Source organism: Bos mutus, chromosome 29, assembly GCF_027580195.1.
Source record: "Bos mutus isolate GX-2022 chromosome 29, NWIPB_WYAK_1.1, whole genome shotgun sequence".
In the NCBI taxonomy this organism is placed as follows: domain Eukaryota; kingdom Metazoa; phylum Chordata; class Mammalia; order Artiodactyla; family Bovidae; genus Bos; species Bos mutus.
Window position 1 is genome coordinate 1,430,683 of NC_091645.1, and position 72,089 is coordinate 1,502,771.

General features: G+C 39.6%; 1 protein-coding gene across 2 annotated transcripts; it reads left to right on the forward strand.

Moving 5' to 3' along the window:
• The first annotated feature begins 3,463 nt into the window (after positions 1-3,463).
• Positions 3,464-43,931, forward strand: SLC36A4 (solute carrier family 36 member 4). 2 transcript variants are annotated; one of them, XM_070364983.1, is made up of 11 exons: positions 3,464-3,628; positions 9,509-9,632; positions 11,112-11,202; positions 12,602-12,690; positions 13,677-13,772; positions 16,137-16,221; positions 21,253-21,480; positions 23,309-23,407; positions 27,797-27,966; positions 34,930-35,099; positions 40,541-43,931. In XM_070364983.1, the coding sequence occupies exons 1-11, from the start codon at positions 3,577-3,579 to the stop codon at positions 40,846-40,848; spliced, it is 1,512 nt and encodes a 503-aa protein (XP_070221084.1). In that variant the 5' UTR covers positions 3,464-3,576; the 3' UTR covers positions 40,849-43,931. The 2 variants fall into 2 exon arrangements, with proteins under 2 accessions (XP_070221084.1, XP_014332568.2); XM_014477082.2 differs by lacking the exons at positions 3,464-3,628; positions 9,509-9,632 and having other exon boundaries at positions 11,126-11,202; positions 12,602-12,661.
• The last annotated feature ends 28,158 nt before the right edge of the window (positions 43,932-72,089 follow it).

Here is a 72,089-nt window from a genome sequence, read left to right on the forward strand (position 1 = left end):
TCCCCAACTATTTCCCATGAAGTGATGGGACCAGATGCCATGGTCTTAGTTTTCTGAATGCTGAGTTTTAAGGCAACTTTTTCTCTCCTCTTTCACTTTCATCAAGAGGCTCTTTAGTTCTGCTTCACTTTCTACCATAAGGGTGGTATCATCTGCATATCTGAGGTTTTGAGATTTCTCCTGGCAATCTTGATTTCAGCTTGTGCTTCATCCAGTCCAGCACTTCTCATGATGTACTCTGCATATAAGTTAAATAAGCTGGTTGACAATATACAGCCTTGATGTACTCCTTTCCCGATTTGGAACCAGTCTGCTGTTCCATGTCCAGTTCTAACTGTTGCTTCTTGACCTGCATAAAGATTTCTTAGGAGGCAGGTCAGGTGGTATAGTATTCCCATCTCTTGAAGAAATTTCTGCAGTTTGTTGTGATCCACACAGTCAAAAGCTTTGCCATAGTCAATAAAGCAGAAATAGATATTTTTCTGGAACTGTCTTCCTTTTTCAATGATCCTAGGGATGTTGGCACTGTGATCTCTGGTTCCTCTGTCTTTTCTAAATCCTGCTTGAACATCTGGAAGTTAACGGTTCACTTAAAGCCTGGCTTGGAGAATTTTGAGCATTATTTTGCTAGCGCGTGAGATGAATGCAATTGTGCGGTAGTTTGAGCATTCTTTGTCATTGCCTTTCTTTGGGATGAATGAAAACTGACCTTTTCCAGTCCTGTGGCCACTGGTGAGTTTACCAAATTTGCTGGCATATTGAGTGCAGCACTTTCACAGCCCAAATCTTTCAGGATTTGGGATAGCTCAATTGGGATTCCATCACCTCCACTAGCTTTGTTCGTAGTGATGCTTCCTAAGCCCCACTTGACTTCACATTCCAGGCTGTCTGGCTCTAGGTGAATGATCACACCATCGTGATTATCTGGGTTGAAAGGATCTCTTTTGTATAGCTCTTCTGTGTATTCTTGCCACCTCTTCTTAATCTCTTCTGCTTCTGTTAGGTCCATACCATTCCTGTCCTTTAGTGTGTCCATCTTTGCGTGAAATGTTCCCTTGGTATCTCTAATTTTCTTGAAGAGATCTCTAGTCTTTCCCATTCTGTTGTTTCCCTCTGTTTCTTTGTATTGATCCCGGAGGAAGGCTCTCTTATCTCTCCTTGCTGTTCTTTGGAACCTGCATTCAGATGGGTATAGTCTTCCACTTCTCCTCTGCCTTTCTCTTCTTTTCATGGCTGTTTGTAAGGCCTCCTCACATAACCATTTTGTCTTTTTACATTTCTTTTTCTTGGGGATGGTCTTGATCTCTGCCTCCTGTGCAATGTCAGGAACCTCCATCCATAGTTCTTCAGGCACTCTGTCTATCAGATCTAGTCTCTTCAATCTATTTGTCACTTCCACTATATAGTCGTAAGGAATTTAATTTAGGTCATACCTGAATGGTCTAGTGGTTTTCCCTACTTTCTTAAATTTAAATCTGAATTTGGCAATAAGGAGTTCACAATCTGAGCCACAGTCAGCGCCCAGTCTTGTTTTTGCTGCCTGTATAGAGCTTCTCCATTTTTAGTTGCAAAGAATATAATCAATCTGATTTCAGTGTTGACCATCTGGTGATGTCCATGTGTATCGTCTTCTCTTGTGTTGTTAGAAGAGGTGTTTGCTATGACCAGTGCATTCTCTGGGCAAAACTGTTAGCCTTTGCCCTGCTTCATTCTATATTCCAAGGCCAAGTTTCGTGCTTTTAGTACTTTTCTGTGTAAGGGATGGCGGAGCCTGGTGGGCTGCCGTCTATGGGGTCGCACAGAGTCGGACACGACTGAAGCGACTTAGCAGCAGCAGCAGCAGCTGTGTAAGGGAAGATGCAAGAGTCTGGGCTCGCTAAAATTATTTCTTTGATGTGCCTATTGCAAACCAGGGGGCAGTTTCCTCTGCTTTCACATCCTGAGTGTCCTCCCCAGGGCTCAGGGTAGGGAGTGGCTGATGGTTGCTAGATGGCAGGTATTGTTCTCCTTCTTGAGTGCCCTTAGAGCTCACTGACTCAGCGATCCTAGAAATTAGACACTGCCCCCCGACCCCCAACCAAAACAACAACAACAAATCAATTTGCCTCAGAAGACCCTAGGGAAATAGAATGGACAAAAAGAAAAAAAAAAAAAAAACACGCAAAAAACAAAGAGAACAACTTCAAAATTATTTTTATTTAATCCAAAAACCTTATTCATCCAGTGATGTAGTCGTGAGAGGGACCAGCTTTGCATACTGGAAGCCCTGGCTCTAGTTGCAGTTAGAAGTCCATATTTTGCCATTTACATTACTATCCTTGGACAAGTGTTACTTAGCTCTGTGTGCTTAGTTCTTGCAGGAAATGGATAAACACATAAGAATTATTGCAGAGGCTTATCATCTGAATAAAAGAAGACAATCCATGTACAGTGCTTAAGAATATTTGACACTGCATTGTATTAGTCTTAACCTTACTTTCCTTTCAGCACTGTGGTAAGGGTAAGTATCTGTGAAGGGCACTGAAAAAAAGTCCTTAAAGTGAGACTGACTAAATGAAGTGCTTCTTGAGGGGACACTAAAGCTGTAAATAGACGCACAGAGAAATCAACAGCCAAGGAGTGGTCAGAACTTCAACACGGATGGGGCAAATGCCCTCTTACTTCGCATTCTTCAAGGTGCCTTATAGAAGGATTGCGTTCTTGCTCAGTCCTGTCCTGTCCAATTCTCTGCGACCCTATGGGCTTTAGCCCATCAGGCTCTTCTGTCCATGGGATTTTCGTGGCAAGAATATGGAGTTGGTTGCCATTTCCTCCTCCAGTGGATCTTCCCCATGCAGCAATCAAACCTGTCTTGGCAGGCGGATTGTTTACCATTGAGCCACAGAATTCAGAATGCTGTGTGTGTGTTAGTCGCTCAGTCGTGTCAGACTCTTTGCGATCCCATGGACTGTAGTCCGCCAGGCTCTTCAGTCCATGGAATTTTCCAGACAAGAATTCAGAATGCTAAAGCCTTGCAAATACATGGGCTCCTCAAATTTAAGCTCGTGGTTATATTTAAAGGCACCCTCCAAGCCCCCGCATGGTGGCCCAGTTGGTAAAGAATCCGTCTGCAGTGTGCGAGACGTGGGTTCGATCCCTGGGTTGGAAGGATCCCCTGGCGAAGGGAAGGTGTCCCCACTCCAGTATTGTGGCCTGGAGAGTTCCATGTCCTGTACAGTGCACTGGGTCGCAGAGTCGGACAGGACTGAGCGCCTCTCCCTTCCTCGCCCCCGCCCGTAAGGCCCGGGTCTCCGCTCGGTCTGAGCTGTCACCAGTTGTCCCCGAAGCGCCTCCGTCCCGGTGCCCCGGCCTGTCCTCAGCTCGGGTTTCGGGCCCCCGGGCTCCTGGCCCCAGGCGCTCGGGCAGAGGTCGGCCGGCCCACCCGCGCAGGGCGCATGCTCGGCGGCCGGGAGGCGGGAGGCGGGAGGCGGGAGGCGGAAGGCGGGCTTGCTCCGCCGGCGCCCTCGGTCTGCAGGCGGCCACGCAGAGGCGGGAGCGCGCGCCCCGGGGCGGCGTAGTCCTGGAGACCCCCGAGCGATGGAAGCGGCGGCGCCGGCGGCGGCCGAGGCGGCTGGGCGCGAGGAGCTCGGTGGGTGCGGCGCGGGCGCGGGGGCCCGGGGCTGGCCGTCGGCCTCGGCCCGGGGGCGCGGGCGCCCTGCCGCCCCGCCCGCGGCTCGGGGTGCGCGGTGCTCGAGCAGGCGGGGTTGTCAGTGGGCTTCTTGCGGGGCGTGGGTCTGGCGTGGGTTCGAACGTGAGAGGAGCCAAGTCCCAGGACACTGGGGCGGACCGAGGCCGTGGAGAGGACTGACCTCGGGGTCCGCACCTGCGCAGGAGAGCGCGGTCAGGCGGGGAGCCAGGCCTGCAGAGGGTGTCAGAATGTGTGTGTGTGTGACAGAGTGAGTGTGTGACAGTGTGTGAGTGACTGTGTGAAAGTGTGTGTGACAATGTGAGAATGTGTGTGACAATGTGAGTGTGTGTGACAGTATGTGAGTGTGTGAGAGAGTGTGTGTGTCTGAGACTGTGTGAGAGTGTGAGTGTGACTGTGAGAGTGTGAGAGAGGGTGTGTGTGTGTGTGTGAGACTGTGTGTGACTGTGTGTGTGCGTGTGTGTGAATGTGTGACAGTGAGTGTGATAGTGTGATTGTGTGTGACAGTGTGTGTGTGTGTGTGTGAGTGAGAGAGAGTGAGTGTGTATGTGAGGTCGGGTGGCGTGCACTGAGTGTACGTGTCAAAGGCAAACCACAGCCTGCGCTGTGACTCGCACTGTTTTTTTCCAGCCGTGCTTTAAGGAAGTTGTCACAGTTGGGCTTTTCGGAGGAGGCACCCGGATCGGGAAAGCTGGTGAATCCTTAGCTTACTCTCCGCCCCCCGGGCGTGGCCATCGCTCTCTGATCGGACGCACACAGCTGTTGACTCCCTTGGCAAGCTTTTGTTTTCCTCCTTTCCTTTGGGGTCTTACCTTGGCGACGGGGAATATACAGCATTGTTTATGGTTTCCCGCTGTCAAAAGGAAAACAAAAGTAGAGATCGGAGTGGTAATAATATTGTTCCTCCCAGTTAAAAGCATCGTATTAGGAATATTTGTAATTCGTTGTTAAATCATTAAATGATTAAAAAAGAAGTTGAGGGAATTCCCTGGAGGTTGAGTGGTTAGGGTTCCTCCCTTCCATTGCAGAGGGCACAGGTTCCAACCCTAGGTCCGGGAGCTAAAATCCTGTTTGCGTCTTTAGGAAATACTTTATTATAGTAACAAGGAGACGTCCTGTAATACTGTGCACTTTGCAGTTGATTTCTTTCAAGTCCCAGTAATGGTAGAAATAAACATAGCGGTATTGAATATTTGCTGTGTGTCAAGTAGCGTAAGTGCTTTACCTACGTTTTGTCTCCTTTAATTCTCACAGTGATGAGTGAAGTAGGTGTAATTATTATCCTTGTTTTATAGATACAGTAATTTTAAGCTTATTAATGGTAGTACCCAGATAGGAACCCAGGTTTATCTGTTGTAAATTCGTTAATAACCCAACCCAGTGAGGATGTCGGGAAATGTGTATTCTCATGCATTACTGGTAAAAGCAGGGTAACATATTTATCCTTAAAAATGCACATATTGTTTGACCCAGCATTTCTGCTTCTAGAAATATTTCCCAAGGAAATAAGTCATGAAACATATCAACAGATGTTCATTATGTCATTTATAAAAGAGAAAAGCTGGTGACTATTTAAATGTTCAGTTAAAGGAAATTGTTTAGATAAATTGTGATATAGCTATATGGTCATATGCTGAATAGCCATTTAAAGTTACATGGGAAGATATTTGCCAGATATATTTTTACTAACTGAAAAAATTTTCTAAATTATTTTTTTTAAGTTGTGTCTGCTCATTAATTCAACACATATTTGTTGAGCTTCTCCCATGCAGTAGGCACTGCTTTAGGCATTTGGGATACATCTGTGAGCAACACAGATCAGATCAAGATTCTTGCTCTCATGGAACTTATACTCTAGTAAGAGGAAGCAGACAGTAAGCAGTAAGACTAGTATCAGTTAATGTATATGTGTGTGCTCAGTTGCTCAGTCGTGTCGGACTCTTGGCGACTCCATGGACTTTAGCCCACTAGGCTTCTCTGTCCATGAAATTTTCCAGGCAAGAATCCTGGAGTGGGTTGCCAATATCCAGGGGGATCTTCCCAACCTGGGGATCGAACCTGAGTCTCTTGCGACTCCAGCATTGGCAGGCAGATTCTTTACCGCTGCGCCACAATGATTACATTAGGCTAAAAGTGCTATGGAGAAAAAGAACAGAGTAAGGGAAATCAGGAATGAGAGGCAGGCTCGGCAGTTTATAGTGTTTTATAAAGTTGTCTAAATGGATTTTATTGAAACAGTGAGATTTGAACAAAGACTTGAAAGACGTTAGGGGATTAGTCAAGTGGATATCTGAAGACAGACTATTATAGGGAGAAAGAACAGCTGGAGTAATGACAGAAATAGCAAGAAGGGCCAGGAAGCTGAAGCAGAATGGTCAAGGTGGTGATAAAGCCAGATTATGTAGTGGTGTGGACGTCCCTATAAAGCCTTTAGCTTTTACTCTGAGAGAATAGGGAGCCAACGCAAGGTTTCAGGAGAGGAGAGACATGATCTGACTTTAATTCTAAAGGATCACTCTGGCTGCTGTGTGAAGAATAGACTTAAGGGGGCAAAAGTAGAAGCAGGTTATTTCAGCAAATCAGCAAACAGATGGACTTGTCCTTCACAGCAGTGTGGTAGCAGCATGGAGGATGGAGAGAAATGCTTAGACTCTGGGTATATAAAGCAGAACCAGAATGATTTCCTGACAGGTTAGATGTGGAGTGATGGTGCAACAGAGGAGACAAGGATAACTCCAGGGACCTGCATGTCTGGAAGAATGGAACTGCCATCATCTGAGATGTTGTGGTGGTTTTATAGTATGTCTGCAAATTCTTTGATGTTTCTCTCTTCTAGAGGAGGAACTTAATTCCCTTCCCTTTGAATGTGGGCTGTATTTAGTGACTTGTTTCTAGTGAATAGATATGATGGAAATGGTGATGAAATCGTGGAAATGGTGGCAGTGACCCCAAAGCTGGGTCCTGAAAGGCACTGTGCCGTGCTCTGTCTTTTGAATCGGTTCCTTGCAGGGAAGCCTGCCGTGCTGTGAGGATACCCAGGCAGCCATAAGGAAGAGCCCATGTGTCATGGAACCGAGGCCTCCTGATGCAGACAGCAAGTTCCCATGGTTAAAGCTGGGCAGAGAAGGCTTGGTGGTGAAGATCAGGAGTTTAGTTTGAGGCTTGCTAAGTTTGAGATGTCTGTTAGATTTGGAAGTGCAGATGTTGAGTAGGCAATGGGATTTATGTCTAGAGTTAGTGAGAAGCCCAGTCTGGAGATAAATATTTGGAAGTCATCAACATGTAGATAGCATTTAAAGCCGTAGGGCTGACTGAAAATAAACTGAAGTGAATTAACATGTTTGTGTATACTCTAAAATGTTGCCAGTGGTAGTTTCTAGGTAACGAGGTCATTTTAATTAAAATTGCTTATCTTTATATTTTCTAATTTTCTACAATGACCAAATATTATTTGATTTAAAAAAGAATTTAAAAAATTGGCTGTCTATGTGAAAAGCACTAGTAGAGTTGTTAAGATACAGGTTTCCTTGAGCTTAAGGTCCAGACTTTATTTCAGAGCGAATAGGAACCTCTGGAAGCTTTCGTGCTGTACATATGCTCTCTGCCTCAGAAGTGGATAAAATAGTTACTGTTTCTATCTTATATATGGTAGTATATAGATTTAGGTGGCAACATTATGTTATTTTTTAGAAAGGAAGTTTTCTACTTTAGTTTATCCATTGTCAAAATATAAGTGGCTTCTTTTGCTATTATAAAAGTAAGGCAAGTTTATTACTTTCTTCTTATTTTTTACATTTTCCAGAGAAAGACAGAAAAAGGTACTCATGCTTTCGTTGTCTGTATCTATCCTTGTTAACTTATTCACATTTTGTATTATTTCCTTTTTTAAATTTATATTTAACTTTTAAAACATCATTGCACTCATGCTGTGATTATCTAGCTTTTTCTTCCTCAAGAGTTGGTATATTATCTCTGTTTTGTTCAGACTTTGAAAGCCATAATTTAATGTCAGTGTCATAGTTTACAAAGTGGATGTACTCTAGTGAATTGATCAATTTCCTGATTGTTACACATTTAGGTTGTTCCCAAATTTTAAGCAAAAATTTTGTTTTGATTAACATCTTTGTGCAGAAATCCTTTTCTTCATATACTACATTTGCAGACGTGGGATTACTCAGTGAAAAGGATAAATATTTTAAAGATTTCAATTCATATTGCTGAATGAATGTGATTGTTCTTTATTCTGATGATAATTGGAAATTTCAGGTTGATTTTGGGTTAGGAAATTGAGATTGAAAAGAGCATAAAAACAAAGCTAAAGAATGTTCCAGTATCTTAAAGCATAGCTTTACTGTTATGAAAACCTGTTGTACTGAGTTCCAGTTAGCACTAGGATAATAATGGTAGCTGCCTAAATCTTATCTCTCCACATATCCTCACCTGAAACCTGTTAATTCAACAAGATCACAAGAAAACACATTTATGAAATTATTCTTTTAGTATAGGAGACCAAGGATACCACAAACTTCAGATAATCTGTGCTACTGCTGCTGCTGCTAAGTCGCTTCAGTCGTGTCCGACTCTGTGCGACCCCAGAGACGGAAGCCTACCAGGCTCCCCGGTCCCTGGGATTCTCCAGGCAAGAACACTGGAGTGGGTTGCCATTTCCTTCTCCAGTGCATGAAAGTGAAAAGTGAAAGTGAAGTCGGTCAGTCGTGTCCGACTCCTAGCGACCCCATGGACTACAGCCTACCAGGCTCCTCTGTCCATGGGATTTTCCAGGCAAGAGTACTGGAGTGGGGTGCCATTGCCTTCTCCGAGATAATCTGTAGATAGAAAAATAAACAGACAGTTTCCAGCAGAGATCCTTTTGCTGCTGCAAACATGGAGAGTGGAGCAGTCTCTGTGGAAAAGAGGAGATGGAGCAGGAGGCTTGGAGGAAGCGCAGTGAAAATCTCCTTCAGAAAGGGAAAGTGTAAAGCATGGTATATATTTATAATGGAGTACTACTCAGCCATAAAAAAGAATGAAATCCTGCCATTTGAAACAACGTGTATGGACTTGGAGGACATTATGCTAAGTGAAATAAGTCAGACAAATACTGTATGATATCACTTATACGTGGAATCTAAAAAATATACCAAACTAGTGAATATAACAAAAAGGCTGACTCATAGAGGACAAAATAGTAGATACCAGTGGGGAAAGGGAAGCAGGGAGGGGCAATATAGGGTCAGAAGATTAAGAGGTACAAATAATTAGATATAAAAGCTGCATGCAACATGGGGAATATAGCCAATATTTTATAGTAACTATAAATGGAGTATAACCTCTAGAAATTGTGAACCACTGTATGTATACCTGTAACTTACATAATATTGTACAACAATATTAAAAAGCTTTTTAATTAAAAGATAAAAATATGATTGCCATTTATGTACTCAGTATGATTTGACGCTAACAAGAGATAAAAGTTCATTGGACTTTTATCTCTTCACTTTTCCATACCATAATTCTATCATCATTTACTATAAACCTCATGGAGACAAAGTAGAAGACGTGTTACAGTGAATACTTACGCTTTTCACCTGCACTGCTTAGTCCAAACAAAACATCCAGCAGTTAAGTCTAGTTGTTTCTTTCTAAATATGGTAAAACTATTAATGTGCATTCTAAATATGGTAAAAGTATTAATGTGCATTAACTTAGGGTGGAAATAGTAAAGATGAGTAAAATTGCATGGGCTTCTATTAAAAACTTCATTTACACCAGTGTTAACTCAATTTTTAAAATGATGGTGAAGCACTTTTTTTTCTTTTTCAGATATGGATGTAATGAGGCCCTTAATAAATGAGCAGAATTTTGATGGGACATCGGATGAAGAACAGGAGCAGGAGCTTCTGCCTGTTCAGAAGCATCACCAGCTTGATGATCAAGAGGGTATTTCGTGAGTAATTAGGGTTTAAAATGTCTTTTTCTCTTTTGATTCACTGTATATTTTGTAATCATCTTCTACAGACCAGGCACTGGATACTGCAGAAGTCACAAAGATGAGTAAGACATAGTCCTCACCCTCAAGAGAGTCATAGTCTATTTGGGAAAGAAGAAAAACATCTAAATTACAGAGCAGTGTATAGGAATCACTGCATGATGAAAGTGAAAGTCGCTTAGTTGTATCTGGCTCTTCTCAACCACATGGACTATACAGTCCATGGAATTCTCCAGGCCAGAATACTGGAGTGGGTAGCCTTTCCCTTCTCCAGGGGATCTTCCCAACCCAAGAATCAAACCCAAGTCTCCCGCATTGCAGGTGGATTCTTTACCAGCTGAGCCACAAGGGAAGTCTAAGAATACTGGAGTGGGTAGCCTATTTCTTCTCCAGGGGATCTTCCAGACCCAGGAATCAAACCGGGGTCTCCTGCATTGCAGGCAGATTCCTTACCAGCTGAGCTACCAGGGAAGCCCCCTCACTACATGATAATATATATCAAACGCTATGAATCTTGAAAGTAGGGGGATTGGATTGAGAGGAATAGAATTTTCAGAGAAGGGGCTTCTGCAATGTTTAGGAGTTAGACTCTGGGAAGTAGGCAGTAAACAGTTCTTTATGTCGAGCGAATGGTGTGAAGCAGTCATGGTCTCAGGAAAGCAGTAAATATTTTAAAAATCTTTTTTGTTATTTTGTCATCATTAATACATTTGAGTAAGTTATTATTCTAATGATAATTTGATAGTTAAGCAAAGTAACATTTTTATTGACCAAAGAAGAATAGTATAAGCTAATAAAAATTTTAGATAAGCATTTTTTTTTTCAAAATTAAAAATTTGTGCCCTTCTTCCTAGTTTAATTTGTGTTTTCTTGGCCAAGAGACTCTTCAAATGCCTCTTGGAATGCTTTCTTAGGTGAAATCCCTTGGGAGTTCATGATTGTAAAAGCTGATTAGTATTTATCTTACTTGATGATATACACAGTTTTAGAAATTGTATATTTTTTCTTTTAATTAACTTCCTCTGAGGTTGATAATCATAGATAAACTATGTTTAATGTCATGATTGCATAGTGCAGTAAATTGCTGTCTTACCAGCTTAGCTGTATATAATATTCAGCATTGTTCTGAATATCATAGCAGCAAAGAATCTTATGAGAAAATTGCCTTTCCTTTATTACTTTAATATGTACAAAAATACTTTCATTTAACTCATTTAATCTCCATAATAACCCTCTATATTCTGCTTTTAAAGCGCAATGGTAGGACTTGAGCCAGATATAACTTCTGGCTCCTTTAGCTTCTGGTCGCATGGAAATGTTAGTTTGATTCCTTGCCTAGATAAATTTTTAGTTCCCTTCTGATGCTAAAACCATGGTCATGTAATGTTAATAGCTTTTGTTCTAAAATGTTTAATTCTTACAACTTCTACTTTTCAGGTTTGTACAAACTCTTATTCATCTTCTTAAAGGAAACATTGGAACTGGTCTTTTAGGACTTCCACTAGCAATAAAAAATGCAGGCATAGTGGTAAGACTCATCTTTGTAATCTCTAGTTAAAATACAGTCACCAGTCTTAATTTACAGCAAAATTTAGAGCAAGTTAACATCTAGCCTAGTCATATATAACCTGGTCATGTGACAACTAGATAGTCATTTAGCTATTGTTGTTAAAATTATATGCACTGTGATAATATCTAACTAAAAATGAAAATTAATTACTCTTTTCATTTCTACCTAATTACTTGTTTACAATATTTAACAGATCCTAAATCAGTATCTGATTTTTCCAAATATAGTTAGATCTTATTAGCCTTTTGGATTTGGATTTGGATTTCCAGATATAGTTAGATCTTATTAGCTTTTTGGATTTTCAGGAATTTAAGTGATACATTCATAGCAACAGATATATTTATAGAGTATTAGTATTGGTGAAATTTTATAGTTTTTTAGATTCTGAATAAAATACATAGTTTTCAGGTTTTAAGAATAATAGTTATAAAAAAAGAATAACAATGTCTTTTGAAAACAAATATTCAAAGAGTTTGTTGGAACCAATTATTGTAATTATAGAGAATCCTGATAAGGGAGTATTCAGTTATGAACTAATGAAATTGTATTTAACATTTTTTTTAAAAATTTTATTTTATTTTTAATCTTTACATAATTGTATTAGTTTTGCCAAATATCAAAATGAATCCACCACAGGTATACATGTGTTCCCCATCCTGAACCCTCCTCCCTCCTCCCTCCCCTGTATTTAACATTTTTTAACTGATGAATTTTCTTAAGAAGAGTTTTAACTATCATTTTGGACTCTGTCCATCCTAATTTAGAGAAACTGAAAAATTTCTGATTATAAAAATAACTTTGGCAATATTTTGTCTGTCAATAATCTACGCATCACTTTAATTTTTGTAAATGAATACTTGAAATTTTTATGTACCACTTTTTCAAATAATTATTTTCTAGGCACAGTTTCTCAGGTGTGGTTCTCAACAAGTGATACACAGAAGTAGATTGCCTACAATCTCAGATGATACAGTGCTTTTTAGTAACTTAGATAATGTTTTATGGTTGCGTATACTTTTAATGGTAGAATACCAGTTGTCACAGACTTGCCATCTGATGTTAAATATCACACTGTATTCTATTCTATTGTGTGGCATATCTATATTCTACGTTCATAGGTTTGGATAGTCAAGTTGATAAGAGGTAATCATATGTGGTTGTCTTAAATATTACTAAATTCTTTCTGTATCAAATCCATTAATTTCTATTATGCAAATCATTCTTTAATCATTTTGTCTAACAAATATTTATTTGTTACTGAAAATTTGTCAGTGACAATAGTCTGTTATTTCATTGTTTGTAAGATAATTTAATTTTTATTAAACTTAAATATTTAAAACTTCTGTTTTTCCCACAGCTTGGACCAATCAGCCTTGTGTTTATAGGAATTATTTCTGTTCACTGTATGCACATTTTGGTACGTTGCAGTCACTTTCTATGTCAGAGGTAAATGTGGATTTGTTAAGTCTATTTAATTTATTTTAAAGCTATATAGTTTTTAAAGGATAAAATAGTCTTATATTTCTACTGTGCTTTGCAACTAGACATTTGTTACATAGACAATTCTAAGTGAATAATTACGGAGAAAGGTAGCATTTTATATGATTGAAATCTGGTCAGCATGAATATACTTCTTTTAAAAGTAGTGAAATCAAATTTTTTTAATATAGTGTAAATGAAAAAAATCAGGGAAGATATATGGGGAAAAAGGAGGCAGCAGGGCTACTTTTAGTTAAAAAATAATGGTCATTTTGTTACTAATTTCATTTTGAGTATAAGACCTTTTATGCTCTTTGCTGATATGTGGGTTGGTAGATAGTAAAATAATATTTGTTTTATTTTTGTATCAAAATGTTTCTATTGGATAGTGAACCAACTTTTAAACAAACATTGTCTATTCTGGCAAACTAATATTCTAACTTTAACTCACTTTTGTTGTTGCTAAATGTTCTTAAAACTTTAGGCAGGTCATTTATGATCTTTAAATAACACTGTATACTTGAAAAAATAGAAGAGAGAATGTGGCTATTAGATTATTAAATAGGGTAATTTATGTGACAATATATTATAAAGCCCTGTATGGGTTTTAAAAAATAGTGCTGTTATAAGAATGGAATAATTTAGGCATGAACAGTGTAGTTGATGTTTTTAGATAATTGAAATATTTAAATCAGTGAAACACAAATATTATATTATATGAATTTAACAATTATATAAACTTTAACAGTGGGTTAAAACCTAATATATTGGTTAAAAAGATATATAAAAACTTTAAATTTCATGAGATGTCTTTAGAAATATGCAAGTCTCCAAATTTCAAAAACTCCTCTGTCAGTATATAGTCCATTTATTGATGTTCTTTTCAAGAAATGGATTTATGGAACAGTTTAAAATTTTTCTTTTTCATATGCATGTATGTCATTACATTTCAGGTTTAAAAAGTCAACATTAGGATATAGTGACACCGTGAGTTTTGCTATGGAAGTAAGTCCTTGGAGTTGTCTGCAGAAGCAAACAGCATGGGGGCGGTAAGTACTTGCTATGTTATTAATATATAGTTATCAATATAGGTATGTTAGTCTGATAAAGTACATTAATAGAAGTATAATAAAATTGGGGGGAGACATAAGTTTTAGAGTTAAATGGACTTGGGTTCAAATTTCAGCTCTATAATTTTACAAATTTATGATCTGGGTTAAAGAATTTTTATTTTATTTGAGTTTTTTCACTATCAAGTGAGTTTACAATAATACTTCACAGAATTATAATGATAGTTGAAATAAAATGATATTTATAAAGCACCTAGCTAGCCTATGATGTAATCATGTTCAATAATTTTTAAGTAAAGGAAAAAAAGCAAGAAAAATGTTGCAATCTCTATTTCAAATAAAATTGTAATGTTTAGCCCATATTCATAAGACATCTGAAGTATGTATTTTAATATAATGTTATTTTTATCATTGTATACTTTAAATGTAACTTTATTGTTGGCAGACATGGCTAATCAAAATCAGGTGAACAGAAGACTGGAAAATAAGCATAGGCAGTTTACAGCATGCTAACCAAGCTACAAATAATGTGTGTGGTGGGAGTTAAAAGAAGGAAAAGGATGGTGTTAGCAGAGTGGTTTATGGTTTGATTTTGAGGAAGTTAGATGTGTCTGTGAGCTGCTCAGCGTTTCCGGCCTGATACACTGTGCGGGAGAAGGAAGGAAGCCGAGCCCAATGCCCTGGGGAGTGCCTCCAGGACCCGTCTTCCTCCTCCTCCTGCCAGTCTAAAGGCAGCTTTGTCTGCTTTTCCTTCCTAAAAGAATGGCTTTCAGACAGAAGTGACTGGGATGAATGTTGGTAAAGGGTACTAAAATTAAAGGTGAGTGAAGAGATCTTAAAGAAATACTTAAATGTAATTTATCAGAGAGAAGAAATTTGGATACATTTCAAGGTACCAAGATTATTTACACATGAGATCCCTGAAGAACCATGAAGAAAGAGAGTTATGGCAAGAATGAAAATAGGCAAGGGCCCTTCCAGCGCCACATGGGAGGAGGAGGGTTTGTTGACTTTTAGACTAGACTGCTTGATAGCTTGACATTAATGGTCAAACAAGAGACTGTAATGAATTAGTAAGTGCAAGCTCGTTCCCAGAACAATAGGCGGAGGTGTAGACTGTGTACTAATAATATGTAGGCAGACTTTTAACTTGATTATAATCATACCCAAATAATGCTAATTTGGCCAGTGATTTCCCTTCCCCACTTCCATACCCGCTGTGTTATGTGGCTGGAATTGTTTAGAGTATCTGAAAAACTGTGCACAGAGCGAAGCGCCTGGAGACGTCTCTGGTGGAATGATAAGGACCATGCCCCCAGTCCTTTCCCATTTCATATTATTAGTGATTTGGATGGTGGGGAATATGCTCATCCTATTTGCTGGGAAATACACTAGTTTGACCTGAAAAAGATCTTGAGAAACAGGAGAGATGGGCTTAATGTAATTGATGAGATGTTTTCATGAAATCACTTTATATATAGATACCCTTATTAATCTGTTGATTTTCAGAAGTAAATAATGGGAAAATTGGGAACTTTTAAGTATTATAACATTTTTTGCTCAATAATATGTCTAGTGATATGCAGATCATAAATATGTGCTCTTTGTGGAAAATAAATATTTTAAGCAAATAGAAAAAAGTGGAAGCAGTGACAGATTTTATTTTCTTGGGCTCCAAAATCACTGCAGATGGTGACTGCAGCCATGAAATTGAAGATACTTGTTCCTTGGAAGAAAAGCTATGACAAATCTAGACAGCATATTAAAATGCAGAGATATCACTTTGCTGACAAGGTCCATGTAGTCAAAGCTATGGTTTTTCTAGTAATTGTGTCTGGATGTGAGAGTTGGATCATGAAGAAGGCTGAGCACCAAAGAATTCATGCTTTCAAATTGTGGTGTTGGAGAAGAGTCTTGAGAGTCCCTTGGACTGCAGGGATATCAAACCAGTCAATCCTAAAGGAAATCAGTCCTGAATGTTCATTGGAAGGACTGATGTTGAAGCTCCAATACTTTGACCACCTGATGTGAAGAGCCAATTCTTTGGGAAAAAACCCTGATACTGGGAAAGATTGAAGGCAAAAGGAGAAGGGGGCGGCAGAGGATTAGATGGTTAGATAGCATCACTGATTCAGTGGACATGAATTTGAGCAAACTCAGGAAGATAGTGAAGGTCAGGGGAGCCTAGTGTGCTGCAGTCCATGGGGTTGCAAAGCATTGGATGTGACTTAGCGATTAAACAACAACAACATTATGAAATGTTTCAAAATAGTTAAAAGGGAAAAAATATATTGGCATTTCTTCAGCTCTTACTAATACTTATTTGTGGGTATCCCTTTTTAGGAATGTGGTTGACTTTTTTCTGGTGATAACACAGCTGGGATTCTGTAGTGTGTATATTGTCTTCTTAGCTGAAAATGTGAAACAAGTAAGTGTTTTTCTCCAGTTTTTGAAATCATTTTCTTCTGATGCCACAGTTATGGCATCATATTTAGATATGACATCAAACATAGATGGTTTGCAGTCTTGGTAGAGACTGTCAGTTTAAACAAACATGCAAAGCACTGAAATAAAAAAAGCTCTTTTAGCACAATGCCAAAGTACATTTCTTTATGTGCTTTAACTGATAGTTGGCCTGTATTATTCTTACTTTACCATCTGTTTTTATTTAGTTAGTCAATAAATTTTATTAATTATCCACATGTGCATGGTACAATTGTAGGCATTACTCAGTAATCTAGAGTACTTCTGTAGGTATTTTAATGCAAAATCATGTGAATATGTGTACTAAAGAATCTATATACCTAGTATATATTTGAGCTTCCCTCGTGGCTCAGCTGGTAAAGAATCTGTCTGCAATGCAGGAGACCCAGGTTCAATCCCTGGGTTGGGAAGATCCCCTGGAGAAGGGAAAGGCTACCCACTCCAGTATTCTGGCCTGGAATTCCATGGACTGTATAGTCCATGGGGTCGCAAAGAGTCAGACATGACTGAGCGACTTTCAAGTATATATTTGACTCACTTTTCTAAGTATAAGATAACTTCATTTTATATTTAGACCAAGATTTGGCAACCATTTTTTGTAAAGGGCTAGATAGTAAGTATTTTCAGTTTTGCAGGCTGTATGATCTCTGTCTCAACTCAGCCGTAGACAATAATATGTTATATATGGCTGTATTCCTATAAAATTTTGTTTGCAAAAATAGATGGTAGGTTTTGGTCTGGGGGCCATAGTTTGATAAAGCCATCCTTTTAGATTTTTAATGGTGGAAAGGGTCACTGAGTCATTCTTTTATAAATAAGAGAGGTGATGCTTTTATCAGCATTATTCATCATTGATGATGTGCTTTTGATTTTACAAGTATTTAATTCTTCAAGTCATATAGTTTTAGGATTGCTACTGCTAAGTTGCTTCAGTCATGTCCGACTGTGCGACCCCATAGACGGCAGCCCACCAGGCTCCCCTGTCCCTGGGGTTCTCCAGGCAAGAACACTGGAGTGGGTTGCCATTTCCTTCTCCAGTGCATGAAAGTGAAAAGGGAAAGTGAAGTCGCTCAGTCGCGTCCGACTCTTAGCGACCCCATGGACTGCAGCCTACCAGGCTCCTCCGTCCATAGGATTTTCCAGGCAAGAGTACTGGAGTGGGGTGCCATCACCTTCCTCGAATTTTAGGATTACTGACTCAGTTAAGAGGCTATTTAATGTCAAGATAAGATATCCCATTTTGGCAGTTATTTTATAGAATATGGTGGAAATGGTGCCTTTCTAGGATTGTGCAACATGGTAGTAGTGAATGTTTTCTATCATCCCCTAAGAGAGCTACCAACAAGCTTGACTTAAAGTTATAGATAATGCTCATAATGCTTTATGATCCTATATTTATAAACTGTGATACAGTTTAATTTTTGCAAGTGCACTGTAATATAAGTATTATGCTCATTTTATGAATGAGGATACAGAGTCTCACAGAGCATGAGCAATGTGCCCCAGGTCATGTAAATTAGGCAGAAACCTAAATGCCTCATACAGCTGCCACACTACTGTTCTTCCTAGGGCAGGGCATTGTCTGATTTAGTTGTGAGTATGTGTATGACACAGACTATGTAAGTACATAAAATAAATATCTGTAAGCTCAGGATTGGTGACTTTCTTCTATGAAATGTTATCAGTTGCCTCCAAAGTTGAATGGAAGAACTTTACTCATTTGCACATATCATAAGACCAGGTAGAAAAAGTGACTCTCTGGAAGGTAAGGAGAAGCTTGCAGTTGATAGAAAGATGAAAGTTCTTTTGCAGCCCAAAGAGCAATATGGAAAAACACATTGAGGCAGATGTGAGAAAAGTTGAAAGCAATGCTAAGCACCTCACCTTAGAGAGCAGACAGATGATCACTGAAACAGCATCATCAGACATTGCCCCTCTCTGCAGAAGTGTCCTCACATTTGAGAGCAGTCTCCAATAAAGGACACACAGGTTGATTAAACCGTACTAATTGCTACTACTTTTACAGTTAAAACCTGTAAGGTTATTACCACCTTGATCTGCCTAAAACTGAAGGTTCAGTATTACATTGAACCAAAGAATTAAGAGTTTAGTTCCCGTATGGAGTTGTGCGTCTCTTGGTCTGTAGCTGCTGCATGGCTGTTCTTGGTCCCGTTAAGCCGCTGTGGACAGTTGGCGGGGTGAGGTACTGTGGCGCTTCCAGTGAGGCTGGTCCATCGTGGTTATAGTAGCTTCTCGCTGCTCTTACGTTAGAATGCTCAAGAAAAGGTCAGATAGACAAAATAGTGTATGGGTATGAAGAACAGGGAAGGGCTATTACATTCAGAGAAAAAAAATGTTGTGATACCAAAGACCATGGACTTCAGAGTCAAAAGATCTGAATTCAGGTGCATGCTCTCAGTTTTAACTTACACTTTGGGTAAGACCCCTTATTCCTGGTCAAGCCTCAATTTCCTTATTTGTAAAATAGGAACAATAGCAAAATCTCGCATATTCCTCATAGCCTTATTGTGAGGCTCAGCTGATGAAAGGTTGGTGAAAGCCTTTATACAATGCATTATGCATTGTATATGCAGTATGCAAATATAGCATATTATAGCTTTAATTCTGCATTTTAGCTCTGCTGAAGAACATCATCTGCCTTTGGAATTTTAACCATTAAATCACTGAATTGAAAAGTTAATAAATTGTAGAATTTAGTAAATTTGAGCTCTACTGGAAGCAACTGAATTTAGTAATTTTATCTTATAATATTTATTTCAGTGTTTTGCATTTTGGTAAACATGTGAGAGCGTAGGAAGTCCTATTAGATAGCCAATCTCTGTCTCTAGAGGGCACCGAAGGACTCAAATGTTTACCTGAATCTTGCTCTGGGTATGTATCGATATTTTTATTTTACTTTATCTTTCAATCTTGAGAATTTCCTATAACCGTCTTTCTGCCAAAGAATACTAAACTATTATGAGAGGTTTGTGATAGAATTGATGTGAAATTCCCAAGCACCTAACAACTCAAACAACCCTTTTTAAAATTGGTTATATGACTACTTTTCTCTTGCCAGGAATCCTTGATAGAGCTTAACTCTATTATTACCTCATCTTGATTATGGGAGGTACTTCTTTGAATACCTGTACTTCAGAAGTATTTGGTTGTAAATAATTTGATGACAGAGAAAATTGAATCAACAAATAAAATATCTTCTTAAAAGCCCAGTGCTGTAAACAATCAATTTTGCTACTATTTCAAGTTATAGAAGATAAAATAGAAAGTTTTAATGGCCAATTATAAGATAAATGAGAGCCGTGCATTTCTTAAATGGTCCATGGCATAACCTGAGAGTCTGCTAGTCCAGTATGAGTTATAAGTTGCCAACATAACTTAAAACTAGTAGGTATAGTCCCTGCAATTTAAGATGATAATGTACATTTGTAGTGACACTAAACATTACTTATTGTGGGTAAGGGTAAAATTAACCTCCTGATTTATTAATCATGTCAGAATTGTGTTCTGTACTTCTGACTTGTTGCCCTCCTAGTGCCGTATTTCAGGGGGGAGAGATGTCACGGAGGGGACCGGGGGCTCCTTGGGCAGGCCCCTTGTTAAGGCTTGCAGCGTTTTGATCAGGTGACCGTGTACCTGTCCACGCTAGATTCTTGGGTCTCAGACCTGGGTTTGAATCCTAGAACCACCACTTACTGGCTTGATATCATATAGAGTTTTGTTTTTTACTTTCCCTAAACCTCAGTTTCCTCAACTATAAAATGGAAATTAATATTACCACCCACCTCTAGAGAGTTGTTTTGAGGATTAAATGAGATGTTGCATATCAAGTATTTAGTTCAGTACTTGACACAGTGTATATAAATCATAATTTTCTTTATATTTCTCCTTCATGAGTATAAGTTGGTGGAAGTTTTCCGTCCCCTCTTCCTTAGTCTCCTGGTAATCCTGTATAGGTTCATGAAGGGTTCCTGGAGAGTAAAGTTCAGTACCTGACACATACAAAATACTCAGAAAATACTTGCTGTTACTACTGTAAGTTTTGGTTCTTAATTTATATATCCAGAGATGTGATAATGTCATTATGTTCAAAGGAGGGTACAGTGTTTGGGGCAAATAGATTTTCACTGATATTTTTATTTTAGTATGATCTGCCTCTTCTGTGAGTTTTTAAGATTATTTGTAAAGTCCTCTATAATTTCATTTCTATTTTTGTAAGTTGGACTATTTGATTAATTGAATCAGGGACAATTTTTAATATATGGAGCCTATAAATTATGGAATCTCTTTTGGAAGCTAAATATTGGTTTATAGAAATAGCTGAATAAATTTTGAGGTAAAGTTGGTTTATCTTATAGGAGCTTTTTGCTCTGACAAAAATTTATTGTCTAGCATGCCGAAGATAACTGATTTTTAATAAATATTTATTGACAGTGATACTAATTCATCAACAGTTGCTTTATAGAATACCTTTAAAATTGGGCTCTGATTTCTGAGTTTCATTTGGATTACTGTACATTTCTAAAAGGCACTTGGAGATTGTTTTCTGCTTTGAACAAACTGTGTTAATAGACTACCCAATGGCCATTCTAGACAAGCATACTTCTACTTTTGATTATCTCAGAAGCAGACTGAGCCTTTGCAGTCATCACGAGTGTCATAGTCACAAAGCTTCGAAATGCATTAGCAAGTCTGTCCTCATAAGTTTCTAGTGAGCTTTGTTTTCACAGTATTATAAAGGTATTTTGCAAAGAAGACTATTCTAATTATCCTTATATATATATATGTATTTCTAGGTTGCTAAATTGTCTTGAAACTATGTATTTTATTTATTGCAAAGGAATTTATCATAGAGTGTATATAGATCATAGTTTTCTTTATATTTCTCCTTCATGCTTATAAGTTAATGGAAGTTTTTGTCTTCCCTCTTCCTTATTCTCCTGGTAATCCTGTATAGGTTCATGAAGGGTTCCTGGAGAGTAAAGTGTTTGTTTTGAATAGTACCAATTCATCAAGTCCATGTGAGAGAAGAAGTATTGACCTAAGGATATATATGCTTTGCTTTCTTCCATTTTTAATTCTTTTGGTCTTCATTCGTGAGCTCAAGAATCTGTTTGTGCTTTCATTCCTTGCCAACATATCCATGGCTGTCAGTCTTGTGATAATTTATCAGTACGTTGTTAGGGTAAGTATAACATGTTTTTAACTGTGTCGTATGTTTTTTAACAAGTAAACTTTTTTTTTTTACTTTAGAGGTAAAAGTGATGATAAGTACAGATCCTACTTCCTATGTGTCACCTAGGAGATAATCAGGTTTTCTTTTGGGGGATACTGCTTAGCTGAAGAAGTGTATGGCATAGAGGATGAAAGCATAGGCTTTGTAGTCAGATCTGGTTTTGAATCTTGGTCAGTATGCTTCTGAGCTGTATGGCATTGCCTCAGAAGGTAGTAATGCCTGCCCTACTAGAGTTGTGAGATGCAGGACCCTGCCTTAGTACACTGCCTAACATGAAATAAAGAACTCATCAGTGTTTTGTTTATTCCTTTAAGACTTAAACCAGTCCTAGGAGATGGGAGTCTAGCTGTGATGTTACGGTTTTCTTTCACGCCTGAAGCTTTACTTGCCGCCACCGCTTCAGCTCACTGCCACTACCCTGGGCTGTGACCTCTTTCTGCAGTAACCACAACTGAGTTCATCGTCAGTAGTCTGGAGATACTTAACTCAGTTTCCTTAAAATAGTCTGTTGAGGGGATCCAGGGGATCTGCAGATCCCTTAAAATTATTTATAAGATTTAGTGTTTCTGTATGTATATGTGCGTTTCCACTGGGCAGCTGTACAGCTTTCATCTCTCACTGGGGCCAGTGACTCAAAAAAGGTAGAGAATCCTTGTTTTATTCTTTTCTGATGCAATTAGACTTTTTAGACATTGCTGCTAAAGTAGTTGTCCTAAAATCTCCATTAGCAGTCCATGATGAATTCTCCTATGATGAGTCTCTGTTTCTTTTTTGCCCTGTCTGAATTCCAAAGCCTGTGGACTCGTTGTTATAGCACATGTGAGTGGAAGAGGAGAAGCAGAAGGACCTCATAAGATTTTCTAGAATTCCTGATGCCTTAGTTGGACATCTAGGAGTTAGTGGAGCAGAAACGTATGTTCCTGAGGTAGAGTTTGTGAGCCTTGAAGGACAGTTTAGTATTATCCAGCAGTCCAAACATTTTAATTTTCCATTTTGATCCTAACATGTTTTTACTCATGTATCACCGTGTCTTTGTTCATGCTTTTCATCAGCCTCGAATTCCGCTTCCTGTCTGGTAAGGCAGAGAACGCAGGGTGGTGAGGAGACTTGGGGTAGCTGGGGGAGTAGCCACTTTGGACCCAGACATGTTGAACAAGATGTGCAGATTGTAAGTTTCCAGATAGTGAGGGTTGGAACTAGGCTGTATGAGTCAGCACCCACATCGAAGCCAGAGTCAAGGCTTCTGCACAAATAATAAGGGTGATGGCAATCGTCAGGTCAAAGAGTAAAACACTGAGACTAGAGCTCGGGAGCCACGCAGGGTTATGAGGTAGAAGGCCAGAGTTGGGCAGCCTTAGAAACCAGAAGAGCAGTGAAAGTAGAGTGGGAACGAGTTTCACTGGACACTGTCGGCAGTGGTTGATAACTGATTGTATGGCCTCAGCTCAGATGTTGACTATGCTTGCGTGTTTCCTGCTGTGGCAGGAGCCATGCCCAGTGAGAACAGCCTGGGCCTTACAGGTGGAAGCAGGTAATCAGGAGCGTTTAGCTCAGCTGGGACTTGTGGGCTCGAGGAAGACAATTGCTTCTGGCAGTAAAATCCTAAACAGCTTGGCTACCTTTAACATAGGATGCTAAACTTTTTATTGAAAGAATTATTCACATTTGTAATCCACATTTGCTAGCGTGAAGCTCATAAGTATATGATTTCACTCTTCTGCTTTAAATTGTTTCAAACAAGTAAGTAACTTATGTTATTTTTTCTTTCTTTCTCCAGAATATGCCAGATCTCCACAACCTTCCAATAGTGGCTGGTTGGAAAAAATACCCCCTCTTTTTTGGTACTGCTGTATTTGCTTTTGAAGGCATAGGAGTGGTAAGGATTTAGTCTTTATTGTTATTTTTTAAAATCTTAAGTCAACACAGAGACTTACTTACATTTAAAAATACATGGTTTTCTTTCCTGTTTCTGGGTTTTTTTGTTGTTGTTGTTATTTCTATTTTTTTATTCCTAGAAAATGATTTGCATTTTGGTATGATAATCTTGAATTACAGTTTAGTTCCTCTACTAACCAGGAGTTCATCCATGTTTTATCTTGGATAATTTTCTTAATAAGTAAAATGAGAGCATTAGAATAGACTATTTTTAATATTTTGTTGTGAAAATTTTCAAACCTATATAGTGTGATGAACTCCTCTGTAAACATCACCAAGCTTCAAAAACCATTAATTCATGGTTAATTTTATCTGATCTATATTCACTTTACTCTGTCAAGTCTGGGTTATATTTAGACAGATCCCAAACATCATATCTTATAGATTAGATTACTAGAAATTGGTTGAAATTGTTATAAAGTTTACTATTACATAAGAAGAGTCAAACATACATTCTTTTTAGATTTATGCATATCATATTTGTTTTGTGAAATGATGTTATCATGAAGCTAATACCAAGAGATACAAACATCGTGAGGATTCTGAGATCCTAAATATTTCCATTTAAGATGCTTCCAGTTCAGGGACACCCTTGTTGCCTAGTGGTTAAGACGCTGAACTTCCAGTTCAGGGGGTGCAGATTCGGTCCCTGGTTGGGGAGATAAGATGCCAAATGCCATGCGGTGTGGCCAAAAAATTAAAAAAGATGTTTCCCACTCATTGAAAGCCTGAAACGTATAGATCTGGGCAAAATAGGATATTGCTATTTGTGTGCTCAGTCAGTCGGTCATGTCCAACTCTTTGTGACCCCATGGACTGTAAGCTGCCGGGCTCCTCTGTCCATGGAAGTTTTCGGGCAAGAATACTGGACTGGGTTGCCATTTCCTACTTAAGGCAATCTTCTCGACCCAGAGACCAAACCTGCACTCTTGTGTTTGGCAGGCGGATTCTTTGACACTGCCACCTGGGAAGCCCGCATACTACATTTGATCTTGGTCAAAAGACCATGTCTTTTTGTCTTTTCATACTGTTCATGGGGTTCTCAGGGCAAGAACACTGAAGTGGTTTGCCATCCCCTTCTCCCTGGGCCACTGGGTCCTTCTCCAGTGGCCCAGACCTGATGCTGGGAAAGGTTGAGGGCAGGAGGAGAGGGGAGCAACAGAGGACCAGATGGTTGGATGGCATCACTGACTCAATGGATGTGAGTTTGAGCAAACTCAGGGAGATAGTGAAGGACAGAGAAGCCTGGCATGCTACATTCTGTGGGGTCGCAGAATCAGACACGACTTAGCAACTGAACAGTGAAAGGCTGTAGCTTATGTTTCACAGACTGATGTTTGGTGTGGGAGCGGAACCACTGATAAACATCTGTTTGTATAAACCACAGACAAAATAGAACTGAGACAATTTTATGCGATTTTAGTTGGGTTTCTGCTCTCTGAATTCTCCTTTACAGAATTCTTACTAATTCTTGGAAGCTCCATTTATCAGTGTTGTAGATTTTCATTTCTGCTTTAACTAGTAAGCTGTAGTTAAGCTATTGGACATTTCCAGTTAAGTGTTGTTCTCTGACATCTCAGATTCAACAACTCTGAAGTCTGACACATACTTTTTCTTTTTAATATAAAATCAGTTTCACTTTCTCATTTCTCTATTTCTTTTAGTTTACTTTTGGTTGCTCAAACTTGAAACACTGGAGTATTTCTTTTCACTGTGTCCCTGGTTTCCCCATTCCAGCCAGTAGCTAAGACGTATTGAGTTTTCTTTTTGTATTTCCCCAAATCAGCTCCATAAATGAGGTTACGTGTGAAACAGGCGGCGCTGCTTCGTGCAGGTGGAGCCTCCGTAGTGTCCGTTTCCTTCGCTTCCTGCTTTCCTGGCTGCACTGGCTCCACCCCTGACTTGAGCTTCTCCTTTCAGTCTGGGTTTCCTCTGAGCATAGGACATGTGCACTCTTCTGTTTTCTGTTAATCACTCACAGTTTTCATATGGACTGACCTAACTCACCTGAAGAGCGGAGATAACATCAGTTATTATCTCACGAGGTTATTGTGAGGACTATATGAGATCCTACATGCAAAGCTTTTAGAAAAATACCTGGCACATTGTAAGCACTCAGTAAATACTTATTATAACTTAGTGTCTTTTACTGTGTGGTCAGATTTGTATGCCCAAAACCTCCAAAGATTTGCCTACAAATTAAACTTTTAAATTAGCCCCCCTTTTTTTTTAAGGTTTTCTTTTTCCCCCCATAATGTAAATATTTATTCATCTCATTGGGTCTTCCCTGGTGGCTCAGATGGTAAGGAATCCACCTGCAATGTGGGAGATCTGTGTTTGATTCCTGGGTTGGGAAGATCCCCTGGAGAAGGGAAAGGCTATCCACTCCAGTATTCTGGCCTAGAGTATTCAATGGACAGAGGAGTCCACGGGGTCGCAAAGAGTCAGACACGACTGAGTGACTTTCACACTTCACACATTCATCTCATTAAATTGACAGACGACAGATACAGTTGGATAGAGAATCAGTTGTAGATGTGTGTACTTGGGTCAGTATGTGTGCATGTACCTATTAACTCTGTCTGCTGAGAGAGCAGAAAGCAGTGGTACCCAGGAGCACTGAGCCCGCTTAGTGCCCAGATCTTGAGTTCTAAATCTGATTTTCCAGCAAAGGAAACAAAGTTCTTTGGAGAAATGGCTGCTTACAGGACGGAAGCAAGGAAATTCAAGGTGTATCTGGAGCATATTGTGGTGCCAGAGAGTGTGTGTGTGTGTGTGTGTTAGCTGCACAGTTGTGTCTGACTCTGAAACCCCATGGTCTGTAGCCTGCCAGATTCCTGTCCGTGGAGTTTTCCAGGCAAGAATATTGGAGTGGGTTGCCATTTCCTTCTCCAGGGGACCTTTCTGACCCAGGGATTGAACCCTCATCTCTTACATGTCCTGCATTGGCAGGCAGGTTCTTTACCCACTAGTGCCAGCTGGGAAGCCCTGCCAGAAAGTATGGAAGTGCTCACAAAACAATAGATGCACATCAAAAGGACAAAGGACCTCACCTGATAGAATTCATGATGAGCAAAGCTGGAATGATAGTAGTAGCAAAATGCTGCTAAGTCGCTTCAGTCGGGTCCGACTCTGTGCAACCCCATAGACGGCAGCCCACCAGGCTCCCCTGTCCCTGGGATTCTCCAGGCAAGAACACTGGAGTGGGTTGCCATTTCCTTCTCCAATGCATGAAAGTGAAAAGTGAAAGTGAAGTCGCTCAGTCGTGTCCGACTCTTAGCAACCCCATGGACTGTAGCCCACCAGGCTCCTCCATCCATGGGATTTTCCAGGCAAGAGTACTGGAGTGGGGTGCCATTGCCTTCAGCAGTAGTAAACTATAAAACAAATATATATGAATCCCTATGAATGCAAATATGTGATTAAATAAATAAGCACAAAGGGCAGATTTCCAAGTAGCTTATGTAGATACTATCCTCAAGGAGTTGTAAGTTAATCCCCCCAGTCCCTGGAGTGTGGGCTGCCTGTAGTGATTTACTTCTAATGAGTAGAGTATGAGGAGGAGGAAGGAAAGAACTTTATAAGCAGAACTTTACTGGCAAACACTGCCTTAACCAGGGGATCAAAATGAACTTCACCAGCGATAAAGCATGTTGACAGCATGTGTGATAAGAAGGGCATCACACTTCCATGGTGTACTTTTATGAAACCTATAATCCCAATCTAGCCATGAGGAAGACATCAGACAATTAATAGAGGGGCAATGTGCCAAATACATACCATGCTCCTCAAAACTGTCAAGGTAATCAACAGAAAGGAAGGATCAACAAACTGCCCCAGACCAGAGGACACTGAGGACACATGATGGCAAAATGCAAGGTGCTGTCCTGGCCAGGACCCTGGAGCAGAAAAAGGACATTTATGAGAAAACTGGTGAAATCCAAATAAATTTTGGAGTTTAATTGTAATGTCCCAATATTGGTTCTTAGTTATAACACATGTACTTCAGTTGTGTAAAATGTTAATCAAAGGAGAAATTGGTCAGGAGTATATGGGAGTCTTCTGTTTATCTCTGTATCTTTTCTGTGAATCTGAAATTATTCTGAAATAGAAAGTTTATTTGTTAAAAAAAGCTGACAGTTTTGTGTATTAAGAGCTGATTTCAAATCTTTTTATTTTAGGAATTTAAAAAATCTGTAGTCTGAAAAAATATGTAATATTTAGAAAAATACATCAACAATTACGTGTTGTATATACTATAGAAAGATTAATTTGGGCACCTGTCAGGCAGATGCTATATTGTTTTCATTTACTTGCATTCTCTTCTTAGGTCCTTCCACTGGAAAATCAAATGAAAGAATCAAAACGCTTCCCCCAAGCATTGAATATTGGCATGGGGATTGTCACAGCGCTGTATGTATCATTAGCTACTTTAGGATATATGTGTTTCCACGATGATATCAAAGGCAGCATAACTTTAAATCTTCCCCAGGATGTGTGGTAGGTAGACAAGAGTTTGTAAACCTAATTTGTATATTTTATAAATATAATTTACTAGTGTTTTATGATAAAGGTGTATTTTTAGTTTTATGATTTAAAGATTTAAAATCCTTACTGTGGTCTCTTTATTTGTGTAATCTAAATTTTTTCATAATCTTCAGAGGAGATGATCTGATTTTACAGATTTTTGTGGCATATTTTTAAAAGATTAAAAATTACAGGTTGTTCCAAATTTGGATAACAAGCGAAACATGAACTCTTTTAATATGGACTCACTTTAATAAAAAATTTAATACTTATCCTTGCTGCCAAAAATCTAACATTCTGGGTTTCTGATAAAATCATCTAACCTGTCACTGTGGCCCTCAAGGTTTTCACGGTCAGCTTTCATACCGTGTGTGCCTCAGTCCTTTCTGAGCACAGGACACGTCACGCAGGTGACCCTCGAACAACAGGGGTTTGAACTGCATGGGTCCACTTATATGGATTTTTTTCAATTAACACATTAGAAAAATTTTTGAGATTCATGACAATTTGAAAAAACTCAGAAACTACATAGCCTAGAAATATAAAAAAGGTATGTCATGAATCTATAAAATATATGTAGCTGTACCTGTAGCATACAAGATATTAGTTAATTGACTGTCAGTAAGGCTTCTAGTCAGTAGTAGGCTATTAGTAGCTAAGTTTGGGGGGAATCAGAAGTTATATGCAGGGTCAGACCCCAACCCCTGCATTGATCAAGGGTCAACTGTAAATAGTGTGGGGCATCTTAATATTCTCTTTAATATTAGAACCATATTCTGCTAAATGAAGCAATATATAGAGTCTTTATCTTCTTCCAGAGATTGATCTTTGGAGATTTAATAAAGATACTGGTGGTGATTATGATGTAGACTTGCTCCCTTATTTATGAAATGGAAAGTAACTCCTTAGTTTTGATAAATGCAAAGAATAAATATTGACCTAATATCATGCTGCTCCTTTAGCTGTTTGGATGGAAGTCTGTGAAACCTTAAATTTAAATATTTTGACTGGCTTCCTGATGAGTTTGATTGCTATTCAGTAGTCATTTGAATCCTGGGTCCTCATTGGAGTCCAGGATGTTGTTAGAACAAGTGTTTGTAGGGAACCATTTATGATAGGGAGAAAGTACCTAGAGTAGTTTCCAGGTTGCACAAGTCTCACATATGCAGTGTGTTTATCTTTGGTTTTTAAATTACAGTTCTACTTTAGCTATGATATATTTAGGAAGGCATTCTGAGATGGAACTGTCTCAGTGTTATACATTTGTTTCAAGCTGGAGACATGCCTACAAACAAGACATGTGGTTGTTTGGCATTTATTTCATTAACCTATTTTATAGTTGATAATATAAATTTTTTTCCTTCAAAAGTGCTCCTTTTTTTCTTTTTTGTAATAGTTTAGTATGGAGTATAGACAAATAGCTTAATATAAGAGGATCAAGGCTAAGAATTATGGTAGTTTAGTTTCTCTTTCAAAGATAGTACAGTGTCTAGAAAACAGAATGATACATTTCTCCACTTGAAGTAATGTTTAGACTAAATCCTAAAAGCAAATTTATAAGTAAATTTGACAAGTACTATAAGATATAGGTGGGGAAACGATCTCAGAATCCTCCCCTACCCTTATTCATGAATGTATCTAAAGAAAGTCTTAAGGGGGAAGATACCGAGGTGGGAGTGCCTGCGTGTCAGGTTGAGACGCTCCTCTCCACAGGGAGCTAGGAACCTGGCGAAGTAGCAGTGGACACGGAGGTGGAGGGCATGCTTTTGGTTTTCACAGCTAAACCGCAAGGGGATGGTACTGTCCCTGCAGTAGCTCTAATGAATCCTTCCCTTTTTCTGCATCCACTTCCCACCTTTGCCTTGTTCCCTAATTGCTATGGCTCCCCAGTTAGAAAGGAACTCATTATAAGCCTTAATTAAAAACAGACTATCAAATAAAACAACTCTCCACTTTCAGGTTGTGACTGTTTTTTTAGTCAACAAGATCATAGTTTCTATTCAGGAAAACCTGGTTAGACACCTGCTTTTTATTTAGAAGAGGGGAGCCTTGTATCCTTGGAAACAAAAATCTGTACAAAACAGGAAAGCAAGTCAAGGTACTCCCCTTTAGAGAACCGATGTTGAGTAACACCTTCTTGTGGAGACATGCCTTTTCTGGCTTACAGTCTATTTCTTTATGGTCTGCAATTGTGCGTGCGTGCTCAGTTGCTTCAGTCATGTCTGACTCTTAGCAACCCCATGGACTGTAGCCCACCAGGCTTCTCTGTCTGTGGAAAGAATACTGGAGTGTCTTGTCATACCCTTCTCTAGGGGATCTTCCCAACCTAGTGATCAAACCCAAACCACCTGCCCCGCCCCCCCGTCTCTTACATCTGCATTGAGAAGTGAGTTCTCTGCCACTAGGACGGTTAAAATACTAGCCATGGTTGAGGGATACTGGAGAGAAGGCGGTTGTCTTTTATAATGATAATCTTCCAAAATAATAAGTTTGGACTAGGATAATCATGGGGTTATCTCAGAGATTCCTATCTTGAATTGCTATGTATGAGTCCCTTCTTCCCTCCCCTTCCTGTGCTTCAGGCAATAGGCTGAGCAGTTTAGGGAATGTGTAATGTACTCTTTATTGGCTGGGTATTGATCTTGGAGAGGTAGCAGTGAGCAGTGATGTGAAGCGAGATCTTAGTTCCCTGCCCAGAAATTGAACCTGGGTAGGCTGGATGAAGCACCCTACTCCAGTACTCTTGCCTGGAGGATCCCATGGACGGAGGAGCCTGGTAGGCTGCAGTCCATGGGGTCGCTAAGAGTCAGACACGACTGAATGACTTCACTTTCACTTTTCACTTTCATGCATTGGAGAAGGAAAGGGTAACCCACTCCAGTGTTCTTGCCTGGAGAATCCCAGGGACGGGGGAGCCTGGTAGGCTGCCGTCTGTGGGGTCACACAGAGTCGGACACGACTGAAGCGACTTAGCAGCAGCAGCAGCAGCCTGGATGAAACTAGCCACTAGATCAGCAAGGGTTAGAGGCTAGAAGCTCTTGCCCCCATTGAAGTGCATTTCTCATGGAGGCAAAAACTGTGAAAAGAGATACAAAGTTTATTATTAGACACATAACACAATCACAAGTGCGAGGGCCCAGTGGAGAAACTTTGTGTAGCTGAGATAGATGTGAGGCAGAGATGCACACCTGGAGGGAAGGGGTGGGGTGTCCCCCTTAGCGATAGGGAGCACTGCAAGAGGCAGGTAAGGCGTTCATATAGGGCTGTTCTTCTGGGTCTTTGTTTACTTTGGGCCAATTATCTGGTTTCTTTTTCCACACCTGACTTACCCCAGGACCCTTCCCCATAGGCATGTGCAACACCATGGACTGTAGCCCGCCAATCCTGGGCTGGAATCCATTTTCCAGTGGATGCCAGGCAGCCTTGGCCTTACGTACTAAGGGGGGGTGCCCTCTCCTTTGACCCCGAGGAGCTTTTGTGTACATGTTCAGTGTCTCCCTTGCCCCAAGGATGGGAAATATATGACCTCTTGATCCTTTACGCAAACAGGGTTTAGCCCCTCTCTGCTTCTGCCATGACTGTTACCTTAAGGTGTCCACAGAAGATATAGCCTGGCTATTTTCCCTGTTTCTGTTGTTATTTCTATTTCAAAGTGCAAAGAGGAGGCTGGTTGTAAATACATAATCTGGAGTCCCCCCTATCTCCTGTCTCAGGAAATGCAAACAGGAGGCTAGCTGTAGAGTGTCTAGCCTGAAGCCCATTTTTTTTTTTTGGCCCCAAGAAATGTAAGCAGGAGCCCACCTAATTCCTGCCTCAGATATGAAAGCCAATGACTGTCACAGAAGCCTAGGGAACCCAGCTACCAGCCATGAGAAGCTGTAAAGGGCTTTTGATGCCACGTTGACTTAAAGTCTCAAAGTTCATGTGGGGTATTCCTACAAGAAAAGGTTGAATTAGAGAGCAGCCTCAGAATAAAGCAAGTATGGATTAGAGAGACTCCACGTTATTAATTACTTATTACCTTCAATCTTAGTGAGGCATCATCTTTTAAAACTAGTTATGAGTGATATTGTTTAATGTAGTGCATTTAGCTTTTGAAGTAAAGGGTATATTTTAAAGATTATAATAAAATAAATTGGGCTTCCCCGAGGGCTCAGGGGTTAAAGGACCTCCTGCAATGCAGAAGACACAGGAGACACAGGTTCAAACCTTGGGTCGGGAAGATCCCTTGGAGGAGGAAATGGTAACAGACTCGAGTGTTCTTGGAGCCTGGCAGGCTACAGTCCATGGAGCCTCACAGAGTCAGACATGACTGAACGACTAAACAATCAAGTAAATTCACAGTTCTGAGCTAGAAATGAGCACCTTGAGGCAGAAACCCTGCATCTCTGGGTTTGTGATGCATCTCCGTAAAATAGCACATTACTCAGCACTTAGTAAATATTCATTAAATAGTATTCTAGGTATAAAAGCATTTCCCTTGTAACTGCTAGTCTTAATTGAATGATGTTTCGGCAGTGTTTTTCTAGGATTTCCACTTGAGTAACCCAAATAGCAGACATTCTTCTCCTAAGAGATATCAAGGGTATATTAAGTTTTCAGATAAACAGACCTTGAGAAGCAGGAAAGTGACGTCTTCCGTCTCACACATGGAATCCTTTTGAAGCACACATTGGATTGGAAAATTCAAACAGGAGAGAAGCATGTAAGAACAGGGAAGACGTGGGGTAGATATTTTAATTTATTTAGATAAGTGAACTGGGACTTCACATTCCCCACAAAACAGAATAACATCTTAAGTCTGAGTTCCTGTTTGTAGCATACAGGAACTAGGAGGCTGAATATTCTGGGAAATATAGCTGACAGATAGTGTCAGATAATCAAGCTGTCTTAATTGATCCTACCAGGAAATCTGAGAGTTGACTTCTGAGGAATTTGTTACCTAAGATGAAAATGTTTAGGCAAGAATGGAATCACCAAGAGGCACAGTAAATAAAGATGTAGAGAAATATAAGGAAACAGGATAAAGAAGATTTGTATATTCTGAACTATTTCTTCCATTCTCGCCCTCAGAAATTCTTAATGATACTCTTCCAATATGAAAGTTGCCTATACCTAGGAATCCTGGCTGAAATGACCTCTGCCTTTCCTTTCCTCTGTCTGTCTTCTTTTTTCATCACAGTAAATAGTATTAAATTTCTGAAACTATTAGTATATATGGCCAAGATTAGTACATATGGACAATTACCACAGATACATGCTTAAAACCAAAATGAGAACAAAGGTTGATAAACATGTAGGAAAGTTGAGTATAGAAAAACAGAGTGCTTGAAATTATAGATAAGAAACATAGAAATTAGGGGGTTCTTGAAACAAAAATAAAAACAGAATAGTTAATTTTAAAAGACTGTAATGCTTCTCTTTAACACTGATTTCTATATTACTCTCTGATGGATCCTTAACAAATATATCAGCTTCTAAAAAGATACTGACCATTTTATTTCCCATTTTTACTCTGGGTAATAGCCAATGATAGTAATTACATATAATTAATATTACTGAGTGGTGTTAATAATAACCAGATTCTTAACTTATATAATTTGTTTTATACCAATAGAAAAGTTATTCTACCTATATGCTTAATGATATAGTTTTAGATATATTGCTAATTATATTTTTAAAACATGTAAGTTAAAAGATAATTAGAAAAAAGGACTGTACTAATAAACTGATAAGAATATTCAATTCTCCAAAATTATGTATCAAAGCATATGAAGCAGGAGTCTTTTGGTTATTTTGTACATTTCAATAGCTTGACCATTTATGTTTAAACTTTAAAAAATCAAGGTGAGAAATATATCTTGAGGTCTTTTTAATAGTAAGTTTGTACTGTTCCTAGCCCTAAGGCCTTCCTTCTTTCCTTAATTTTGCTGTTTGTAGTGTTTTCAAATCTGTTTCCACTCAGCTTTCTTCTTCCTCATTCACTCCTAGGATGGATACATTATAGAAGGAGACTTAATCGAATTCCTTCTTGTTTGGCAGCTGTTTAGGAAAACTGTTTGTAATCTTGACATATTCGTGATATCATGCAGTGTTTGTCTTTTTCTCCGTGGCGTGTTCACTCAGCATAGTGCCCGCTGGGTTCATGCATGTTGTCTTGTTTTTGCTCATGCACGTTGTCTTAATATGAATCTAACTTTCTTTTTATTTTGGTTATATCCATTTTATTTCTTTTATTTTTATTATGACTTAGATAAACAGAGAATAGATTGGTGTTTGCCAGGGGCTGGTAGATGGGGGAAAAGAGAAGAGTTTTGTAAAACAATACAAGCTTTTGGTTAAAAGATGAATAAGGTCTGAGTATCTAATGTATAATGTGGTGACTGTGGTTGATATTGGAGAAGGCAATGGCACCCCAGTCCAGTACTCTTGCCTGGAAAATCCCATGGACGGAGGAACCTGGTAGGCTGCAGTCCATGGGATCGCTAAGAGTCGGCCCGACTGAGCGACTTCACTTTCCCTTTTCACTTTCATGCATTGGAGAAGGAAATGGCAACCCACTCCAGTGTTCTTGCCTGGAGAATCCCAGGGACAGGGGAGCCTGGTGGGCTGCCGTCTATGGGGTCGCACAGAGTCAGACACGACTGAAGCGACTTAGCAGTGAACCACTGAAGCAGCAGTGGTTGATATTACTGTATTGTATGATTGAAATGTGCTGAGAGTAGAATCGGTGTTCCCACCAAAACATAAAAAAATAGGCAAATACATGAGGTGATGGATGTGTTTGTTAATTAATTCTGTTTGTGGGAACTCTTTCACAATGTGTATCAAATCATCATGTTGTAGATTTTAAATGTCTTATAATTTCATTGGTTAGTTAAATGTCAGTAAAGCTGGAAATGAAAGAATGACTAAATTTTGAAAATTTTTTAACAGGTTATATCAATCAGTGAAAATTCTGTATTCCTTCGGCATCTTTGTGACATATTCAATTCAGTTCTATGTTCCAGCAGAGATAATTATCCCTGTGATCACATCCAGATTTCATGCTAAATGGAAGCAAGTCTATGAATTTGCAATAAGGTCCTTCTTGGTTACTATTACTTGTAAGTATCACTGCATACTTATATCATAATGATTTTTATTGTTGAATTTCTTCTAATGAAGCTACTTAAAGTATATTTTTTATATTTTTGAAATAATTTTGTTCACCTAACTAGATACATTTTGGTTTAAAATTCTGTTATTCTACTGATATAGAAGAAAATCATAAATCAGACCCTATCACATGTAAAACAAGTAACCGAATTATTTTCAAAATAATATCACTCATGATTGAAATATATATTTAAATCAGATGCATAAGCGACTCTTTATATGGTTGATAACATTTTGCTTTGGCTTTCTAGTTTTCCTGAGGTTTTTTATATCTGCTAACTTTTGTGTATTTAACAGTTCAGCTCTCCATGACTCCCTATACAAATGGGTTTTGTTCTGTTTTGGTCTTTAACAGTTTTAGTGGCTTATTTTACTTACTATTGGAAGGAGTGTGTATAATCTCTTATTATAGTTGCATATTATAAAATGCCCCACAAGGTAGAATTAATCATGCAGACTCGTGGAGAGGGGCCTTTCGTTTGGTGTAGCACTCTCAGTGACGTGACGGTTCAAAACTCAGGCCTCCCACTTCCTTGCTGGGTCTTAAGTTACAAACCATCTTTGAGACATTTAAAAATATGAACAAAGTGGTTAGAAGTTGCTGTTAATACTATCATTATTATCACCACTTTTATTATAATTGCAAAGAGAAAGATGATTGCCCCACTGACCTATCTGATGGGATTGCCTAGGATGATACCAAGGACGAGATGACTGGTGACTGGGGGTAAGCAGCTTTGGAAATTCTCAAGAAGATTTGAGTAACTATCTTGGCCCATTCGAGGTTAGAGAATGGTAGAACTAGAAATTCTGGGTAACTCTGTAAATTGCATTGAGCACCTTGGGGTGCAGCTTATGCCTAGATTTAAAGAATTGGGTGTATTATATTTTGTTCAGGGAAACAGCAAAGCTGGGCAAAGTAGATAAAGAAGATAAGACATACTTTTCGAAGCAATTATTTAAATGAAATATGTCAACTAATAAGGGAAATCACATTGAGGAATGAAGTCAGTAAACCCATACTCCATTGTCTAATGAAACACCCAGGTGGAAAAATTATTTTAAAATGTTTTAGAATATTCTTTACACATTACTTTTATTGACATTTTGACAGCTGTACTAAATAAAAAGACATATTTCAGGCAAAGTCCTTCTATCAGGAGATGTAAGGCAGTTCTATTCTGAATGCATGTCTCCTTTTAAGGTTAGCTACTGAATTTTAATAACTTCACCCACTTCTGCACATTGGCTGCTGTTATGTTGAGCTCCCTGTCTGCTGCGGTCCAGACCAGACTGCACCTCTACCTCCAGGAGTTTTTTCCCACAAGCCAGGGCTTTTTCTCAAGGGCTGAGTACATAGCACCAAGAGTTGCAGCCTGTTCTTTGTTGCTGCTTTCTTTTAGTTAAAAATAGAGAAGCCTGTTTAACCATATGTGAGGGCTATATTTACAGCATGCTTTGGACACAGAGAACACAGACCATGTCATATGCCCTTCTACTTCATTGAGACACATGGTTGGACACTGACCTGCATTTAAATCTTTGGCAGGTCCTTCAAGTTAAAGTCAACCGATGTTCATGACAGACCTGTTTTGTATCCGTTATCCAAAGCACCTGAAAATGTCCTGGGCAGGACTCTTTACTGACGGGTGTGTGGACAGCTGGCGGGACTTTGTCCTGTCTGAGGAGCGGGCTGTGCAGCGCCAGCAGGGGGAGTGGAGGTCCCGCTGGGTGTGCGCCTTTCAGGCCCCACAGTCCTTTCCAGGTGCTCGGCCACGTCTGCAGGGCAGATCTGCAGACTGTGGGGCTCATCAGCTTGGGTTGTATGTTATGTCTCGGTCTCCATTTAGTATGGAATCGCCCTTTCACAGCATCTTCTTCATGGAATCAAAAGCTTGAAAGGATGGGTCAGGCTCTTCCTGCGTGTTCCCTGTAGACCCTTACCTGCTAGGTAGGCATTACACAGGTAAGAGAGAAGAGTGACTAGCAACTGGCCAGAGGCCACCATGGATTGCAATAAATGCCTTTTATTTTAAAGGCAAACCTGTAGAAAAAGCTGCTAAATTTTGATTTCAAACCAGTATTTTGATCCCCTGTTTGAATTGAACCTACAGAATATGTTAAATACTACTTATTTCTGTTATTGTCCAATTCATTGATCCTTTTACTGTTTTTAATTTGAAAAGCCCTTGGATTTGAGAGTATGCTTTCTTCTTTTAGTAAACTGTGACTACATAAAGCATAAATCTTTGGTAGTTTGTAGAATACTAAGAAGAAGTACCAGAACCATTTAAGTTCGTTGTCACAATAGCTGAAAATAAGTACCATGCTGTGCCCTAGTATTCTATCTTAGAGTCAGTAGGTATATGGAGAGGATCATTCACTGTTTGTGCAATTTAAATTTGTGTGCTGCAACTAGAGAAAGCCTGCGTGCAGCACTGAAGACCCAGTGCAACCAAAACTAAAAATAAATAAGTTTTAAAACAGATTTATGAGCTAGAGTGTTGTTGATGCTATAGTAGCAAGCATTTTATTTTTTTCTCTGATATATCTGCTTTTACCATTAAGATGCAAGAAAATGGACCTTTTTTGCCATTGCTTTTTTTTCCACGTCAGAGACAACTTTGTACCTTAAGGACACATTCTTTTCCTCTATAATATAGTTTTTGGAAATGCTGAATAAGATTAATTAGTACTTACTAGATATATTCATAATAACTGTCTGTAAATGACAAAGGGCAGCATATTTATAGTAATCCTGTAGTGAATATTTGTAATGAATAAATTATCCTTATCCAAGTTATCCTTTGACTTACTATTTTTGTGATTTTTGAGTTCTTCTATGTCAGATTTGCCTAAAGTATATATATTTCACTTTCTTCTCTACTAACATTATCAAATAACATTTTAAGCCATTTTCATTAGCAAATATATATTGGTTATATAACATTTAAAGAATGACTTTATCTAATTGATAAATTTCATGATTTAAAAGCATTTGGTAAATGAAATTTTAGTCTGAATAAATAAATTCTAAAATACTATAGTGTTTCTCCAGATGCTTTTCCAAAATACTTTTACTCATAACAACTTGGCCTATTGGAAAACATTAGTAACAAAAAATAGACTCCAAAATGAAAGGCTCTTTAGATGACAAGGTGGTAGTTGTGTTGGTCTGGTTGTCCTTTTAAATACTGCCATCTACTATAAGTATTTTTTCACAAAATGGATAAAAGCCAATGGGTTCTGAAATGTTCTGTTGTGATTGAGAGTCATGCTTTATACTTACTTTGAGAGAAATGTTAAATGGTATAGCACACATCCATTATTAAACAAGGATTCACTTTATAAAGTATTTCTAGTTTAGAGTTCCAACTTCACATTATTTTACTTAGGAAGATTTATTGTCCTTCGGTCTTGTAGAAGTGCAGCTATGTTTATGATTTCAAAATAACTTTTTTAGGATTTTAGCTTTCATAATAATGTAAATAAAAAGTGTGTGGTTCTAAGAAATGTGGTAGTTCCAAATTAATGCCACATCCTCCTGGAAAAATATCGAGAGCCACAAAGAGAATATGGGGAGCGAGAAACCATAAACTAACAGTTAAGAAGTAAAGAAACCAGTAGACCAGAATCCCGAAACTTAATTACAAAGAGCATGAGTTAAATTACACACACACACACACCTCCACAGAAAGTTCAGTAAGAGACAAACATGCAGGAAAAAGAAAAGCAAAGGAAAGTAACCTTGGAAATAGAAGGATGACAAAGAATAGTGAGAAAACTGATAGCTTTTGAAGACGAGGAAAGGAACACCGACACATACATAATTAGAGTCCTCGCAGCTGAACTGTGCTTACATAGCCATCTTTGGTGGCGGCGGTGATAGAGTTGTCACAGCTTGCATGCCAGCAAACTTAGCTACTATTTCTGGTGGCAGCTCCAACCCTTCACAAATCGAGAAAGAATATGTCTCGATTTTTGCAAACCTGTTGATACCTTTTGGTAAGATAAGATCAAAAAAGTGCTGGATCAAAACTTGCAGAAAACTTGTCAATAGCTTGGCATAAAATCCTGCTGACAATAATGGTGCATAATTTTTTTTATCTTTTCATTTTTAAATAGCTTAGAAAAGCTGTACAAGACAGTAGAATTACCATAAACCCTTTACTCTGTTTCCTCTAATGTGAGCAGCTTACATACCACAACTGTTAAAGCCAGGAAATCAACATCGATAAAATGCTGCTGACTCATCTGCAGACGTCATTTTGCTTTCACCGGTTTTCCCTTTTTCTGATCCAGGAGCCAATTCAAGGTCCCGCTTGAATTTAGTTGTCAAGTCTGCTAGACTCTGCCAGTCTTGACAGTTATCTTTTTTGGTCTTCATTTAACCTTGACATCTTTGAAGTGTCAGTAATGCTGTAGAATTTCCTTCAGTGTAGACTTGTGTGATGCTTTCTTCTGATTAGGTTGAAGTTAAGCATCTTTAACAAGAATCCACAGGTGATGCTTTGCACTTCTCAGTACATCATATCATGGCTTATGACTGCTGATGTTAACTTTGATCACTTGGTTAAGGTGGTGTCTGTCAGGTGTCTTCACAGTAAAGGTGCTCTTTTTTTCCCTTTATAATTAATGAGTTTTTAATAGGGGTATTTCCTGTTGTTATACAGTTGGTGTTTAAAAAAAAAAAAGTGTAAAGTGTTAGTCGCTCAGTTGTGTCCAACTCTTTGCAACTCCATGGACTGTAGCCTGCCAGGCTCCTCCATCCATTGGATATTCCAGGCAAGAATACTGGAGTGAGTTGCCATTTCCTTCTCCAGGGGATTTTCTGACCCAGGTATCCAACCCAGGTCTCCTGCATTGCAGGAAAATTCTTTGTTGTCTGAGCCTTTTGCCCATTAATTTTAGGATCCTTCATTGACTTTTCCTGCAACAGTTATTACTGTAGTGTTTACTTAATAATGATTTTCCGTTTCCATGGTTTCTTCTATTTTGGTTAATTGGAATTCTAATGTAAGAAATAGTTATCTCTTCTCTTTGATTTAACCATTTGTTTATACCATACCAGCCCAGATTTTGTGTTTTATAGAATGAGCTTAATGGCAGAATATGCATTCTTTACCCAAAACCTCATAGCAAAAATTAAAAGTTGTTTATGTAAGAAGCCCTATTGATAAGTCAAACTCTGAGAACACTCAGTGTTTTGGTTTCTTTCTTTATTTTCATTTTTAGCTCAGAACAAAACGTGACAGATGCTTCCGCAAGCAATAGTCTCATAGTGCCTACTTGCATCAGTTAATTTTAATGTGTTGAAAGTATCTGCAGTTAGTGTTTACGTAGGTATTAGATATTTACATAAGGAAAATTTGTATTTTCAATTTTCTAGGTGCCGGCGCAATCCTCATTCCTCGTTTAGACATTGTGATCGCGTTCGTCGGAGCTGTGAGCAGCAGCACGCTGGCCCTGATCCTGCCGCCCCTGGTTGAAATTCTCACGTTCTCTAAGGAGCACTACAGTATATGGATGGTCCTGAAGAACGTTTCCATCGTGTTCACTGGGGTTGTTGGTTTCTTATTAGGGACATATGTAACTGTTGAAGAAATTATTTATCCTACTCCCAGAGCTATCACTAGCACTCCACACGGCCCCTCTTTAAATTTGAATTCCACATGCTTTACATCGGGTTTGAAATAGTAGGAGCAGAGAGATGAGTCTCCGGTTTCAAAATGATTTAAGAACCACTAGGACATGGCAGTACTGATAAGCTACAACATATTTCTTGGTTTTAAGTATTAGCAGCAATTTCAAAAATTTTAGTTTTGAAAATTGAAAAGATTAAAATGTTAAATAATTAAAGAAATACTCTATTACTTGTCTTTGAGTCAGAGATGATTCAACCGAGATTCTGTCTTTTACCTCCATGCTATTTTGTCACCTGGTTGAGAACAGGGTTTCAGCATTAAAAGAATTAAAGAAGATGGTATAGGTAGCTGAAATCTGACCACCCTAATGAATTTCAAAGTATCCTTCATGTTAGTATAGAAATATCTCAGTTGTGTTTTTATTAGAGAGCCAGATACTTACATTTACCCTTTGGAAGTTTAGAAAAACCTTCATTAGCCATGATGTAAGCATCAGAAAATCCCCCAATCAAGAGGACCTGTGCAAGAGTCTGACTTACTGTTTCAACCAGATTTGAAAGAGACTTTAAAAGTTGTGGAATACAAATTCCCTTGTTTTTTTTTTTTACATGTGGAAATAGATACCCAGGATGGTTAAAGTTAACTTGATTGAGACCACTCAGCTTGAGATCAAGAGAACATGATCTTTGGATTCCTGGTCCAGGATTTTTTATCTTTCATGTCACATCCTAGAAAAAGAATAAATTATGTTCAGTTCAACTTTAGTGTTAAGTCGGTTTAATATGATGTTTGCCAAGTGCATGTGACCTGAGAAGACAGTCAGGGAGCTCTGAAAAGCCTGCAGCACAGCTGTGGGGCAGAAGCAGCGCTTTAATGAACCAGTAGAAACACCTTGCTGGTTCAGCTTCTGGCAGGTGGACAGTGCCCAGCTGTCCTGTGTGTGGCTTTAGCTGTCCTTACTGTTTCTTCCTTTCTAGGTTTGTAGGTGGAGAAGGCAATGGCACCCCACTCCAGTACTCTTGCCTGGAGAATCCCAGGGACGGGGGAGCCTGGTGGGCTGCCATCTATGGGGTCGCACAGAGTCAGGCACGACTGAAGTGACTTAGCAGCAGCAGCAGGTTTGTAGATGCCATCTTTCCTAATGACAAAAAAGTAGGCACCTGGCATGATACAGGACCTGTGCCCTCTTTCTGGCCTTATGGCCTTCCTCATCAGAGCCTTCTATTGCTCCGCATGGGCAAATAAGAGAAAGATTCAAGCCAAGGGAAAATTGAGATAATAATAAACTGTTAAATACTGAGAGCTCCAGGCTTCTTCCAGAGAAATGCATTCTATTCTATTCCTCCATATTTTTCAAGTCCAGTTATTAACCAAAACAAAGAATCTCAGTAGGCATGGAAGATGAAAATGGTTAAATTTAAAATTGAGAATCTTAATTTTTTTTTTAAATCATAATTTAAAACTCATTGAATTTTTTAGTCAGGTTGGTGAAAGATATCACCAAGATCACTGCAGTGTATATAGTCTCTATTTTTGTATGTAAATGTCCATTCAAGTATTTTTTGCTTACATCATAGACTTGAGCATAATCCTAAAGGTATATCAGAAGCTTTGTTTTGGTACAAATTCATCAGCATTAAACTTAAAAAAAAACATTTGCGTCAAGAATCACCAATAATTATTTATGACACTTTTATGTCAAATCTGTTGTGTTGAACCTTTAGTCATGTTGGGAAAATGTGGAAGAAATTTTAGGAAAAGTAATTGCCATTGAAGCTAATGTTATATAACCTTGAATATAAGAGTAAATTAGGTATTTTTTTTAAGATATGTAGCTTGGTATAAAGTGACTTGAAAACTATTATTTGATACAAAGCACTATTAGAGTTTTTGTCAGCTGTCTCAGATAATATTTCTAGTCTGTGTGAAATTTTATTTTTGTAGTTTTGCCTTTGTTTATTTTCTTTATGAAATGTATCAACTTTAGTGAAATATCAAATGGTTAATCATAGCAATATATAAATTTTAATTTATTGTGAACAAATGTTGAGTATATTTTCAGAGTCAGGTTGAAATGCAGAAAGGAAGAGGTGGAGAACAGTTCTAGTTCTTAACAAGAAACACTATGTAGATGCAAATGCACTCTATAAGGATTTTGATGATTTATTTTATTTGCAAAAAAATCAAGCAGTATTTTTCCTTTGAAAATTATTTTTAATGAGTCATAACATTTTCTGAATGTTATTAGAGAAGATACTTTGATCAAACCAGCTATTGATTTTATTTGGGGACCTGAAAAAATGAGAGTGGTCGCACCTGTCCAGTTTTTATCCAGTATCTTTGGTCCATTGCATTCTGGCTAAAATGACGTCAGCGTTTCATCTGCCACCACAGTAAAACACCTTGGAAAGCCAGCCAGGTGTCCTATGAACTTTACTACTGGAAGGGGGAAGGTAAAGGAAAACATTATTCACCCCTGAAAACCTCAGAGATAAGCCAGTCACCTCTGTTCCTTTCCAGCCAAAAGGATTTCTCCAGTTTCAGAGTCCGCTTATCAAAACACTGACTCTCAGACCTTTCTATTTTATCAAAGGATCTGCTTTTCCCTGAATGGTATGGTTTCTCCACAAGTGAAGAAATAAGACCTAGTTTTTCTTAAAGACCAGTTTCTATAGTCTTACCAAGTGAAAAACATACTATGTTAGCAAATGCCACATTATGTTTTAATCCTGCCCTCTGGATTCTCCTCTGTCGAAATGATTTCTGCCTCTTGTCTGTATGATGCACTTAACATTTTTGTAAGTGTTTTATGCAATATGCATAAAATGATGCATGTTGTAAATGTCCTGACGTGGCCTAATTTCATTCAGTATTTTTGTAGTAGTTGTAGAAAAGCTAACTGTAAAGTGCTCTACAGATATTAATTGGGATATTAATTGAAATTCTATATCAGTGACATGTCCAGCTGTGGGCATGCTTTATTTACTCTAGCTTACCTGTGACATCTCCTCTGGGGCTGACATGCCAGAGAGGTCAGAACAGCAGCTGAGAAGTGCATTTGTTTACTGATAATATGTATCCCCTCATTTCTTCATGTGCAAGGGAGAAGATACATAACAGAGCTAATAGAAGTAATAAATAAAATTATTTAACTGATACCAGTGGCTCAGTGAATATTTTCTGTTGAGAAAATAACTTGGTAAAAACAAAGGCAATGCTATAAAATGAGTTTTTTTTAAATGAGTATTTTTATCTTTTTGCCTCAGTTAGCTCCCCTTCATAAAACAATTTGAGAGACTTTGATCTAAAAGGTATAACAACATACTTCTAACATTAAACGGCTGACTGAAATAACTAACAATTTGGCAGTATGGTTACCCATAATCTTATTCATGCCACTGGTGCTCACTAGGCTAAACTCCATTCTCAAAGTTGTTGGTTCTGACCTAGGAGATAAGAAAACATGCTTTAGAAATGTTATTTATTGCCCTATGATAAAATGAAATGACAAATCACTCTCATTCTTAAAATTATATGTCAAGGTTACCTAGCCCTGATGTATCCACATATATACATTCCAGTACTCTGTGTTATATACTAATATAATTTCCCATTTAAATTGGATCCAGACAGATGTGTGTTGAAAGATCACCCTGAAAATGATTCCTTTAGAGTTTTCTTGATAACAAATAGGAAAACACACGCTTGTACCATGAATAAATTAAGCTATGGAGTTTTGTTTCTCGAAATGATGTTGTTTGTTTGAGTGAAAACTACGTATCAGTGCACTTGAGTCAATTATATTTCTTTTAACTTATTTTTCTTTATAATATGAAAAAAAGTCTTTAAAAGTACTGTAACTTCTGAATTTTCAATAAAATATTATTTTGCTTGCAAATGCCTTTTTAAAATAAATTTGTCTTTTAGAAGGTTAAATGATGCAAATGTCATGAACTGCAAAGGGCACTGGTATATTCTACTGTAACATTTTAATCAGTCTTTGAGGGTAGTTCCTTGTCACGTGACCTTCTACATTGGAAGCTGCTGTTATGCACCACCGAGATACAAGAACCGAAGCTGACTGAGAATGGAAGGTCACGCTCAAAACAGTGACCTGAACTTCCTGCAGAGTAAATGCTGGGAGGGCAGTCTGCCAGTGCCACAGCCATGCCATCATTTACCGTTCTCATAGGGTCAAGACTGTACCAGTCACACTAATACGTTTTGCTTGCAGTATGCCAACCCCGAATCAAAGACCATAAAGGTATTTATACCTTGACAGCAATAATTGTGCTCTTGTGAACTTAAGAAAAGGGCATTCCATAGTTCATCAGAAGAGAAAGATTCTATACCTAAAGGTGCATTGGCAGCCTCATGTGTAATAGTGAACAGCTGAAAACAACCTAAATATTCAACACTAAAGAAATCATAAATTGTGATATTTTAGCCTATGTACAATTTTAGCCTCCAGAGCCTACAGTACAATAGTAATATTTTAGCCTAGAGATTACATTATTCTACTAACGTTCTACTGAAGATTAGTAATTTGGTAAAGAATAAATACAAAGAGTTAATTTTTTAACTGCAACTCTATAAAAATATGCTTTTGGACCAAGACAGGAAGATAATCAGGATATAAACCATGGTGCTAAGAGAAAGAGATGGGTTTTACGTTTTACTGCTTAGTTAAAAGAAGGCAGTGAGAGAAATAGGGTTTTGAGAGAGGAACAGGGAGTTTATAAAGGCTTAGTAGTAGTACATGCTTTTGTTAAAAAAAAAAAAAAGATGGAATATAAAGACCAAAAAAAAAAAAAAATTACAGGGTGTGGATAGGAGTGGGTACATAAGAGAGATGTAAATTCAATGAAAAGCCCTATGGAATACTTGTTGGATGAAAAAAAAATGACCATTTTGTAAAATTAACTTTGGGTTTTTTTGTTAAATATAGAAAGTTTAGTGTTTGTTCTTAACAGATAAGCAAATTCTCTTTGTAAAATTTTGAATTTTACAAACAGATTGATGGAGCTCCCATTTCAAGGGGTCCACGGACCCAAGAAGGAAAAAATTCTTGGAAGAGGTACATCTGTTTCTGAAGAATGGGTTTGGTTCAAAGTTTCCCCATGGAGGTGGACTTGTTTGCAATGGTATGGAGGTCTTTGGTCGTCACCGTTTCCTGAAGCTATGAAGTACAGGATGACACGGTAGGAGACAATACAATGCTTCTCAAATGAGACCTAACGTATTAATCTTGCCAAGGAATTTGGGAGTAACTTCCCCATCCTCCGTCCTGGATCTAGATCTGGCCTACAGGACGAGGACTGGACGCTGACCCTCCAACCAGCACTGTGTGGAAAGGAAAGCTGTGCTGGGTGTGGGTCAAGGCTGAGCAGGTCTTGAGTAGAACAAGAAAGTGCTGGAAAAAATGGGTAGTGCAGAAGCAAGCAGCTTCAGATCACAGGCCTACGGGGCCTTACATACTTTTGTAGCTTCAGCAGCTCATCACACTATTAGGGCACAGAGTAGGTGCTCAAAACACTGAGCTTGTGACTCCCCTGCCGTAAATCTTTTCTCCTTCCCCAACCTCAGCTGTGTGAAGACCAAGGCCTCCCTCCCTATCTTAGCCTCCAGGTTCCAGCAGCACCAGCTGCACCAGCAACACACCACACACCAGCTGGTTTTCATCGGCATGACCGTCATGTCTTCATGCTGAAATACTTTCTACTTTCTCCTCCACTGTTTTCTGGCCAAGCCCTGCTTATTCTTAAGATTCAACTTAGGCGTGTCTTCTATCAGGAAGCTTTCCCGTTTACCCTCTCCTCCACCCAAAACTGTGCACTCTTTGCTTCATACTAGAAAATGATCTTAGGTTTACTATCCCACTTTGCTCACTAGGGTAATTCAGTTTCTGGGTCTGTCTTTCCGTTAAATTGGGAGTTCTATAAGCATACCATATATGTGTGTGTGTGTGTCTGTGTGTGTGTGTGTGTATGTAGGCAATTTTGTCAACTGTGTTCAATACTAGAAGCCTATCAATCAGGCACTTTGGAGATGTAAAAAATATTTGTTGAATAAATGGTAAGGAAAATCATTCAGTTAAAGGAATAAAAAGGAAAACCCCGTATTAGAGTTCTGGTATTTAATAAAATCTTTGCGTGCAGGGGCCAAGTCATATTTTTGTACTGACTCTTCCAGCCTTGTGTGTATTTATTGAACAACTGTGGCCAACTCTTTTTCACTTTATATGTGAGCTCAGCAGTTGTCTTAGAGAACATCCTCTGAATGAATCAAGCCTTAAACACATATTCAGGAACTTCTGGTAATGGGTGTAAGGTCCTTAAGGAAAAGACTGAAAACCCTCCTTCGCAAACCTTTATGTCTTCATGCTTTATATAAGCAGATTGTTTTGTAGAAAAAAAATCAGAGGTTATACTTTCTATTTATCATATAAAAATATATATATGACCTAGAATGCAAATGTCCATTTCTGCCTAAAAAGAAGTATGTGTCTAAAGTATAATATCTAGTCCTGATATCTGAGGGTATTTTCCTGAACTTTTGATGCTCAAGGGATCCCTGCTGGTAAGAGTCACACATTTAGATGTTTGGAATCGTCTCGCAAAGGTGAATACTCTCTGGCTGTTCTGAGAAGCTCTGTCTGTGCTCTGTGCTCAGTCGCACCTGACTCTTTGCGATCCCATGAATTGCAGCCTGCTGGGCTCCTCTGTTCATAGAATTTTTCAGGCAAGAATACTGGAGAGGATTGCCACTTCCTACTCTAGAGGAACTTCCCAACCCAGGGATCGAACCTGCATGTCTTCCATCTCCTGCATTGGCAGGTGGATTCTTTACCACTAGCGCCCCCTGGGAAGTCCTTTCTGAGAAGCTACCTCTTGTCAAAGCGCGTTGCTGTATACGACAGAGATGAACCTCAGTGCAGGGCAAGAACGAGAACCTATCCGTGTGGGAAAAGCGACTGCCAAGATGATTATTGTGTAAGAATAGCTAGAGGTGAAAATGAAGTTAAGAAGAATAGAAATGATGGCTGGAAATTGGATTTAGTTTAACTGAAAATTCATTTGCTCCAGTACATTGTGTTTAACGAGGCTTTGCCCAAGTGTATTATTAGCCCATAAAGCAGAGTGCTCTGTGGCGATGAGTGACCATAGTCATACCTTTCAGTATAAAACATATGAATTTTGCCACTGGAAAAATACAAGAGACATCAAATTATACTCCTCTTGGAAAAAAATGGATCTGGGTTATCTTTTTCCTATATGCCGGTAACTCTGGCCACCCAATGTTAATAACCAGTCAAAATCTATATCAAAAAACACTGCCAGAAAACAGTATGGAGGTTTCTCCACAAAAACTAAAAACTGAACTACCATTATGACCCAGAAATTTCACTCCTGGATCTATATCTGAAAAAAAATGAAAACACTAATTCAGAAAGACACATGTACCACGTTGTTCATAGCATCATTATTTACACTGCTGCTATGAACCTAAGTGTCTGTCAACGGATGAATGGAAAAAGACGTGGTGTGTATATATACAATGGAATATTGTTCAGCTTTAAAAAAGAAGGAAATCCTGCCACTTGCAGCAACTGGAGACCAAACTAGTGGTTCCCAGTGGGAACAGGGGAGGGGTCAGGGGCAATATAGGGACAGAGGAGTAAGAGGCACAAACCATTAGGTATAAAATACACTACAAGGATATAGTGTACAACATGGGGAAATGTAGCCAATATTTTGTAATCAACTGTAGATGGAGTATTAGCTCTAAAAATTGTGAATCATTATATTGTATATCTTTAACATATACAATATTGTTCATCAACTATGCTTCAATAAAAATTACAAATTTAAAAATTTACAAAAAGACCACTGCTGGAAATGGCATAGTATCAGTGGTGGAAGATGCTCATCAAACGGTGTGCCTCAGCGTTTCTCTTTTCAGCCACTGCAGGGGAGGATGCACGTGGAGGAAGTGCTTGATGACTCAGTGATACTGTAACAGAAAATCCAAACCACAGGAGAAGGGATGTTCTGATGTAAAGTTTCTTTTGGAGCCATCATGCAGACTGGCGATGTGCTGTGCTCAGTTCTGCCAAGGGCCCAGATTCTCATGAGAACAGAACACCGTCCCTGAATGCAAACCCACGCACTGCTTGGTTTTCAGGGGTTAATTAACAATCTGTGGTGACAGAGCCTCCTGATCGCAATTTTGTGTTTAAGGAAATAGTGAAAATTATAACTACCATCAGATTGCACCTATTGAATATCCACCTTTCGAGCACATTCTGCCAAGAAAGGGGGGGTGAGTGTACAACACTGCTTTTCATCACTGAGGAATGCTGGCTGGCAGAGAAAAATGTGCTCCTCGGAGCTGTAAAATCAGGGATGGGACACTTCTTCATGGCGTTAATAATCTCAATAAATGCCATTTCTATCATTTCAAATGCACAGTGCATCTCAGCAATATCTTCAATTCTCTTAACAAGCCTGAACTCACCACAGGAGAAATAAACTTTTGCCAGTCTTCCATGGTGAGGATAAGGTGGCAGAATTAAGACAAGACAAGACAAGCTAGTAAAAATGCTCCAGTTACCAGGAAATTGATTCATTCCAATATTTGATGATTTTATTTCTCATTAGAGAAAACAAGACAGTGAAATCTTGGGTATCCTTAAAAGCCACATCAAGATGCAGCAATAAAATGGAAACAATTGCTTGACAGAATGAAATGTGACCAGGGTAGACTGAGAATTCGTTTGTCACTATCCTCAAGTAAACTCAAACTGCCACATTTCGATATAATTGTGGACTTAGAGTTTTCAAGGTACTACTTATTAAATCTCTCCTTTAATTTCAGGTCCATGTTTGACTTGAATAGGCTTCCCCAGCAGCTCAGCAGTTAAGAATCTGCCTGCCAATTCAGGAGACACGGGTTCTATCCCTGGGTAGGGAAGATCCCCTAGAGAAGTGGCAATCCACTCCAGTATTCTTGCCTGGGAAATCCCATAGAGAGAGGAGCCTGGCGGTCTTTAGTCCATGGGGTCGCAAAAGAGTCAGACACAGCTGAGCGCCTAAACAACAAACAATATTTGACTTGAGTATCCAGATTAATCAGATGGAGCCATCAAGCACTCACATTCCCAATCATCGATAACTGTCATTTTAGCCTCTAATTTAGTAGCAGTAAGAGACAGGAAAGAAGCATAATGCTTGTAGAACCTAATGCTTGAATTATTGAGACAAAAGTGAAAAAGGTTAGCAATGAGATCATGTCTCTTCCACAGACATGAAACAATTATTTTCGCCATTAATATTATGTTCCATTTTTATAACTTAAGTACTTATTGTGTCTCTTTCTATTCACTTAAAATTAATGCTCCGTGAGAACAATGAGCAAACCATAGGGTGGTTTGGGAATAACAAACATCTGAGAACTGCTGGTGAGAGATAGCTGATGGAAGGAATGGCTGAGGGAATTCTGTAGGCTACTCAAAAGCTGACGGTAACGAAAGTGCGCCCCCAAGTGACTTATCCTGGTTGTGACAACGGAAAATTGGGGATAAGTGCTGAAAACTGGTGGAGGAGGAAATGGCAACCCACTCCGGTATTCTTGTCTGGAAAATCCCATGGATGGAGGAGCCTGGCAGGCTGTGGTCCATGGGGTCACAAAGAGTCAGACACAACTGAAGCAACTTAGTACAGTATAGCACAGCTGAAACTGGTGCAAATCCTGAGATTTGCATTTGATGAAGACAGTTAATATGGGAATAATGGAATCTTTTGAAATTCTTAAAATACAAGTGATGGAAATGATCACATTAGTGTAACTGATTGCATCATTAGTCACCATTTTCCAATAAAAATTGATATATACTGGTAGAATGACAGTAGATCAGAAACCCTTTAAATCTGCCAAGTGATGCAAACAATTTTTCCTCCTGTCAAGAAGATTCATTTACCAAAATTTCAACCCAACTAGCCCCTTGTACAGTATTCTGTGCGGTATAGAATAGGCCCTTGCATCTTGTGTGGTATTCTGGACGTCTTCTCTCAGTGATTACCACAGTAAAGCTTGCTGAGCTTTGGGAACAAAGAAAAGTAAAAGAACAAATATTTCTGGTATCCATACATTGTATTAGTCTTAAGTCTAGAAACATTGTCACAGCAAGAAGAAAGAGGAGAGAAATTGCCTAGATCCTAAATCTCATTATCATCCTTCAATTTAGCCCCATTTTCAAATTTTATGAACTCAATGAAATCGCATCATACTAGGTGTAGCTGCTAGGAAAAAATTGCTCTAAAGATGTCAGGATAAGTAATATAGCTGCTGTAACAAATCACCCCTATAGTCTTAGTGATCTTGTAGAGACTGTGTGGATCACAATAAACTGTGGAAAATTCTGAAAGAGATGGGAATACCAGACCACCTGATCTGCCTCTTGAGAAATTTGTATGCAGGTCAGGAAGCAACAGTTAGAACTGGACATGGAACAACAGACTGGTTCCAAATAGGAAAAGGAGTACGTCAAGGCTATATATTTTCACCCTGCTTATTTAACTCCTATGCAGAGTACATCATGAGAAACGCTGGACTGGAAGAAACACAAACTGGAATCAAGATTGCCCGGAGAAATATCAATCACCTCAGATATGCAGATGACACCACCCTTATGGCAGAAAGTGAAGAGGAACTCAAAAGCCTCTTGATGAAAGTGAAAGTGGAGAGTGAAAAAGTTGGCTTAAAGCTCAACATTCAGAAAACGAAGATCATGGCATTTAGTCCCACCACTTCATGGGAAATAGATGGGGAAACAGTGGAAACAGTGTCAGACTTTATTTTTTTGGGCTCCAAAATCACTACAGATGGTGACTGCAGCCATGAAATTAAAAGACGCTTACTTCTTGGAAGGAAAGTTATGACCAATCTAGATAGCATATTCAAAAGCAGAGACATTACTTTGCCAACAAAGGTCCGTCTAGTCAAGGCTATGGTTTTTCCTGTGGTCATGTATGGATGTGAGAGTTGGACTGTGAAGAAGGCTGAGCGCCGAAGAATTGATGCTTTTGAACTGTGGTGTTGGAGAAGACTCTTGAGAGTCCCTTGGACTGCAAGGAGATCCAACCAGTCCATTCTAAAGGAGATTAGCCTTGGGATTTCTTTGGAAGGAATGATGCTGAAGCTGAAACTCCAGTACTTTGGCCACCTCATGTGAAGAGTTGACTCATTGGAAAAGATTCTGATGCTGGGAGGGATTGGGGGCAGGAGGAGAAGGGGACAACAGAGGATGAGATGGCTGGATGGCATCACCGACTCGATGGCCGTGAGTCTCAGTGAACTCCGGGAGTTGGTGATGGACAGGGAGGCCTGGTGTGCTGCGATTCATGGGGTTGCAAAGAGTTGGATACGACTGAGCGACTGGTCTGATCTGATCTGATCTGAAAGAGAGATTTTAGTTCTCTACACAGGAATTGAATGTGGATAACGTGTTCTTGCCTGGATCCCAGGAACGGGGGAGCCTGGTGGGCTGCCGTCTGTGGGGTCGCACAGAGTCGGACACGACTGAAGCGACTTAGCAGCAGCAGCAGCAACATGGATGGAAACCAAGAATCCTAGCCACTAAACCACCAAGGGCTAGAGGCTAGAAGTAAAGTGGCCCTGAACATTCATGAAAGAATGTTTCAAGGAGGCAAAGTCTGTGAAAACAACTACAAAGTTTAGAGACTTGAGAGACACACAGCATAACATTTGGGCGAGTACACAGAGAAACAGTTTGTTTATTTAAAATTGAAACGAGGCAGAAATACACACCCATGAGGAGTGCAGGCATCCTGAGGTGACTTAAGTCACTCACATAGGACAGTTCTTTGACGTCTGTGTTTATTTTTGGCCTTGCTTCTTTCCTCCCACCTGACTGGTCCTAGGACTCTCCCCAAGATGTGCTCACCACTTTTTGCTAAGACAGCTTCCAGCCCTGAGGGCTGTGGGGGTATGTCCACGTGTGTTATGGGCTGGCACCCCCCCTCTTTTGACCCACAAGGAAACTTCCTGCACACGTGCAGATTCGGAAGTTTTCCTTGACCTCTGGAGTGGGCAGGTTATCGCTTCACCTCAGCCGAGCTCAGCTTTCGCCACGAGCTTTGTCCTAAGAGTGTCTGGATGAGAACAAATTTCAGTTTTACTCAACTTGACAAACACCAGCTGTCCCGCCCAGGGGCCCATCCGTCTCCTACCGCATTAGTCATGTGTCACAGCAGAATTCTCCTTCTTGACCAGGTCACAGTACGCTATACGTTGAGGCTGCCTCTTCCCTGCAGGGAGGGATTCAGTGATAGACAACCGTCTGCGCCTTGTGTCACCGCTACATTCACCTCCAAGGTTGCCGTGGGACAGAAAGAGCCGGCACGGGACACCTTTTGTGGAGTTCTGTGTCCAGACCTGGAAGAGCGTTATGGAACTTCTGCCCGCCTCCCACCTGGACCCTCACCCCACAGCCTGGGTTACCAGTTCCAGGAGGGGCTGGGAAGGAGTCGTCCTGTACGCCTAGGAAGAGGGAATGGGATTGGCAATCACGCAGCAAGTCTCAGGTGGAGATGTTAATAAAAAATACTACATAATTAGGCTATTAAGATCCAAAAACCATATACATTTTAAACATAAAGCACAATACTTCAAAGAAAGTTTGAGCTGAAGGGTTTTGATGGAATTAAACTATGGACCCCTGAGAAAATACATTCACACACTGATATCTCACACACACAAGAGCTATCTCAGTAAAGATGTTTGAGAAGCTGGTAGCAATGTGCTCAGACTGAGCTAACCACACTTCCTCATCTTCATCTTGGTGATCAGCATCAGAGAGCTGATCTCTGCACACAAGTACACAATCTGCACACTTAGCACCAAGCTCCCTCTCACATCTTCCCTCCAGTTCAGTTCAGTTCAGTCACTCAGTTGTGTCTGACTCTTTGCAACCCCATGAACCACAGCACGCCAGGCCTCCCTGTCCATCACCAACTCCCGGAGTCCACCCAAATTCATGTCCATTGAGTCGGTGATGCCATCCAACCATCTCATCCTCTGTCGTCCCCTTCTCCTCCTGCCCTCCATCTTTCCCAGCATCAGGGTCTGTTCCAATGAGTCAGTTCTTCGCATCAGGTGGCCAAAGTATTGGAGTATTCCCTCCAGCCACTCTATCAATGGAGATAACCATTAAGGGATGGGTGATCTTATTACCACTGTGATCTGAACAAAGAGACCTCAGCATTGGAATCTGAAAGAAGATGATTGAGGATTAATTGCTGCTGTAAAAATGGTGGAAGGAATCTAGTTTGTTCAGATTTTAAGATTAAATAAAAAAGGAGAAACTTCACAGTGGAGAGGGATATGGGATGGCATTTCATATGTGTCCACTTCAGAAATCTGCATGTGATTTTCTCTTCAAAATAATTGCTCTCTCTCTCAAAGTTGCTCAGTTGTGTCCAACTCTTTGTGACCCCATGGACTATAGCCGTCCTAGCTCCTCTGTCCATGGGGTTCTCCTGGCAAGAATACTGGAGTGGGTAGCCATTCCCTTCTCCAGGAGATCTTCTCGACCCAAGGACTGAACCCAAGTCTCTCACATTGCAGGCAGAGTCTTTACTGTCTGAACCACTAGGAAATCCCCAAATAATGGTAGAACTAAACATGTGTTGTACAAGGAATGAATGAAATTTAAAAGTCCCTTCTGCAGATGAACCTGTTTGAAGGACAGGAAGAGAGACGCAGACGCAGAGACCAGCAAGTGGGCACAGGGAGAAGGGGAGGTGGGATGGACCGGGAGAGCAGCCCTGTCATCTGTACATGCCGTGTGTGACACGGACGGCTAGTGGGGAGCTGATACACAGCACAGGGAGCTCAGCTCGGTGCTCGGTGATGACCTAGGGGGTGGGGTGGGGGTTCAAGGGGGAGGGGATATACGTATACATACAGCCGATTCACTTTGTTGTATGGCACAAACTAACACAGCATTGTAAAGCAATTATATGGCAATAAAAATGATATTCACAAAGCTATTAGCAGTATATCTAGAAAAAATAAACAAAAAACCAAGTTATTCAAAAGAAATCCATGTTCCCTTTCTCCTGAACTTATATGCATATTGGCAGAGCATCTGAGCAGCCATGATAAAAATTGCATTTTCCAGCAAAAAGCAAAGCAAAACAGTCCCTCTGAACACAGCAAAGTGTCAATAAACATTTGATGAATTGAGAAACAGGTAAAAAATGGTATTGAAGTACTGACAGCTCCTAAATATAGCACCCTGTCATTTTTTCATTAAAAAGATAAAGTCAGTAATTAGACTTACTGTTTTGAGAATTAATTTTCCAGAATTTCAATAATATTAAACATGTAATCATTACATGACTCTAAGTAAATAGTTACGTTTCATGTTGTTAAGTAAAAAGCGTGATTTGATGTAGTTGGAATGCATACATCTGGAGATAACAGTCAGCAATGAAATGAATCAAACTTCTACAGTAGAGTGCAAAATCCACCCAAACACAGATTAACTCTGTGTGATTTGCAAATATTTTCTTCCAGAGTGTAACTTGTCTTTTTATCCTTTTCACAGGGCATTTTGCAAAACAAAGATTTTAATTTTGATAAAGACCCATTGATATACTTTTGATTTTATAGATCAAGTCTAAGGACTCTTTGCCTTGATCCAGATCCTAAGGATTTTCTTTTTTGTTTAAAACAAATTTTACATTTTTACCTTTTACATTTAAGTTCATGATCCACTTTGAGATAATTTTTAAGGTATGACACTTAGGTCACGATTCATTTTCCTCTGTAGATGTCCAATTGCTCCTCAGAGATCAATGCGAAGAAATAGAGGAAAACAACAGAATGGGAAAGACTAGAGATCTCTTCAAGAAAATTAGAGATACCAAGGGAACATTTCATGCAAAGATGGGCTCGATAAAGGACAGAAATGGTATGGACCTAACAGAAGCAGAAGAGACTAAGAAGAAGTGGCAAGAATACACAGAAGAACTGTACAAAGAAGATCTTCATGACCAAGATAATCACAATGGTGTGATCACTCACCTAAAGCCAGACATCCTGGAATATGAAGTCAAGTGGGCCTTAGAAAGCATCACTATGAACAAAGCTAGTGGAGGTGATGGAATTCCAGTTGAGCTATTCCAAATCCTGAAAGATGATGCTGTGAAAGTGCTGCACTCAATATGCCTGCAAATTTGGAAAACTCAGCAGTGGCCACAGGACTGGAAAAGGTCAGTTTTCACTCCAATCCCAAAGAAAGGCAATGCCAAAGAATGCTCAAACTACTGCACAATTGCACTCATCTCACACGCTAGTAAAATAATGCTCAAAATTCTCCAAGCCAGGCTTCAGCAATACGTGAACCATGAACTTCCAGATGTTCAAGCTGGTTTTAGAAAAGGCAGAGGAAGCAAAGATCAAATTGCCAACATGTGCTGGATCATGGAAAAACCAAGAAACTTCCAGAAAAACATCTATTTCTGTTTTATTAACTATGCCAAAGCCTTTGACTGTGTGGATCACAATAAACTGTGGAAAATTCTAAAAGAGATGGGAATACCAGACCACCTGACCTGCCTCTTGAGAAACCTGTATGCAGTCAGGAAGCAACAGTTTGAACTGAACATGGAACAACAGACTGGTTCCAAATAGGAAAAGGAGTACGTCAAGGCTGTATATTGTCATCCTGCTTATTTAACTTTTATGCAGAGTACATCATGAGAAACACTGAACTGGAAGAAGCACAAGCTGGAATCAAGATTGCCAGGAGAAATATCAATAACCTCAGATATGCAGATGACATCACCCTTATGGCAGAAAGTGAAGAGGAACTCAAAAGCCTCTTGATGAAAGTGAAAGAGGAGAGTGAAAAAGTTGGCTTAAATCTCAACATTTAGAAAACTAAGACTATGGCATCTGGTCCCATCACTTCATGGGAAATAGATGGGGAAACAGTGTCAGACTTTATTTTTTTGGGCTCCAAAATCACTGCAGATGGTGATTGCAGCCATGAAATTAAAAGACACTTACTCCTTGGAAGGAAAGTTATGACCAACTTAGCATATTCAAAAGCAGAGGCATTACTTTGCCAACAAAGGTCCGTCTGGTCAAGGCTATGGTTTCTCCAGTGGTCATGTATGGATGTGAAAGTTGGACTGTGAAGAAAGCTGAGTGCTGAAGAATTGATGCTTTTGAAAAAACTGTGGTGTTGGAGAAGACTCTTGAGAGTCCCTTGGACTGCAAAGAGATCCAACCAGTCCATCCTAAAGGAGATCAGTCCTGGGTGTTCATTGGAAGGACAGATGCTGAAGCTGAAACTCCAGTACTTTGGCCACCTCATGTGAAGAGTTGACTCATTGGAAAAGACCCTGATGCTGGGAGGGATTGGGGGCAGGAGGAGAAGGGGACGACAGAGGATGAGATGGCTGGATGGCATCAGCAACTTGATGGACATGAGTTTGGGTGAACCTGGGAGTTGGTGATGGACAGGGAGGCCTGGTGTACTGAGATTCATGGGGTCGCAAAAAGTTGGACACAACTGAGCGACTGAACTGAACTGAACTGAAAGATTTTTCACCATAGGGCTCAGCAAGACTTTGGGGCATGTGACTTCATAAATGGCACTTAGACCAGTTTTGTAAGGGCTTTGAGGATATCCAAATTTAGATATTGGATTTGGGCAAGACCTGGAACCAATCCCTCATGGATAAGAAGGGACAACTGGATATATTATACTTTATCACTTCTTTGTGGAGGGCAATGACACTGAACAGTTAGGGATCAAATTAATTATCATCCTATGACATTATTCAGCTTTAATGGGAATAGCTCTTGGCATTTCTCAAAAGTCAGACAATGAAGCAGTAACTTCTTTAGGTGATTATGTGAATGCTTCCAGGTTGTTCCACTCTTCTTAAAAATGTCAAGAGACACAAGAAAGGATACAAGCCAAAATTGGATCAGGTCAGATATAAAGAAGATGTTCCCAAGAGTGTAATAAGCATGGAAATGTTTTACTGAAAGATGGAGTGCATTATCTTGAGACATCTGTACAAAGGTTTAGATTTCAGCCTGTAGCAAGAGAAATTGATTAAATTACTCTGGAAGTCTTCAAGAGTTTTCATTATTAGGAAATTCTGAATCAAAAATCAGATCCCTGAAAACATGTCTAAAATATCTTTGGTTCTAATAAAGCAAGACCAAACAATTCCAAATCTGAATTTGAGGGTTACTTAGAAAATTAAGATTTTGGTATAAATTTAGTAAATTAATTTAGATTAATATTGACAATGGAAATTATATTGCTGATTAAGACCTCCAAAGAATAGTTGGCTTTGCAATAATAATTGCAAAGTTAATTCAATATAGCTGAAGTATGTTGCAGATGACACCACCCTTATGGCAGAAAGTGAAGAGGAACTAAAAAGACTCTTGATGAAAGTGAAAGAGGAGAGTGAAAAAGTTGGCTCAACATTCAGAAAATGAAGATCATGGCATCTGGTTCCATCACTTCATGGGAAGTAGATGGGGAAACAGTGGAAACAGTGTCAGACTTTATTTTTCTGGGCTCCAAAATCACTGCAGATGGTGACTGCAGCCATGAAATTAAAAGACGCTTACTCCTTGGAAGGAAAGTTATGACCAACCTAGATAGCATATTCAAAAGCAGAGGCATTACTTTGCCAACAAAGTCCGTCTAGTCAAGGCTATGGTTTTTCCTGTGGTCATGTATGGATGTGAAAGTTGGACTGTGAAGAAAGCTGAGTGCTGAAGCATCGATGCTTTTGAACTGTGGTGTTGGAGAAAACTCTTGAGAGTGCCTTGGACTGCAAGGAAATTCAACCAGTCCATTCTGAAGGAGATCAGTCCTGGGTGTTCATTAGAAGGACTGATGCTGAAGCTGAAACTCCAATACTTTGGCTACCTCATGGGAAGAATTGACTCATTGGAAAAGACCCTGATGCTGGGAGGGATTGGGGGCAGGAGAAGAAAGGGACCACAGAGGATGAGATGGCTGGATGGCATCAGCGACTTGATGGACATGAGTTTGGGTGAACCTGGGAGTTGGTGATGGATGGGGAGGCCTGGTGTGCTGCGATTCATGGGGTTGCAAAGAGTCAGACACAACTGAGAGACTGAACTGAACTGAACTGAAGTATGTTGGACACACACATACACACACCATACATACATATATTGCAGATGAATGTGTATTACTCATATGTCATAAAATTATTCTGAAAAATTTATTTAAATAAATTTCATTTTAAAAATTAAATGAAAACTTCTAAAGAATAAATTTATTATTTAAGTTACATGTTTAAAGATATAAAAGCAAACCATCTGACATCCAAATGTAAACACAAAGAAACTTCAAAAGTTGTACAATAAACAACACGTTATAATTGCCAAAATCCCAACACTATGGATTTAACTGAATTCAATTTCACAGACATTGAGGGAGCATCTCCCAAGTGTTGATCTTATGTTAAGCACAAGAACTTCATTTCATGATGGTGGACCAAGCATACACTGGGCTGTCCTCTGCCATTAGACTCCTCTGAAATAACAGTCAAGAGATACAAAGGGAATAAAGGAATTGTAGTAAAGAGAATTGCAGAAGAGTCATCAACAAATGAAAGATTCTTGAGCTCCCAGACCTTGCTTCAGATGTGTAAAGTCCCCCATCCATTAACCCACTGATGTCTCTGCTGCTGACTCTGGGTTCTTTTCTTTGATTGTGAAGCTGAGCAAGTCCCACAAGGATCCCTTGTGGAATCCAGCCCAACATGCTCTCATGTTCAGGGGAAGCTGAACAAGGCAGGTGATGTGGTGCTAGTTGGCACTCTTTGTTAAAAGACTTTATTTTATTGAAATATAATTGATTAGCAATGTTGTGTTAGTTTCAGGTATACAGCAAAGTGATTCAGTTATACATGTACATATATTCATTCTACTTTAGATTTTTTTCTCATATAGGTTATCGTAGAATATTGAATGGATTTCCCTGTGCTATTCAGTAAGCGCTTTCTGAGAATTTATATTATATATACAAATGTACAAGTGTTTATCCCGAGCTCCTGTTTTATCCCTCCCTCCATATTTTCCCTTTAGTAAGCATAAGCTTGTTTTTGATATTTGTAAGCCTGCTTCTGCTTTGTAAGTCCATTTGTATATTTTTAATATTAGATTCCACATATGGGTGATATTATGATATTTGTCTTTCTCTGTGTGACTTACTTCATTTAGTAGGATAATCTCTAGGTCCATCTACGTCGCTGCTAATGGCGTTATTTTATTATTTATATGGGCTAATATTCCACTATTTATATATACATATATATATATATTGGAGAAGGCAATGGCATCCCACTCCAGTACTCTTACCTGGAAAATCCCATGGACGGAGAAGCCTGGTAGGCTGCAGTCCATGGGGTCGCTAAGAGTTGGACACGACTGAGTGACTTCACTTTCACTTTTCTCTTTTCATGCACTGGAGAAGGAAATGGCAACCCACTCCAGTATTCTTGCCTGGAGAATCCCAGGGACGACGGAGCCTGGTGGGCTGCCGTCTATAGGGTCGCACAGAGTTGGACACAACTGAAGCGACTTAACAACATAGCATATATATATATATATATATATATGTATGTATGTATATATATATATAACATCTTCTTTATCTTTTCCTCTGTCAATGGACATTTAGGTTTCTTCCATGTCTTGGCTATTGTAAATACTGCTACAATGAACACTGAGGTGCATATATCCTTTTGGATGATTGTATTCTCCAGATATATGCCCAAGAGTGGGACTGCTGGATCATATGGTAGTTCTTAGTTTTTTAAGGAACCTCCCTACTGCCCATACATTCCCACCAATAGTGTAACAGGGTTCCCATTTCTCCACACCCTCTCTAGCATTTATCTTTCATAGATTTTTTGACACTGACCATTAACTGAAATCAGATTGATTATATTCTTTGCAGCCAAAGATGGAGAAGCTCTATACAGTCAGCAAGAACAAGACCGGGAGCTGACTGTGGCTCAGATCATGAACTCCTTATTGCCAAATTCAGACTTAAATTGAAGAAAGTAGGGAAAACCATTAGACCATTCAGGTATGACCTAAATCAAATCTCTTTTGATTATACACATTAAGTGACATATAGATTCAAGAGATTAGATCTGATAGAGTGCCTGAAGAACTAAAGACACATGTCCCTGACATTGTACAGGAGGCAGTGATCAAGCCCATTCCCAAGAAAAAAATGCGAAAAGGCAAAATGGTTGTATGAGGAGGCCTTATAAATAGCTGTGAAAAGAAGAGAAGCAAAAGGCAAAGGAGAAAAGGAAAGATATGCCAATTTGAATGCAGAGTTCCAAAGAATAGCAAGGAGAGATAAGAAAGCCTTCCTCAGTGATCAATGCAAAGAAATAGAGGATAACAATAGAATGGGAAAGAAAATTAGAGATACCAAGGGAACTTTTCATGAAAATATGGACACAATAAAGACAGAAGTGGTATGGACCTAACAGAAGCAGAAGATATTAAGAAGAGGTGGCAAGAATGCACAGAAGAACTATACAATACAGATCTTCAAGACCCAGATAATCATGATGGTGTGATCACTCACCTAGAGCCAGATATCCTGGAATGTGAAGTCAAGTGGGCCTTAGGAAGCATCATGAACAAAGCTAGGGCAGGTGATAGAATTCCGGTTGAGCTATTTCAAATCCTAAAAGATGATGCTGTGAAAATGTTGCACTCAACGTGCCAGCAAATTTGGAAAACTCAGCAGTGGCCACAGGACTGGAAAAGGTCAGTTTTCCAAACCCAAAGAAAGGCAATGCCAAACAATGCTCAGAATACCTCACAATTGCACTCATTTCACTTGAAATAGTAAAGTAATGCCCCAAATTCTCCAAGCCAGGCTCCAACACTGAACCCTGAATTTCCAGATGTGTAAGCTGGATTTAGAAAAGGCAGAGGAACCAGAGATCAAAGTGCCAACATCCATTGGACCATCAAAAAAGCAAGAGAGTTTCCGAAAAACATCTATATCTGCTTTATTGACTATGCCAAAGCCTTTGACTGTGTGGATCACAACAAACTGGAAAATTCTTCAAGATATGGGAATACCAGACCACCTGACATGCCTCCTGAGAAATCTGTACGCAGGTCAAGAAGCAACAGTTAGAACTGGATATGGAACAACAGATATTCCAAATCGGGAAAGGAGTACATCAAGTTTGTATATTGTCACCCTGCTTATTTAACTTATATGCAGAGTACATCATGAGAATCGCTGGGCTGGATGAAGCATAAGCTAGAATCAAGATTGCCGGGAGAAATATCAATAACCTCAGATATGCAGATGACACCACCCTTATGGCAGAAAGTGAAGAAGAACTAAAGAGCCTCTTGATGAAAGTGAAAGAGGAGAGTGAAAAAATTGACTTAAAACTCAACATTCAGAAAACTAAGATCATGGCATCTGGTTCCATCATTTCATGGCAAATAGATGGGGAAACAGTGGAAACAGTAACAAACTTTTTTGGGGAGGACTCCAAAATTACTGCAGATGGTGACTGCAGCCATGAAATTAAAAGACGCTTGCTCCTTGGAAGAAAAGCTATGACCAACCTAGACAGCATATTCAGAAGCAGAGACATTGCTTTGCCAAAAAATGTCATGTAATCAAAGCTATGATTTTTCCATTAGTCATGTATGGATGTGAGAGTTGGACTATAAAGAAAGCTGATCACCAAAGAATTGATGCTTTTGAACTGTGGTGTTGGAGAAGAGTCTCGAGAATCCCTTGGACAGTAAGGAGATCAATCCAGTCCATCCTAAAGGAGATCAGTCCTGAACGTTCATTGGAAGGACTGGTCCTGAAGCTGAAACTCCATACTTTGGCCACCTGGTGCAAAGAACTGAGTCCTTGGAAAAGACCCTGATGCTGGGAAAGATTGAAGGCGGGAGGAGAAGGGGATGACAGAGGATAAGATGGTTTGATGGCATCACCAACTCAATGGACATCAGTTTGAGTAAACTCCGGGAGTTGGTGATGGACAGGGAGGCCTGATGTGCTGCGGTCCATGGGGTCGCGGAGAGTTGGACACGACTGAGTAACTGAACTGAACTGATACTGACCAGTGTGTGGTGATACATCGTTGCAGTTTTGATTTGTGTTTCTCTAATAATTACAGATGTTGAGCATCTTTTCATGTGTCCTTGGCCATTTCTACTTCTTCCTTGGAAAACTAGTTAGATCTTCTGCATATTTTTTGATTTTTTTTTTTAGGTTTATTGGCATAGATCTGCATGAGCTGTTTGTATATTTTGGAGATTAATTCCTGTCAGCTGTGCCATTTGCAAGTATTTTCTCCCATTCTGTGGGTTGTTTGTTTGTTTTGTTGATGGTTTCCTTTGCTGTGCAGAAACTTTTAAGTTTAATTAGGTCCTGTTAGCTTCTTTTTCTCTGTGTTACTCTAGGAGCTGGATCGAAAAAGCTCTTGCTGCGGTTTATGCAGTTGGCACTCTTGGTCTGTTGTGCCTTGCCGCACATCATGGAAGCCCAGAGGCGAACAGAACTTATACCCTCACTAAACAGCAATGAGGCCGTGTTCGTAAATGCTCCAGCTTTACCAGGAGGCATCAGTGTGGGCAAAAGGCAGCTGAACTTCCACTTACACATCAACCTGTACACTATACCGTCACTGAGTGAGTGCCTGCAGAAGAGAGAGATAGGATCCAGGATCTCACAACAATACAATACAAACAGATAGAATACAACCAAAAAACCACTTATAACAAGGGTCATCTCAACATGAACAAGAAAACACAATCCATGGATGCTGTGATGACACAGATGCTGGCATTAACTGACAAGGATTTTAAAGCAGCCACCATAAAATGGGCAACTCATACCGTTCTTGAAACAAAAGATAAAATAGAAAGTCTAAACAAATAAATGAAATATATGAGGAGAATAAAATGGAAGTCTCAGAATGGAAAAAATATATATAATAACGGACATTTTAAAAAGTCCTCCATAAATAAACGTGAGTCCTCACTGGACAGACTCAACAACAAAATGAATGTGACAGAGGAAAGAGTCAGTGAACATGAAAACAGGAAAGAAAAATGGCTCAGTCTGAAAAACAGAGAGAAAATGGGCAGAAAATAAGTGAACAGAATCCCAAGGACCTATGAATCTGTAGCAATAGATCTAACATTTGTATAATCAGAGACCCAGAAGGAAAGGAGGAAGAGTGGGACTCAGAATATTTGAAGGAGATAATAATAATTCAGACATTTTTTAAGCAAGACATTCCTCTTTTGTATCTTATTTTTAAATTTCATTTTATATTGGGGTATATTTGATTTATAATATTGTGTTAGTTTCAGGTGTACATCAAAGTAATTCAGTTATACACATACATATATCTATTCTTTTTCAGATTCTTTTCCTATATGTTACTAAAGTTTCTTGAGTAGAGTTAAAGCAGTAAAAATTTTCAGAGGCCCCCCCGCCCTTATCAGAGGTGTTGTCGAGCTGCTAAGTAATGTCTGACTATTTGAGACCCCATGGACTGCAGCACACCAGACTTCCCTGTCCTTCACCATCTCCGAGTGTTCTCAAATTCATGTCCATAGTTGGTGGTATCATCTAACCATATAATTCTATGTCACCCTCTTCTCCTCCTGCCCTCAATGTTTCCCAGCATCAGGGTCTTTTCCAATGAGTCAGCTCTTTGCATCAGGTGGCCAAAGTATTGGAGCTTCAGCTTCAGCATCAGTCCTTCCAATGAACATTCAGAGTTGATTCCTTTAGGATGGACTGGTTGGATCTCCTTGCAGTCCAAGAAACTCTCAAGAGTCTTCTCCAGTACAATTTGAAAGAATCAGTTCTTTGGTCCTCAGCCTTCTTTATGGTCCAACTCTCCCATCCATACATGACTACCAGAAAAATCATAGCTTCGACTATACAGACCTTTGTCAGCAAAATGATGTCTATGCTTTTTAATTCACTGTCTAGAATTGTCATTGTTTTTCTTCCAAGGAGCAAATGTCTTTTAATTTTGTGGCTTCAGTCACATCTGTAGTGATTTTGGAGCCCAAGAAAATAAAGTGTTACTGTTTTTGCCTTTCCACCTTCTATTTGCATGGAGTGACAGGACTGGATGCCATGATTTTAGTTTTCTGAATGTTGAGTTCTAAGCCATTTTCCTTATTCTCCTCTTTCATCCTCATCAGGTTCTTTAGTTCCTCTTCACTTTCTGCCATCAGAGTGGTATTATCTGCATATCTGAGATTATTGATATTTCTCCCAGTAATCTTGATTTCAGCTTGTGATTTACCCAGCCCAGGATTTCACATGATGTACTGTGCATGTAAGTTAAATAAGCAGGGTGACAATATACAGCCTTGACGTACTCCTTTTCCTATTTGGAACCAGTCTGTTGTTCCATGTCCAGTTCTAACTGTTGCTTCCTGACCTGCATACAAATTTCTCAAGAGGCAGGTCAGGTGGTCTGGTATTCCCATCTCTTTCAGAATTTTCCACAGTTTATTGTGATCCACACAGTCAAAGGCTTTGGCATAGTCAATAAAGCAGAAATAGATGTTTTTCTGGAATTCTCTTGCTTTTTCCATGATCCAACGGATGTTGGTAATTTGGTCTCTGGTTCCTCTGCCTTTCCTAAAACCAGCTTGAACAACTGCAAGTTCACGGTTCACGTATTGCTGAAGCCAAATATTTCTTCAACCTTCCAAATAACACTTGTTTTATACCATGGTTTGCAGATCCCATGACATAACTCTCTGACTTCTATGGATGGTTACTGGTTCATTCATTTGTTCATTCATTCAACAAATACCGTTCCTTTTCTCTGGCCCACATACTAGGAAATGTGTTACTGTTCCTTTTCTCTGGTCCATATACTGGGAAGTGTTGTATTATGGAGAGATTTCATCACCGGACATTGCTGTTTGACAGCTGGCCCGCATTTTCTGCTCTAGGATATATCTCTTCTTGTCATAGGCCAGCATCAGCTTATCAGAGTGTAGCCTGCAAATCTGATGAGGACTGAGGTCGTCTTTTTCAGTTTTGTTTTTTGAAGTTCTATAAATTTTCCTGTATTAGAAAGCCATCTTGGTATTTGCTGTTAAATGTTCTGTAAAAAATCTTACTTTATAGCTGGTTTTGGGTTTTGGTTGTCACAAAGTCCTACTTATTTAACTATTCACCAAAATCCCAATCTCATTTGGAATGGATTTTTTTGTTATGGAACTGCCTTCTAGTTCCCCATGACGATTGCTGTCTGCTTTGGCTGTTACCATCACTGTTGTATGGAGAAGGAAATGGCAACTCACTCCAATATTCTTGCCTGGGAAATCCCATGGACAGAGGAGCCTGACCGGCTACAGTCCATGGAGTCATAAAGAGTTGGACATGACTGAGTGACTAGACAGCAACAATCACTGTTGTAACCAATGTCTTAGTAATGACCAGGTGAATTACTGCTAAATGAAGTGGAAGTTTGGGTGAAAGGAATGCGTTTCTACTTGAATTTTAGGTCTGCATCTCATTGTTTTCATGTTATAAATATTTTGTGACATCTTGCTGTGTCAACCAAAATGGCAAAAAGTCACATTTCTATTCCACAACTTACTAAGTTAACAATTTAGTACTGTTGTTAATTAACTAAAATTTTGTGAAAATTAAATGTGATGTCAAAGGATAATTTTCGAAAACTGATGAGAGATATAAAATGAACAAAGATTTTTATTACATTTATTGTACACCATGAATTACAATGCAGGAAAGAAGTGTTTAAAGAAATTTGCAAAAACTATTCTATGTGTTAGGCAGTTAGAATAGGAAAAAGGAGTCCAGAATGGCGGTGGACAAAGACAAAGAACAGAAAAGCCCACGAAAATAGAAGAAAGGAAGGTCCAAGGACTGGAGTGAGAGCCTCAGGTAAAACAAACAGCCCTCCTGGCTAGACCAGTTTACCTAGGGCAGGCTCAGGGGGAGGAGAAAAAATGTATAAAAAGGGGAGCCAAAACTGGGCTGGGGGCTTCTCTTCTCTTAGTGTCTTTTGGGTTGGCCCACTCTCATGCCTCGAGGATGTATTTTCCTTTGCTTTCTAAATGAAACTGAACTGTGACACGGAGCTGTAACACTGGTCCATCTGTCCGTCAAATTTTTGTTGTGATAAGACAGAACCGAGGAAATTACAAACTCCTCCGACATATGCGTAGAGCAATAGTTGATTTTATTTCAACAGTGCACATCTAATTTACATTCCTATAGATAAGAATTGTTTTCATTGCTCTCAGTTTGTGACAAATTAACTTCTATCTCCACAGAGTTATAAAATAGCCTAGTTAAAGTCCTTCATGATGGAATTACTCATGATGGAATTAAACAATTCCTGCGCCTTCAACCTTTTATTGCAAGAATATCCAGTTACCTCTTGCCCATTTCAAAGTCTTAAATTTTTCTCTATAATGATAAAATCTATAGTTTAGCCTTAGCACAGTTAAGGAAGGCAGAATAAAGAACATATTTGCTGATGTTACAGAGGAAGAAATTACATCGCTTTTATGTCTTGTGCTTAGTGTTTTTTTTTGCCGGGGAGGGGGAATGTGCTTAGTGTTTTTAACAAATAAAAAATAATAAAGCAAACAAAAATATCAATAACTGTGAGGAAGACATTTTAAATATTAATACTAATTTCACTTTAGTTATTCAAAATACAAATTCAAAAAATGCAATAACTAGTAACTAAATGCAAAATAGAAAGTTGTGTGCTTTGCTTATGCACAAAGGGCATAAGCTCCATCAAATGAAAATAGAGATTTATTTTTAAGGATTTGAAATTATTCCGATCAATTCGTTCTCTCTTGAATGAAAGAACATGTATTCCCATGTTAGTAAGTCAAGCCACAGAAGTCTAGGAAGATCAAGTGGAAACATGGGTTGTTCTTCTTTAATGTAAGCAGCCTAAAAGTAACATCCAAAGGAGTCTGAAAGCAATTTCCTTGAACTGTTGACATTTGGTTGACTTATTTGATTTAAGATTAATTTATTTTTCTGTCTACAGGTTTGATGCATTTTAATTTTCAAACAACAGTTTGTTTAGCAAGCTTTAATTATATATCCTTAAAAAAAAATTGTTGTTCAGTCATGTCCAACTCTTTGAAACTCCATGAACTAAGCCAGCCAAGTTTGTCTGTCCACAGAATTCTCCAAGCAAGAATACTGGAGTGGGTAGCCATTCCCTTCTCCAGGGGATTTTCTCAACTCTGGGATAGAACCTGTGTCTCTTGTGTCTCCTGAAAGGCAGGCAGATTCTTTACTGTCTGAGCCACCAGGGCAGTCCCTTACTAAGTGCCTAAAACCACACTAAGTAGTTTTATCTTCTACCATTCAACACTATGAAAAATGCTACAATTAAATCAAATTGTAGTCAGACCTTCCTTAGACTTCAACCATAAGTGAAAAGATCAAAGCAAAACTGCTGAAGTAAACTGATAGGAAAGCTAAGTGGATAAGACAGCACTGGAAAATGGTCACTTCTTGGACTCGGATTTCCAAAGGCATCAAGAGCTAAACAGTATACTCTCCTGTGGCACATTTACGCCCCAATACAGATTCACAAGCCTCATAGAAGTCTCTGTAGAGTTCACACAAATATGATGCTCATTCACTTTTCTATAACTGTGCCAAAACAGAATTCCAAACCTTGTCACATTAATTTCCACTACCTGAATCTCACCCCTAGCCCCTCCTTCCCGACTAGACTGAGTCCTTTTGAGGGCAAAATATGTGTCTTGTACTTATGTAGGCACCATATACATGTTCCTAGCACCTAGAGTGGCTAGCATAGAGTAGGCACATGAAAGGTTTGTTGACAGGTTAAACGAATGAAGAAATAATAAGTTGAAAATAAAAAAGAAACAATTAGAGATTTTTCTGAGTTATCAAAAAACCTGTGGGATCTGATGCCATCTCTTGACAGTGTCAGACCTGGATTGAATTATGGGACACCTGTTGGCATCTAGGAATTGTTGAGTGTGTGGGAACCCACCCCCAAACACACATATGTTTTGGAGCTGGGTACTAGAATTATATTAGCAGGGCTTCCCAGGTGGCTCAGTGGTAAAAAATTTGCCTGTCAATGCAGGAGACATGGGTTTGATCTTTGGGTAGGGAAGATCCCCTGGAGAAGGAAATGGCAACCCACTCCAGTACTCTTGCGTGGGAAATCCCATGGACAGAGGAGCCTGGTGGGTCACAGTCCATGGCGTCACAAGAGTCAGACACAGCTTAGCAACCACACAGCAGCAGGAGCCTCAGACAGTCTGACCACAGGGAGATAAAACCTAATTAGGCTGACAAAAAACCCATCTTCCTAGATGATCTTCTTTGCCATAAATTGATATACTATGCCCTGCATTTACATACCAGTCTTTATAATACAGCTTTGTTAGTGTAATGGAGCAAAACTTGTCATCCAAAAATATCTCTTTGGCATGTGGATTATTTCCTGTTAAAAACAATCAAGGCCCAAAAGACTCAAGATGAAACTTTATCCTTCTCCCTAAATGTCTAAAAGAATTTAGAGAGAGGGCATGTTTCAGCACCTGAAAAGAATATGGGCCAGTTGTGGTGGGGGAAACTTTGCCTCTCCCCCTTTTTTAAATCAGTCATTGAAGGTTCTCATTTTCCCTGTAACAGCAAGAGGTTTTTGCAAGTCTTTCAGCCACCAGTTAAATGATCAGGTGAAAAACTTTAGATAGGAGTCTGTCATCAAAAGTAAATTCGGTTGGAACTTCCCTAGTCATCCAGTGGTTAAGATCCCACACCTCTATGCAAGGGACACAGTTTGGCTCCCTGGTCTAGGAAGATTCCATATGCTGTGAGGCAACTAAGCCCATGCACCGAAACTACTGAGCCTGTGCTCCAGAGCTGTGCTCCCCAGCAAGAGAAACCACCAAACAAGAAGCCGTACTCGACCATAACGAAGAGTAGCCTCTCCTCACTGCAGCTAGAGAAAGCCCACATGCAGCAATGAAGACCCAGCGTGGCCAGAAATAAAATAAATTTTTAAAAATAAAAATTGAAAAAAATATACAGTTCTATGAAGTGGCTCAAAATCTGAATCAAACTGAAAACAGGAAGGTAGGGGATTGAAATATTATTTTATGAGCCTCTCTCACCCCTAAATGTGAGTCACTCCACGGGCTGAGGGAAAGGAGGGCAGGAGGCCAAGCTACCATTTGAGTGAAGCCACGGCTGGATTGGATCAGATATGGTTCTGACAGTGCCCCACTGTCTCTGTCCAGCCCAGCAAACATTTATCTGCCAAACGTTTACTTTTCCACCTCCATGTTAACTGCCTTCCTCCTCTTTGAGGTCCCAAACCACAATCCCCACTATTCTCTTTGGCCTTTAGCTGAAGATGGTATTTAAGGTGAGAGCTTTAGCGATTTTGTTAAGTTACTCATATTAAGGTGAGAGCTTCAGCGATTTTGCTGTTTTCCTGGGTCTTTTCCAGGCATACATGTTATTAAACTTTTGGGCGATTTTCTCCTGTTAACCTGTCTCATGTAAACTTAATTCTTAGGCCAGTCAGAACTTAGAAGGGCAGAGGTTAATGTCTTCTTCCCTGATACTAGCACGTATCAGCATCTCAAGTTTAATCAGCTCTCGGGCCCCATCCACAGTGAGCCTCTGAATGCCAGACCCTCGTGAAGGTGGGTGCCCCTGGAGACACCTGGCAGGCCTGGCATTTGGGGCCTCTCCTGGAAGCAGTCTGAATTCCTAATGCTTCTCCTTTATAGTCTTTGACTAGGAGGAAATGGCCATCATGAAAGCACAAGAGAGTATTCACGGAGTGGTAGACGTAACGGGAGCCAGGGACAGGTTTTTGGGCACATCACAGGGGCAATCAAAAAAACAAAAAGGAGCTCAAACAGACAGAGCTGAAAGCTCCATTTGGACAATGGAGAATTTCTAGAAGAAAGTGGCCAACAGTCTAACATTATAGGAGGTCAAGTGTGACGAAGGTTGAGCAGAGGCTACTGGCTTTAGCACCTGCTTGTTGCTCATTAGGAAGCACAGTGCTTGGAGCATGGGGAGGATGAAAGTGAGGGGAGAGTAAAGCAGTGTCACTTCATCTAGGCCATCCTTCACGGAAGCTGGCTGGGAAGGGAAATAAGATAGATGAGGTGCAAACTAGAGGAGGGTGGAGAAGTTTCCCTGGACTTTGAGGTTCTCCCCTAATTGCTGCAAGAAGGAAGAGCTTGTCTGGACTACAGCTCCCATGAGCCTCCAAGTATTCTTCTCCCTGGGGCTGGGGTGGGAACTGTCTCTTCACCACTCTTGCAGCACTGGGAGGGCATGCACAGCTGCAGGGTGGGTCTTAGATGAGCTCTTCTTTTTCTCCATTTGCTCACTTATGAATATAGTTGCCCCAGCCTCCCCACACCCCCCCCCCACTTTTTTTTTTTTTGGTTTGCCTGTGCCAGTCTTCATTGTGGCATGCAGGCTCTTAGTTGTGGCATGTGGGATCTAGTTCTCTGACCAGGGATCATACCCAGGCCCCCTGCCTTGGGAGCTCAGAGTCTTAGCCACTGGACCACCAGGGAAATCCCCCAATATAGTTGCCTTCTGAACCAACTGAAACCATTTATTGCTTAAGGAAACAAGTCTCTTGACAGTAGTTTCTTGTATCAGAGAGAGACCTGTGACTACTTCTGGGTGCCTGGGGTTCTGCAGCCCCACCTTCACTTGGCTCCTCTGTGTCAATCCTGGTCTTCCTGTGCTTATGGCCAGTAGACATCTTCTCTCTTGATTAGGGACAGTGTCAACCAGGAGCTGACTTTGGGCCAGGTGGCCGTGGGTTCAGATTCTTCCCTTGGATGGGCGACAGGGCAGCACCCTGGTGCATGATGTAATGAGCATTACTGGCAAAGAGAGCTGTAAGCATGGCAACTTTCTCTTTTTTTCTGCTGCTGCTGCTAAGTCGCTTCAGTCATGTCTGACTCTGTGCAACCCCATAGACGGCAGCCCACCAGGCTCTGCTGTCCCTGGGATTCTCCAGGCAAGAACACTGGAGTGGGTTGCCACTTCCTTCTCCAATGCATGAAAGTGAAAGTGAAGTTGCCCAGTTGTGTCCAACTCTTAGCGACCCCATGGACTGCCGC

Coding starts and splice junctions, on each gene's coding strand:
- SLC36A4 (XM_070364983.1), top strand. CDS start 3,577: ATGGAAGCGGCGGCGCCGGCGGCGGCCGAGGCGGCTGGGCGCGAGGAG. Junction 3,629..9,508: donor GGCTGGGCGCGAGGAGCTCG/GTGGGTGCGGCG, acceptor TTTCTTTTTCAG/ATATGGATGTAATGAGGCCC. Junction 11,203..12,601: donor TAAAAAATGCAGGCATAGTG/GTAAGACTCATC, acceptor TTTTTCCCACAG/CTTGGACCAATCAGCCTTGT.